Source organism: Lactuca virosa, chromosome 4 (genome assembly GCF_052849685.1).
Source record: "Lactuca virosa cultivar CGN04683 chromosome 4, Lactuca_virosa_CGN04683_v6, whole genome shotgun sequence".
Taxonomy (NCBI): Eukaryota; Viridiplantae; Streptophyta; class Magnoliopsida; order Asterales; family Asteraceae; genus Lactuca; species Lactuca virosa.
In genome coordinates this window covers 46084381-46156469 of record NC_136429.1, presented here as the reverse complement: position 1 = coordinate 46156469, position 72089 = coordinate 46084381, and the positions used below count along the sequence as shown (strand labels likewise).

Sequence of the window (72089 nt, the reverse complement as noted above, 5' to 3'; positions counted from 1 at the left end):
TTTCAATTTTTTGATCCGACCATTTTATTACGTTTACTAGGACAAAAAAAAAAAATTCTAAATAGAAAAAAACCTTATATTTGACATAAATCTTTTGTCTTGATAAACTTTTTCTTTTTAGTTCATAATTCGTCTGTTCTTGTGCTTGTTTATGTTGATGTTGTTCTTGGTGGTTATTAAATATAAAAGCTTTTTTTTTGGAATTATTTTTGTTAAATACTGAAAGATCGAGGTTTAAACAGAAAAAGAATATGAAAAAAAATATAAACATTAACTATTAATTATCTATTACATCATATAACATTTTTCAATTTATAATCATTGCAAACTACAACTTACAGTGAATTTCGGGTTTAACTAGTTATGCTATTTTTTACGGTATACGTATAACATAAGAGAAATTTCGAGAAATAACAAAAAAGAGGGGTTTTTGAAGAAAATGACCATGTAAATGAGGATTTTGGAAAATGACCACAGGTACCGCAGAGGGGGTTCTGCGGAACCATAAACTCCTATGCGGAACCATGAACACCTCTGCGGATCTTGGTTTTTTTAATTTTTAATTTTTCGTTTTTTTTTCGTTTATTAATATTATTATTATTATTAATCACATAAGGTATTATGTGATTATTATGTAAAAAAAATTGTTTTCGTTTTTCCTTTTTCTTATTTAATTATCCGTTTAAAAAAATTATGTGTTTAATAAAAATTATACAAATATTCCATGTTTTTTATAAAATTACACACACCGGTATTCTGAATAATAAACATACTTTAAGTAGGTTACAAAACATACTTTAAAAAAGATAAACATACAACCTTCATAATAAACATACTTTGAAATAAACTTCATTCATTCAAATCGAACAACGGAAACTTTGATCTGTTATAACCTTCATAATAAACATACTTTGAAATAAACTTCATTCATTCAAATCGAACCACGGAAACTTTGATCTGCAGAAGTCCAGGTAAGGAGTTTTTGACACATCACTTAGGCACGTAAGAACTGTTTTCTGCGGATCAGTGTACACTTCTGCGGATCAGTGTACACCTCTGCAGATCAGTTATAGAACTGTTTTCTGCGGATCAGTGTACACCTCTGCATAACTGTTAGGGAATACGCAGAACTGTTTTCTGCGGATTAGTGTACACATCTACGGATCAGTGTACACATCTGCATAACTGTTAGGGAATACGCATAACTGTTTTCTGCGGATTAGTGTACACCTCTGCAGATCAGTGTACACCTATGCGGATCAGTGTACACCTTTGTGGATCAATTATAGAAGTTATAGACGTATTTAAGTGGTTTTTTGTGAGTTTGTGAGTTTCAATTACCAGTAGAAGTTGTTTTTTCATTATGTTTGTGGAGAGTGATTTGTAAAATGAGTTTTATTATTTTGTGTACGGGAGGGTCGTGGCAGTTAGTTAATGGAGATGAGGTTTACGTTAGAAATAATGTGAAAAACTATGGTTTAAATCTTCCTCCTAACATTGACCATGAAATGTTATTACAAATGGTTAGAAGTAAGGCAGGTGTGTTAAATAGTCATATATGTTTGTCTTTTAAACACCCGGAGTTAGGGTATGTCATGGAGCTTGGAGATGAAACTGATGTATTTCAATTGAGACATGTAATGTCTAAATCAAAGAAGACGGTGCATTTGTATTTAACGATGGTAGGTGAAGAAGCTGAAGAACAAGCAGTGGTTAACAACCAGTTTAATCCAGCAAAAACTAATAGAGGTCTTAGAGAAAGCCAATGTGATGGAAACTGTTCAAGGGGAAGAGGAAATGAAGTGCCAGTGGGTTATGAAAAAAAAAGTTTCGGTTAATGATAAATTTGTATCTGATAATGTTTATAAACTGATTCGGAGGATCGTTTTGAGTATTGCTTTTTCGCAATTGGATGCGCGGTAATATATTTTTAAATATATTTGTTATTTTCTTAAATGTTTATAAACAAATTATATTGTTGATATATTAATGGTTTTTATATTGTTGTTGCAGATACGTGCTTTCAGAGAGTGTTGTAGAAAAGTTATTATTTTGGATGATGCTCATTTGAAGGGAAAGTACAAAGGCACCATCTTGCATGCAGTAGCCATGGATGGCAACAATCAGATCTTGCCTATTGGGTATGAAATTTGCCCAAAAGATATTACGGATTCTTGGACATGGTTTCTTGAAAAACTACATGAATGCATTGGTGATGTGGAAGGTCTGACAATGGTCACAGATAGGGCACCCGCAATTGCTGTAAGTATTCAAAATGTTTTTCCAAATGCTCAACATGGATTGTGTGGTTTTCATCTAATAGGAAACATAGTCCACACCTTTGGAAAAAACAAAAAAACAATAATTTTGTTTTGGAAGCTGGTAAGAGCTTACAAAACCACTGAGTTTGAATTCTATTGGCGGAAACTTCGTAATATAAGAGATGATGTAGCGACATATCTCAGTCAAATTCCACATGATAAATGAACCAGAGCGTATTGCTCTACCACGAGGTATGATTATATGACCTCAAATAGTGCGGAGTCCATGAATGCTGTATCAAATAAAGCAAGGAAGTTGTCTATATTACCACTTCTTGAGTTCTTTCGCGCACTTATGCAGAAATGGTTTTACAAACGGCGGATGGCTGCAGGTATGATTATATTTAATTTTAAATTATATGATAAATGTCATATATAATAATATATGTTTGTTTTAACAGAGAAAAGTACAACAATACTTACAAAGTGGGCTGAAGATATGGTTAAAAAAAATAAAGAGGGGATTCAAGGATGATCGGTATCCGGTGTTGACAATACAACATATCAAGTGCATGACTTCAAAAGTGGCGGCATAGTGAATTTGAGGGAAACGACTTGTTCTTGCAGATATTGGCAACTAACTGGTTTGCCATGTGGTCATGTGATAATGGTTTTAACGCACTTGAAAAATGATCATTGTGGGCATATGGCTATAGATGCTTATAAAATTGAAACATATCGAAAAACGTACGAGCAGGCCGTATACCCTCTTTCAGAACTTAGTGATTGGGAGGTTCCGGATGACTTTATGATTGTTAACCCTCCTGTGATGGAAATACGTCAAGCCGGTAGACCAAAAAACACCAATTGTATTCTCTCTCAAGGTGAGGAACCAAAAATAAGAAGGTGCAGTAGATCCATATCACAACTCATAATGCAAGGACGTGTAAGGAAATCGTTCGAAAGAAACAAAGTAAAAGTAAAAAACGTACTGGGGCGTCAGGGAGTGGGACAAAAGCGACAGACGAGGAACCGACACAAGCGACCGAAAACCAATGGCAGCATGAGCCAGAGAACCAATGGACGCAACATACCGAACAACAATGGCAACAACAACCAGATAACCAATGGACACAACAGAACGAACATCAATGGCAGCAGGAGTGTGACAACCGTCACTTTCTGGTCAAGTCAAAGTCAAAGAAAGTCAACAAGTCAAACCGGCCAACTCAATTAACCCTTGTATATTAGGGTTTACATTATGTTTACTATTGTACAACACACCATCCTAATACAAAGTATCACTTAGAGTTTTCACATATTCAGAAAATCTAAACCCTAATCAGGGTAAGTGATGGAACTACTCGATAAAACATTAATACATACCTTACGGGAGCGTATAACGCTCATAACAAGGCAAAACGGGGTTTACAAACCTTGTGTTTCGAAGTTAAACACTCGCAAAGGACACAAACAAAGTCTCTCTCAATCTCTCTCGCTATATCTCTCTCTCTCTTTCCCAAATCTCTCCCAAATCTCTCTCAACTTTTTATAATCACTCGGGGCATCCTCACCCTTAATTTAGTCAAAAACAACTCGAAACGGGAAGATTAATGGAAAAACAACCTTAAAGGACCGAAACCTCTTAAGAACCGAACCTCTCTTAGGAACCGAAACCTCTTAGGAACCAAACCTCTCTTAAAAACCGAACCTCTCTTAGGAACCGAAACCTCTTAGGAACCGAAACCTCTTAGGGACCGAACCTGCCAAGAACCGAAACAGCCATTAAGGACCGAACTCACCCTTCGGTTCGGATAAGGCCTCTCGGACCGAAGCACCACATGCTTTCGCCTTCGCTTCTCTTACCCATTCACCTGACTTCGCTTTCGGTTCCCTTCTGACGAGTTCGCCTGTGAGCTTCTCGGACCGAGCCTCCTCTCGGTTCTCAGGGACCAAACTTCGCATATTCGCTTCCTTTTCCCGGTTTTCGACCACTTTTGCGTTTTAAGCTCGTTTTTCATGATTTTCGCGTGGGATTTTCACCCAAACTTATATTTTGACATATAAGACCATATATATTCACATTTTAATCACATTTTGGGGGAAATCATAATCTAAGAATAATATCTTTTGTGTAAGATATTGTGATGGAGTGATGACTTTTCATAGAGTGTAACACAAGCTATCCCCCATACCCACATAGGACAACCCTCAGTCACTATGCATCCATACCTAGTCAACTATTTGTCCTCTCCCACCCCTCCTCCAGCTGGTAACTTGATCAAAAGCTGGAAAACCTCAACTCCCCTTCCACTTTACTCACTCTCTCACCAAAAAGCAAACACCTCTCTCTCACTTTCCCTCTTTGGAACTCGAGATTTCAAGGCTGTTCTTGAGCTTTTCACTCCAGTCTTGGTAAGTATCTTCATCCTACACTTGAATACTCTACACTCCTTCACTCAGATCATGAATCTCTTATACAAATATTGTCATATTTGTGCCTTGGATCTTCAAATCTTCAAGCACCTCCCAACTGTTCTTGACTTGGAAACCTCTCTCCTCCCACATCCATCTCAGAAAATCACTCAAGGTGAGTTCATACCCCTACATTTTCATGTTTTTTTTCAAGTTTTAGGGGGGGGGGGGGTGGGGAATACAAGTTAACACACCTTAATATAACTCAAACTCATACTTCAGCTTTTCACAGAAAAGTTGAGTCCTATTCACGGACTGTTTTGACCATCTTAAACTTAATACCTTTCAAAACTGTTTAATATGAAAGTATTTAAAGTTTATATCTTTCTAATGACTACTTGCACATCTCCATATGATTTTTCTACAATTTATGGTGATTTTTACAAAACTGTCTACCATTTTAGAAACGAATTCGGGCCAGTCTGTGAATATGAACATTTTCACTCAAGTTAGAAACTTCTAAAAATCATGATAAAAATTATGAATAAACTAGACACATTTTCTAAACTCTCAGAGTTTACGGAATCAGTTTTCAACTTCGTATGATTTTTCTATGATTTTTCTAAAATAGTGCAGAAAGGTTAAAAACTAGTTAACAACTTACAACTTTCATAACACTTTGTAACATGTTGAGCAAAGTGTTTATCTTTGATGATTTCATATTTTACATGTGTTTTCTGTTAAGTTACATTTAAATAACATAAATTACTCACTGAATTGTAAGAGTCCTTTATCATTACAAATATACAAGGTGAAACATAAGAATTATGGTTATGCTTTGCTAAACATACTACTTAAACAGAAAAATGTTTTACACTCAATACAAACGAGTTTTTCGTATACTACATGATAAACTATAATAGGAATAGTTTATGGATTTCACATCACGAATTTATTACACAAAGGGAGATTTCACTTCCACCACGGAAAAGGTTTTACATTCAAACTATACGTAAACTCGTTAACGTAAGTTGTGAGACAATTCTTCAATTGTACTCTTAGAGTACGGGTTAAAATTCCTGCAAGTTATAACCAGAGTCTCTTGTAGGGAAAGCGTGATAATTGTGTATAGATCTATATTGGGATTGACACCCCACACCTTGCTGCTAGCTATAGTCGGACCTGCAGGTCTACGGGTGACAAATATCATAGGATCTTGACGTCTGAAAAACGTTGTAGCAGGTTTATTCTAGTTATAGTATGGTTATAACGACTCACATAGGGAGTTAACAACATTTCAAGTTTACGTGAAAATGCTACTCACAAAAGGGGTTTTATCTATCTAAAACTGCATACTCTCAGTCTTGGAATTTAAGACTACATAACTTTTTATAAGGAAAATATTGGATTTTTGTTGGGTATACATTACAATTACAAACACGTTACAAGTACAAAACACACATACATTCAGTCTTGGGATTTAAGGCTACAAACATTTTATAAGGAAAATATTGGATTTTTCTTGGGTATACATTACAATTACAAACACGTTATGTCACACCCCCAAACCAAGGATGGCGGAAATGTCCGGGGGTGGAGGACTTCATGTATAGTATCATAACAACAATTGTAATAGTAATTCAAGCAAACACAACCAACATATATATAATTGAAAAAGTTACATCATTGTATGAATTACATGTTTACGAATCAATTACAATATGTTGACAAAATATGAAATAGTAGACGCCTTAGCGTCCCATCCTCAAAAGCACTTGATTACCTGTTTAATAATTTCCTGAGAATACAAGTTGTTTGAAAAAGTGTCAACACAAAGGTTGGTGAGTTCATAAGCTTTTGTTTGGTATTATTAAAAGCCTTTCGTTTGTAAAAGTGGTATTTGTTTTAGAAAAATCCAATATTTTCCTTAAAATGTATATGTAGTCTTAAATCCACAGACCGAAATGTACAAGTAACTTTTCTTACTTATAATAAATAATGTAAGTTTAAATCGACGTAAACTCATTTAATTTTAATGAAGTTCCCGTAAATTCCAATATTCATTAATACTTTATGTGAGTTTATTAAAGCCTTTTCTTGTAAAAGTAGTGTTCGTTCCAGAAAATCCAATATTTTCCTTAATGTGTAAATGTAGTCTTAAAACCCAAAGACCGAAATGTACAAGTAGTGTTCGTTCCTTATAGTAAAACAATGCAAGTTTAAATCGACATAAACTCGTTTGATTTTTGTGAAATCCCCGTAAATTCTATGTTTGTTAATACCACATGTGAGTTATTATAACCATGCTATGACCTAGTTGGCCTGAAACGACGTTCTTCAGGCATCGGAAATGTTATGACATTTGTCACCCCAGACCTATCGGTCTAACTGTTGCATGCAGTTTAGGTGTGGGTTTGTCAAACCCAATATAGATCTATACACAAGTATCACGCTCTCCCTCGAGGAGACTCTGGTTATAATACATGACTTATTTGTAAATTGAATCGAATGTCTCACAGAAGTCATTAACGAATTTACGTGTAGTGTAATGAAAACTTGGTACCGTATAGCCGTACCTTGCTTAATGAAAATATCCTTTGTATAAATGTACCCTTTTTAAATGTATGTGTTATGTAATGTTTCATAAAGTGATTAACGGAATTACGTGTTATGAAAACTTGGTACCGTATGGCCGTACCTTGCTTAATGAAAATATCCTTTGTATAAATGTACCCTTTTTAAATGTATGTATTATGTAATGTATCATAAACTATACCTATTATAGTTTATCAACCAAGGGTAGTACGTAGTAATGTATGCAAACTATATTCAAAATAGTTTATTAAATGTTTGAATGTATCGGTTGTACTTTGATTATAATCACTTGTTATTCTTTATATTTTATATGTCCAAATCCATTTGTAAACTGATGTGTGTCTAAATATTAAGATAAAATGTCATATATTGCAATAACATATAATCACATAAAGATATACACCTTGCTCAACATGTTACAAGGTGAAATGAAATTGACAGCAACTTTTTGTTGTATACAGTTTCTGTTACTGTTCTTAGAAAATTTATAGAAAAATCATCAAAGCTCTAAATCCAAATCCGCAAATTCTGAGAGTTTGGAATATGAGTCTAGTTTGTTCGTAAATTTTATCATGATTTTTAGTGATCACTAACAGAGGTGAAAATGTTCATAATCACATACTGGTCCGGGTTTGCCTCTGAAATGATAGGCAGTTTTATAAAAATCACCATAAATTGTAGAAAAATCATATGGAGATGTGCAAGTAGCCATTTTAAAGCTAAGAGTTTGAACTACTTGCACCTGGAACAGTTTTGAAAACTAAAATATTTAAGTTGACCAAAACAGTCCGTGATCGAAGTTCATCTTTTCTGATGTAATCTGATAGAAAAAGTTTAATTGTGTTCTTGATGATTTTACTTGTATTCCCCCCTTAAAACTTAAGAAAAACATGTAAATGTAGGGGTATGAACTCACCCTATGTGGTTTCAGTAGATGAAAGTAAGAGAGAGGAAGTGTTCAACCCAAGAACACTAAGAAGATGTCTTGATGATTCGAGAATCTAACACCGAATAAGATGGAATTTGTGTAAGATATCAATGATTTGAGTAGAATGGAGTGTAATAATTATATGAATGATGAAGATACTTACTAATTGAAGAAAGAAATCCCTGGAGAAAGCCTTGAAGTTCTTGAAGTTGAGAGAAAAGATGAGAGAATTTTGGAGAGTGTTCTTTGGTTGCTAAGTGTAGAATGAAAGAAGTTAATGAGAATGAGGAGAGATGACCAATTCTCCAGCTCTTAGAACGTGGGAAGAGCTGGAGATTGGGTGTAAAGGTCCACTAAGGTGACAAGGGGTAGTGGGAAAGAGTGGCTAATCATAGAGTGAGTTGGTGGTGGTTTGCTTTTGCCATAAATTAAGGAAAAGCAAATATTCCCTCAATAATTAGTTCAACCACTAATTCTTTTAATATATTTTTATAAAAACCCTGGAGATTTATATATTTTGGGGCCTTAGTTTATAAAATAAAGTTTTGGGTGAAAATCCCACGTTAAAATAATGAAAAACGGAGTTAAAACGAAGTCGTAGTCGAAAAACCGGTAAAAAGGGGCCGTCTGCGAGACCTCTCGGATGGGGGCCGAGACTTCGGACCCTCGCATGCGAGGCTGCTGTCTGATGGCTTCGGATTCGGTCTCCTGAGAGGCTTCAGCTTCGGTCCTGATGAGAGGCTTCGGATCCGAGGCCTCGGATGAGAGGCTTCGGTCCTGAAGTTTCCGTTTTGGGTCCTTAAGGCTATTTTACCCGTTTTTACCCCGTTTCAAGTGGTTTTTGACCCGGTTAAGGGTCGGGATGACCCAATGATTCCAAAAAGTTATGGGAACTTTTGAGAGAGATTTGGGAGAGATTTGGGAGAGATTTCAAATAGAAAGAGATAGAGTGAAAACGATTTAGAGAGGTTTCGTTTGTGATTAATTTGAGTGTCCGGCTTCATAACGCAAGGTTCGTAAACCCCGTTAAACCGTGTTTTAGTGTCGTACACACTCCCAATGAGTGTGCAATAATGTTTTATCGTTTTGGTTCGTTGTTTAGCACTGTTAAGGCTAAGGAAAATCAAACACATGAACTTTCCAAATGATGATTTCTCATTAAAATAGCGAATTGTATAGTGATTACATAACGTAAACCCTAACATACAAGGGTTATTGGAGTTGACCGGTTTGACTTGTTGACTTTGTTTGACTTTGACTTGACCGAAATTTGACGGTTGTCACATCATCCACCCGTTAGAAGGAATTTCGTCCCGAAATTTTCATTTTGACTGGGATTTCAAGAGTTTGGGAAGAGATGTGGATACTTTTGTTTCATCTGATCCTCGCGTTCCCAGGTGAATTCGGGTCCTCGTTTAGCGTTCCAGCGGACCTTCACAATGGGAATACGACTTTGCTTTGTTCTTTTGATCTCTCGATCCATGATTTCTACCGGTTCTTCCACGAAGTGGAGACTCTCGTTGATTTCAATTTCGTCAAGAGGTATCACGAGGGTCTCGTCGGATAGATTTTGTCAATCATATTCTCGGGGTAAAAAAAAATAAAGTTTTATTAGTTACCTATAGCGACGACTTGTCGTCACCACAGGTTTAATCTATTACGATGACTTGTTGTCGCTATAGGTTTTTAACAAGAGCCAACGACATACCTATAGCGACACACAAGTCATAATTTGCATGTGTGAAGACTTGGAGTACTTTCTAACTGGTTCATGTGTGAAGACTTGGAGTACTTTCTAATGAAACTGTGCTACTGGGGAAATTGGAAACTGGTACGTAGCTTCAAAGTCAAGAATATGCAGTAGGCATGTGATGCATTAAATGCATGAGGCACACAAGTCATAATTTGCAGCAACATATCCGTATATGTGTGTGAATTGAAGAAGAAGGTTACGGCTCAAAGAATATATATATATATATATATATATATATATATATATATATATATATATATATATATATATATATATATATATTCATTTTCTCTTCATTTGTTAGATACACAATAACCATAACATCATAGACTATATATATTCCATTTCATTTGTAATTTTCACTAGTTTATATTCCGCGAGTGTTACCGAAATCATTTATCAATTTTTCAGAAGTGCTTAACTTGTTTTGTTGCATTCCCAACAATTTGCTATTAATTACTTCTCCCACTTTACTTATATAAATCATCACATTCTTACCGCGACTTTTAACTTCTCCCTCACAAATGGATCCACCTGCAGATCATCAAAACCCCATAGATGACCTCGATTGGTTTCAGTACTTTGATCATCAAGATCTTTTCAGGTATATATAAACGTCACTCATTACACCATCTTACGCACAGAAAAGTGATTTTGTCGACATTGATCAAAACATGGTTTGGATTTGTAGTGATCAAAAAGAGTCTTTCATCGTGTTGGATTTGATTATCTTGAGTTTTTGGATTTTTGCAGTGGTGACATGCTCAACCATCATGATTACGAGTTGTCGGAAAAATTGCATGAAGTGCTCGATCAGAACGTTTCCACAGTACTTAACAAAGATCAAAACATCATTTCTAGAAATGAGTTTCACGATCTTGATCCCCTTGAAGATATAAGCTTATGGGATTGTTGGGAGGATGGTAATTTACCATTGGTTAGTTTCAGTGAAGACTGTAAATCCGGTGGTGAGGCTACATGTAGTTCTAGTGCTGCCACCACTGATCACGGTGGCCGGAAGGTGGCAAAGAGATTGAGACCACTGCAGTTTGAAGAGATAGAGAAGTACTTTGAGATGCCGATAATCATGGCAGCAAAGGAACTAGGGATAAGTTTAACAGTGTTGAAGAAAAGATGCAGGGAGCTAAACATAAACAGATGACCTCATAGAAAACTTAAGAGCCTTCAATCCCTCATTGAAAATGCCAAGGTAAATTATGATAATAACCTTCTATACATTACCCATGCACTTGATAACCAAAGTGCTTTTGGTATTTTCTAAAATTTTAATTGTTAGTTTCTTTATAACTAAACATAGGTCCTAGGCATATGCCACATCAAATCAATTGATTTACTACGATCTCCTGATTTATATTTATATAAACTTAACTCATTGTAAATTTTGTGAACTCACATGAAAAATATATTGCATCTACCTTAAAAAAAAATTAGGAGTTGGGATTAAAGGAGGAAATAGAGACGTTAGAAGGGCACAAGAAGATGATGGAGAAATTGCCAGGTATGGAATTGACAGAAAGAACAAAGAAGCTTAGGCAAGCTTGCTTCAAAGCTATTTATAAGAAGAGAGGACTTAACAATCCTTAGCCATTTTGTTATAATTAGTGGATTTTAATCTACATTGTATGTGTTTTTCTCTTGATAGTTTGATACCCTTTTTAATTTCATTTTATGTATTTGTCTATTGACTTTTAATGCAGAAAATTTTGTATAATTTGGGTATTATAGTTTGTATTATGTATTTAGCCATATTCTAGATTGCCGACACGACTACGCCGACGACTCTATACCAGAGGTCTATATAAATAGACTTATGAATTTAGTAGGAATAACTTGATTATAATCTTGTGATTTGTTCCATGTCTGATCCACTCCTAAGATTCACTTGACATGCCCCTAGTTATGTGTAATTAAAATTTTATTAGACTGTTGATCCTAATGAGTCTACCCTAAGTCCACAACCAAACAAGGAACAGGTCCTAAGGCGGACTCACCATTTCTAGGTCAATCATTTCTTAATTACACATAACTTCGAGGTACACCTAAAGAATCTTAGAGTTACCAGTTGTAAATTGTTTGTAATACCAAGTAGTGAGATTCAATGAAATAAAATACATGCCTATTTCATTGATAAACCTTTTAGTAAATATCCTTACCATTTATATACACATGTATAATTTCGCACTTTAGTGAACTATTCTTGGTGTTTCTGTTAACGTCTTGGAGACGGAGTTATGGTAGTGGGTAGAAGTAGGTTTTGTACGGGCGTTAAAATTTTACACATCATGTTGCTCGTGCGAGAATAGGGATAGAAGAGATGATTAATAGACGCCTAATCCTATAATTACTTATAGGGGTGATCCTTATTAATTACGTCTATAATCACGTAGTGCATATCAGTTATACATAATTTGAGATAGAATAGACTTTCGAATAAATGACTCTACTCTAAGTCCACAACCAAACAAGGAACAGGAAGTAGAGCAATAGTCATAGATTCTGAGTCTATAATATCTTTAATTATGTATAACCTTGGCGTATGCACTCAGTTATCATAGGCCTACTAATAGAGGTCTTTAGTTTTCACATAAGTTGGTTATAGTATCACCAAATACTCCTATAGTATTTTTAGGTGTTTAGATTCGATTCTTAAAGTATTCCCTGTAGGGTGTAGTTAGGTTGTTAGATTTGTTGCCCATTATGACTATCCCCCAGTATATGCAAGTCACTCCTCGGACAGATATAGTTGATCAGGCTATATCCTTCCCAGACTTGATTTACATATACCAAGGCATACCCATAATGTACAACTCCTCTTCTTTTACTTTATGTTCTTCTAGTTATGACACTATGTGAGCATGTATACATGTATTTATACTTTTAATAAGAAACCATTCATTTTCTAAAAGTATATTTATTTGAAAAATGCACAAATCAGAGACTATTAGTCCCAATTGTGTTTATAGTTTGTATATCTTATGTGGTTTGATATACTTAATTCACTATAAACTGTGCTCTGATACCAATCTATCACACCCCCAAACCAAGGATGGCGGAAATGTCCGGGGGTGGAGGACTTCATGTATAGTATCATAACAACAATTGTAATAGTAATTCAAGCAAACACAACCAACATATATATAATTGAAAAAGTTACATCATTGTATGAATTACATGTTTACGAATCAATTACAATATGTTGACAAAATATGAAATAGTAGACGCCTTAGCGTCCCATCCTCAAAAGCACTTGATTACCTGTTTAATGATTTCCTGAGAATACAAGTTGTTTGAAAAAGTGTCAACACAAAGGTTGGTGAGTTCATAAGCTTTTGTTTGGTATTATTAAAAGTCTTTCGTTTGTAAAAGTGGTATTTGTTTTAGAAAAATCCAATATTTTCCTTAAAATGTATATGTAGTCTTAAATCCACAGACCGAAATGTACAAGTAACTTTTCTTACTTATAATAAATAATGTAAGTTTAAATCGACGTAAACTCATTTAATTTTAATGAAGTTCCCGTAAATTCCAATATTCATTAATACTTTATGTGAGTTTATTAAAGCCTTTTCTTGTAAAAGTAGTGTTCGTTCCAGAAAATCCAATATTTTCCTTAATGTGTAAATGTAGTCTTAAAACCCAAAGACCGAAATGTACAAGTAGTGTTCGTTCCTTATAGTAAAACAATGCAAGTTTAAATCGACATAAACTCGTTTGATTTTTGTGAAATCCCCGTAAATTCTATGTTTGTTAATACCACATGTGAGTTATTATAACCATGCTATGACCTAGTTGGCCTGAAACGACGTTCTTCAGGCGTCGGAAATGTTATGACATTTGTCACCCCAGACCTATCGGTCTAACTGTTACATGCAGTTTAGGTGTGGGTTTGTCAAACCCAATATACATCTATACACAAGTATCACGCTCTCCCTCAAGGAGACTCTGGTTATAATACAGGACTTATTTGTAAATTGAATCGAATGTCTCACAGAAGTCATTAACGAATTTACGTGTAGTGTAATGAAAACTTGGTACCGTATAGCCGTACCTTGCTTAATGAAAATATCCTTTGTATAAATGTACCCTTTTTAAATGTATGTGTTATATAATGTTTCATAAAGTGATTAACGGAATTACGTGTTATGAAAACTTGGTACCGTATGGCCGTACCTTGCTTAATGAAAATATCATTTGTATAAATGTACCCTTTTTAAATGTATGTATTATGTAATGTATCATAAACTATACCTATTATAGTTTATCAACCAAGGGTAGTACGTAGTAATGTATGCAAACTATATTCAAAATAGTTTATTAAATGTTTGAATGTATCGGTTGTACTTTGATTATAATCACTTGTTATTCTTTATATTTTATATGTCCAAATCCATTTGTAAACTGATGTGTGTCTAAATATTAAGATAAAATGTCATATATTGCAATAACATATAATCACATAAAGATATACACCTTGCTCAACATGTTACAAGGTGAAATGAAATTGACAGCAACTTTTTGTTGTATACAGTTTCTGTTACTGTTCTTAGAAAATTTATAGAAAAATCATCAAAGCTCTAAATCCAAATCCGCAAATTCTGAGAGTTTGGAATATGAGTCTAGTTTGTTCGTAAATTTTATCATGATTTTTAGTGATCACTAACAGAGGTGAAAATGTTCATAATCACAGACTGGTCCGGGTTTGCCTCTGAAATGATAGGCAGTTTTGTAAAAATCACCATAAATTGTAGAAAAATCATATGGAGATGTGCAAGTAGCCATTTTAAAGCTAAGAGTTTGAACTACTTGCACCTGGAACAGTTTTGAAAACTAAAATATTTAAGTTGACCAAAACAGTTCGTGATCGAAGTTCATCTTTTCTGATGTAATCTGATAGAAAAAGTTTAATTGTGTTCTTGATGATTTTACTTGTATTCCCCCCTTAAAACTTAAGAAAAACATGTAAATGTAGGGGTATGAACTCACCCTATGTGGTTTCAGTAGATGAAAGTAAGAGAGAGGAAGTGTTCAACCCAAGAACACTAAGAAGATGTCTTGATGATTCGAGAATCTAACACCGAATAAGATGGAATTTGTGTAAGATATCAATGATTTGAGTAGAATGGAGTGTAATAATTATATGAATGATGAAGATACTTACTAATTGAAGAAAGAAATCCCTGGAGAAAGCCTTGAAGTTCTTGAAGTTGAGAGAAAAGATGAGAGAATTTTGGAGAGTGTTCTTTGGTTGCTAAGTGTAGAATGAAAGAAGTTAATGAGAATGAGGAGAGATGGCCAATTCTCTAGCTCTTAGAACGTGGGAAGAGCTGGAGATTGGGTGTAAAGGTCCACTAAGGTGACAAGGGGTAGTGAGAAAGAGTGGCTAATCATAGAGTGAGGTGGTGGTGGTTTGCTTTTGCCATAAATTAAGGAAAAGCAAATATTCCCTCAATAATTAGTTCAACCACTAATTCTTTTAATATATTTTTATAAAAACCCTGGAGATTTATATATTTTGGGGCCTTAGTTTATAAAATAAAGTTTTGGGTGAAAATCCCACGTTAAAATAATGAAAAACGGAGTTAAAACGAAGTCGTAGTCGAAAAACCGGTAAAAAGGGGCCGTCTGCGAGACCTCTCGGATGGGGGCCAAGACTTCGGACCCTCGCATGCGAGGCTGCTGTCTGATGGCTTCGGATTCGGTCTCCTGAGAGGCTTCAGCTTCGGTCCTGATGAGAGGCTTCGGATCCGAGGCCTCGGATGAGAGGCTTCGGTCCTGAAGTTTCCGTTTTGGGTCCTTAAGGCTATTTTACCCGTTTTTACCCCGTTTCAAGTGGTTTTTGACCCGGTGAAGGGTCGGGATGACCCAATGATTCCAAAAAGTTATGGGAACTTTTGAGAGAGATTTGGGAGAAATTTGGGAGAGATTTCAAATAGAAAGAGATAGAGTGAAAACGATTTAGAGAGGTTTCGTTTGTGATTAATTTGAGTGTCCGGCTTCATAACGCAAGGTTCGTAAACCCCGTTAAACCGTGTTTTAGTGTCGTACACACTCCCAATGAGTGTGCAATAATGTTTTATCGTTTTGGTTCGTTGTTTAGCACTGTTAAGGCTAAGGAAAATCAAACACATGAACTTTCCAAATGATGATTTCTCATTAAAATAGCGAATTGTATAGTGATTACATAACGTAAACCCTAACATACAAGGGTTATTGGAGTTGACCGGTTTGACTTGTTGACTTTGTTTGACTTTGACTTGACCGAAATTTGACGGTTGTCACACGTTACAAGTACAAAACACACACAATCTTGGGATTTAAGACTACAAACATTTTATAACGAAACATTGGATTTTCTGAAGCATACATTACAATTACAAACAAAGGCTTTCAAACTCTACATCCAAAAGCTTATGAACTCACCAACTTAATTGTTGACACTTTTTCAAAACTACTTGTATTCTCAGGAAATCAGTAAAACAAGTAAACCGCAACTTTTGAGGATGGGACGCTAAGGCGTCAAACAGTTTATTTTGTCATCATAGTGTAATTGATTTTGGAATATGTAAACTCATACTATGGTGTAAACTTTTCAATTATATTATGATGGTTGTATTTGCTTTGGTCACTATTATACTCGTTGTTATGATACTATACATGAAGTCCGCCACCCCCCGGACGTTTCCGCCATCCTTGGTTTGGGGGTGTGACAAGGAGCCACATAACCAATGGACGCAAGGGACCGAATACCAACCACATGAAGAGCCACAGAACCAATGGCAGGGTTGCACCGAGTACCAATGGCAGCAAGAACGAGATAACCAATGGACGTAAGCGACAGTAAACCTAGGGACACAAGCAACAGAAAACCCATGGATGGAATACGAAAACAAATCAAAGTTTTCATGGTTCGATTTGAATGAATGAAGTTTATTTCAAAATATGTTTATTATGAAGGTTGTATGTTTATGTTTTTTAAAGTATGTTTTGTAACCTACTTAAAGTATGTTTATTATTCAGAATACCGGTGTGTGTAATTTTATAAAAAACATGGAATATTTGTATAATTTTTGTTAAACACATAACTTTTTTAAACAAGTAATTAAATAAGAAAAAAGAAAAACGAAAACAATTTTTTTTTTACATAATAATCACATAATACCTTATGTGATTAAAAAAAATAATATTAATAAAGGGAAACAAAATAATAATAATAATAATAATAAAACGAAAAAAAATTAAAAAAACCAAGATCCGCAGAGGTGTTCATGGTTCCGCAGAGATGTTTATGGTTCTGCAGAACTCCCTCTGCGGAACATGTGGTCATTTTCCAAAATCCTAATTTACATTATCATTTTCTTCAGAACCCTCCTCATTTTTGGTTATTTCTCGAAATTTGAGATAACATAATCTACCATTGATTCCAATGATTCTTAATCCAATGAAAAGGCTCCATTGCAGTACCTACATACATGATAAAAATATTAATAATAAAGTAATTAACAAAATCTCAAGGATTTTTGTGACTTCAAATCAACCTAAAAAACATAAGTAAATAGAAAAGTCAAAGTACGTTGCTATTTGTGATAAAAATCATATTTAATGGGAATTTTAAATGAATAGGAAAAGAATGACAAAAAGTGATGGAAGCGAATTTTGGTCTTTTGATTATTGTATTAAAAAGGGAAATTTGGAATTCAAGGTGTTTGGGAATTGGGATTGAGCTTTGAAAAGACTTATTAACTTTTAGAATTTTATCACCACTATAAAAGCCCAAATGAGTGTTGGACAATTACAAAATGACTTTTAAAACTGATTTTTGCTACAGCTAATAATGAGTTTTTAAAAAGTTATTCCTATCTCACTTTTTAAAAAAGACTTATAGCTTCTTGAGATAAAATGACAATATATTTAACTATTTAGTTACCTATCAGTTATGTCGACATAATGAAGTCATCCTCTATTATGATAATGAGATGAGGTGTGCAACATGTTAATCCTTCCTTATATTAAACTATTTGTGTTAATATTATAACTTTTATGTAATCAGGATCGCAAAAATTGCTATATAAAAAGATTAGGCATGTGCTATAGTTAGATTTAGAAGGCTATATTGATAACGTTTCATATTAGTATAATAACCATAAACTTAATTATAGGCATAAGACATTGGCCATTGGGAAATCTGTACAACTTTATTCTTGGGATTTAAATATAAGGATATAAGGATACAAGACATTACTTGGGAGTAAATACCACATGGCATATAAAGATATCCACCTTTAGTTTTAAAATTTTTTAATATAGTCATTAGCGTTTGAACATGAGAAAAAAATTATAAAGAGTTCAATTAAAGATTTTTTAACATAGTCATTAGCGTTTGAATATGAGAAAAAAATTATAAATAGTTCAATTAAAGGTAATATTATTCTTATTCTAATTAGATACAAAGAAAGAACAAATAATTGTATCTAACCCGTTAGTTGACATAGATTGGCAAACATGTTTGTATTGATTTCTACTTTATTTTAGGATAAATTTCACAAAAGTCACTGTATTTTTTATGACTATCACAAAAGTTACTATATTTTAGGTTTTTTTTTTATTATTATAATTTTGACATCCAGAATATGATGTCACCAAAGAGTATCACATCAACACACAATGTCAACTGTCACGACATCAAATATTGCCACAACATCATGTAACCAAGTGACCAATAAATGATCGACATTGAAATAAATTGAAATACAAAGTGTTTGTCCGAATTGCGACAAAAACTTTGTAAATTTTGTAGAATTTTCCTAATAGGAAATGTAAAGTAAGCCAAATTAGTTTCAAAATATTTCATTGTCCCTTCTAAATGTATGTATAGTTGATTGTACGTTAAATGTTTGATAGCGTGTGACGGGTATACGCTTGTACACGTCATGTCTATCATTTGTTTACGTATCTATTTCTATTTTTTCAAAATATAATATAATTTACTAATATCAATTATTATTTAAAAAGTAAACATGACAAATTATCAAAGTAATACAATAAAAAGATATATAAGACATGTTCGGTACGAAGCTTTTAGCTTTTAAGAAAAAACTAAAAAAAAAATGAAAAGTTTCATTCAATGGTATTAGCTTTTAGTTTTTATTTTAAACAAAAAACTTAATTCAAAATCTAACTATAGCACATGTCCAATACTTTACCGCCGTTGGTGACCTTGTATTGTTGGCAAGCAGTTGATAAAATATTGAAATCGTTGCTACCACTTTTATGCATATTTTTCAGATTTTCAAATATATCGTTAAACTTGGTGCAAACCGCTCGTAGTTAACGCCATTTTCTATTGACCGAGTCGTACGTTCGACCTGTTTGCCTTCCCAAAAGCGAATGAAAGTGATCTAAAACACGAAGCCAAAAACTGTTTCCCGGCTGCGCATTGCCCGTCCTCCAGCCACACGATATTAAAATCCAAGTTTTAGCTAAAGCTTCCTCCTCATCTTCGTTTCAAGTCGTTCCTCTTTTTTTTGTAGCTTTTCTTTTTGGTTGCCTTCTTCTAGATGGTTGTGTTTCTTTGACCAGGTGGTCGTCGTCATTGTCCAAGTTTATAGGTGGGGATTGAGATAAAGGGGACTTGAGATGGTTGTGTTTGGAATTGTTGATGTTGAAATTGTTGAAAAGCTTGGAAGTGAGGTTGACTGAATTGTTGTGGTCTTTGTTGTTGGAAGTAGTTTGGTTGATATGAAATGTTGGTAAATAAAGGTTGTTGTTGGATTGAGGATGTTAACATTTGCATGTAACTTTGATATTGATCATTTGGAGTGTTTGGGGTTGTCGGGAAGTTTGGAGTGGTTGGGGTATTTTGATTTTACTCCATACTTTGAGAAAAAAAAAATGAGAGAATAGAAAGATATTTGAATGGTTTTGTGGTGTGAAATAGTATAAAAATGTTGGTATTTACATGGTTTAGTTTAAAGTTTAAAAAATAATTTTTTGTTTTTTACATTGTTAACGGGTCAATTTTTGACCGTTTGCATATATCAATTTCTATTGGGCGTAAGAAAGCATAACACGCATCGATCCACACAACATTTACGGGTGAGGGGGGCGGTTTTCACCCGTGAACATGTGTGCCACTTCATCCTTTACGCGTAAAAAAAAAAGCGCCATACCCAAAATGCCAAACACGCTCATACTCTTAGTTTTATTTTCGGGTTAATTATAAAACACTTATATTTACTGATTTTTTTCTATTTAAATCTAAACTTTTTTTAGACAAATAAATCCGCTTATTTTTTCAATTTTAGGTTTACAACTAATCTTCTGATAACTGGGGAAAAAAATCGAGATTTTTAGCACATTATAGTTCACACTTTGCTCTGTTAAGTTATTGTGAATATAGAGTTTTATACATTTTCAGAACAATGAACTCGAAATATAAAACTGAGTCAAGTTTGAGTACATAAGAACTCAACTTTATTTTTATAAAGATTTTTAGCACCATCTATGTAACGCTTATAACAACTAACCAGCAAACCACATTTCCATGTTCATCACCATAACAATCAACAATTCTATGAATTTTGGGTTTAACTTGCTATGCTATTTTTTTACAGTATACATATAACATCATCTACCATTCATTCCAGTGATTACTAATCCAATGAAAAGGCTCCATTGCAGTACCTACATACATGATAAGTTTTTAACAAAATAGATATACTGATTAAATTAAAGATTATATAAATATTCAAGATTGTTGCTTTAGGTGTTGACTTTGGGGACTTCATAAAAAAAAAAGTCAAAGTACATTGCTATTTGTGATCAAAATCATATTTTAATTAAATAGGAAAAGAATGGGAAAAAGTGCTGGAAGGGCATTTTGGTCTTTTGAATATGTATTAAAAAGGGAAATTTGGGATTCAAGGGGTGTTTGGGATTGAGCTTTGAAAAGGGCTTATTAGCTTTTAGCCTTTTGAAATGACTTTTCAAATCGGCTTTTTGCCACTGCTAATAAGAAGTTTTTGAAAAGTTATTCTTATCTGAGTTTTTAAAAATGACTTATAGCTTCTTGAGATAAAATGACAATAATGCCCTCGTTTTAAGAAAACTTGACTGAAATAAAAAAGCCACAAACTCAAGGATGTTTGAAGGAAGGAGTTGTGCGTTCATGTACTTATTATTTCCTCTTTCTCATTCTGTTTTAACTTTTATAACCTTTTATAATAATAAATATATAAACATATAAATATATAAATATAACTTATATCTTATTAAAAATATTAACTATTTTCTAATCCATGTCTTTTATATTCACCTATAATTCAAAATGCATGTTCTAAAATACATTTAAAACTATTTTGGCAAAACATTTGTGATTATTGTTAATTTTTCAATTACCCGATCATTTAAAATTATTACTTGATGAAAAAAGTACAATAGAAAAATACGGGTTTTGACTAAAGTTTTAGCTAAAATTTGCATACATATTACATTATTAATTTAAGTGGATTTATAATTTTTATGTTTATGTTTGTCGATATTTTTACTTTGTATTATTTATATTTAATATGTTATTATTAGTTATAAGTAATTAATACAGATAAAAAGAAAATTAAAAGATTGAAAAAGGTTGTATTGTACCTGTCACTGAACTTCTCAATGGCTTCAGAGGCATAGAGAAGAGTTTCATTGGCTTTTTCAAGAACAATATAAAGTTCCTTTCCTCTTGTAGACCTAGCAATCACCCATGCATTGTTTTTTGCTCTGATGCATATTTCTAAATCCTTATCATCATTATTCCCATTTCCTCTGCTTTTCTCCAAATCAACATCTTCTCTAACCTTATTTATAGCAAGTAATGATTCCTGTAATAATAAATTTTAATTTCAGCTTTTAGCCTTTACAACATGCTTCTTCACCACTACATTGTGTTTACATATTGGTTCGTTGATTCCACGGAATTGGAATTCGAGATTCCATTCCAAGGCGTGTTAAATGGATAAAATTCAATTCTATCGGATTCCATCAAATTCCATGCTTGATGGATTTTATAATTCCTACGGGTGGAGATGGAAAGAATTCAATTCTATTCATCTTTTTTTTAGTATAAGACCAAAATACCCTAGAAGTTCACGGTTCACCATTCCTAGGGATTCGTGGATTCCGGAAAAATCCAACGGAATTGGAATTCGAGATTCCATTGGTTGTCATTCGGATGGAATCCACTTAATGTCTTTCACCACGGGTGGAAGGAATTCAATTGATACATCTTTTTTTATAAAAGACAAAAATACACTCCTTATCTATATTGAAATTGGTCAATAACTTTTTTTTTAATTATAACTGAAATTAAAAATATTATTCATTTTTTATTATTGAATTCTGTTCTATTTTTCTGCCAATCAGACTACAATTCCTTTGACAGATTCCATTCCTTGTTAGAAAATGGGAAGATGTAAAGAATGAAAGTAGTATGTTTCTGAATGAAAAAATATTTTGTGGGAATTGACCATTCTGACCTTTGTTAGGGTTGTTACTTTTCCAGGTGGGGATGCCCTCGAAATATTCCTATCACCATCTACTAGCAAATAACGATACCCTTTCACATGATAAGCATTCTCACCACCCCATCCCTTTGCAAGCTTCTCCTCAACTTTAACAATCTTTGCAGACGCCTGCCAGATTAAAAAATATATAAAATTGAATATTCATTCAGGAAGAAGAAAAACATGAGGGAGGGTAAAATAGGAAAAAGAAAGAAAACAGACATTTTCAAGAAGTTGTTGCTTCAACATGGAGATCCCTTCTTCTCCATTAAGCATAGAGGTAACAGGTATGAGTAAGATTATTGTAAGGCTTTTATGTTGATAAGCACATAAGTACATTTTATGCTCTGTTTGTTGAAGCCATAATGTTGGGGTTGTAGGTACCAAATTACCAACTTCTACCCCCCAAATATCAGTAACAAGAAACCCATCTTTCCCTTTTGACCATTTCCCATGTTGTAATGGCCTCACAATCCGAAACCCATCTAAACCTGACCCGATACTTGCTGACCTGGACGCCAGCTCAGCATTCCCTTTGCGGAGGTAAGACCATGTACTACTTCTTCCAGAAGATAGAACACGTGGGGTCAACCTTGAGGTGGCGTATGAAAACAGATTAGTAGTGTCATCCTGAAACAAATCAACATGGATGATTTAATCAAGATTCCAAAATCATATCATACTATAAGGTTAAGGTCCCAATAAATGTAGAAAAAGAAAGGAAGTTTAGAAACATACAGGGGTTAGTGTTGTAGAGACCAAAAGATCCTGAAACAAGATAACTGAGTAGCCTGAAGTGTTTCCCATGCATGAATCCAATGCTCCCACAAGAGACTACACAAGAAAGTTTATTTATTTATTTAATTATTTGTAAGAATACTAAAAAAGATGCATGAATCGTTGAATCATGATATTATAATCTAGTAATCTCACCTGTACTTCAATAGCAGCCTCACGTCCAACAGTTAACATCTGAACAGTTCCACGTTGCTTTAAAGAATCACGGAAATTAGGTAAAACGAATTTGTTTCCCATGAGAAAATCTGCATATATAATAAGAGAGAGAGAGAGAGGAATGGAAACTTCAGCATTTCTCCAGTAGCACAAATTCATTGGAAATTTTTGGAACAGAAACTTCAGCATGGATTACCACAGCAACACAGCTCCAATGGAGACCGCTTTTGATATGCTGACAATAAGTGATCTCCAATAAAGATTTTAAAAAAGAGAAGATGGAAATTATGTTGTATATGATGTAGGAAAGGGGTTACCATTAAGGTAATCCATGATGAAGGTGAACAAATGACTACGAGTTAATCCTCCACCAGGTTCTTTATCAAGTAACACTCTTATAGAACCATGAAACATAATGAAAAGAGAGTGGATTTCTTTAAGAACACTGCGTAGTGCTTCGATTCTCCATATGGCTTCTGTTTCTTTGTTTTTTGCAACCACCTACAACATGACAAATGATCAATGAAAGTATACAAACAGGTTGAATATGTTTAATGATGTTCTAAAAGAAACAAACACTTACCATTACCATCCAAATATCTGGCTCTGCCTCAAAGAAGACATGGGAATGTAGTTCTGCTTCTATAACCTCACAAGCTGCTTCAGGAGAAAAGATTCTGCAAAATCCCGTTCATAAATCAATGAGCAACCATGAGATTCCAATTATGTAGACTACTATGAATAAGTGGCCGCTGACCTTGTGAAAGTGATGAGTCCTTCACTGAGCCCAATGACAGAAAGTTGAGTTGGAAAGGGCAAATCAGCCGGGAAGAAGAACAAAATCTTCTCCAGTTCCTCGCCTTCATGTTGTCCCCTTCTCAAATCAAATATGCAAAATTTCAATGCTTCACTGGGAGTAGTAATAGCAGCAGATGACAAACCCATACTATAACTTCCTTATCATTAACCTTTAATCCAACAAACAAACAAATCACTGGAAGAACCATATATTTGTAACATATATCTTGCAATACACGTATGCTTTGAAATTGAAATGGAAACCCTAAATTTCAAATAATCAGCAATAATTCTATTTGGATCGACTCTAATTATAAATTAAGATCGCAAACTATGACATGACTCAATGCCAACACCGATAATTCATAATTTCACATAGTTAACTATCAGATAACTAAAGGAAAGTACACGAATCATATTAAATCTTACTATGTTATGCGCGATTCTAATGGTGATCTACTTCCGGAGAGAGGAATGGCCGTGACTACCGGAAAATCGGATCGATTTGAAAGCCGGCGGATGGTGGTAGGTGTGTCGATAGATAGCACGGTGGGCGATGTATACGACGAACTGAAGCCAAAACCATGGTGGTGCGAGCATAAATGGAAGGACCATGTCCAGTGGTTTATTTTAATTTTTAAGGACTGTTTGGTAAATTTGAAATTTTTCAGTACTTTTACCAAATTATTAGGTTTTGAAAAATATACAAGAACTACTTGTTTGAAATAAATTTATTTTGGAAGAGTAAAGGTATATTTTTTGAGTTAATTATCATTCTAAACATGGTTTTGTTCTTTAAAAGTTGAAACAAGCATATTGAAAATGCATCCCTTTACTAAAACGACTTAGGGTTTTTTTCATATAAAATAATATATATTAAATGATGTATGTAAAGTATATAATGGTGTACGAAACTGTCGGATCAATAGTCGAATGAAGAAAATTTTGTTTTGTTTACTAAACGAACCGTGTCGATGAGAATAACTAATAAATTTACGTTATGTCTGAAAAATCTATTAAGTAAGAAATTCAATTCAATAATTAGTTTGAAAGACAATAGTAATTCATTCGTCCAAACTCTCTTTCCAAGAGAAATTGATATTTGACAATTGACAAATAACTACTACAAATTATTAAATGTTACTGAACCGAAATGATCAAAAGCTTGCACCATCCAATATTATGGAAACAAAGGGAATCATAGATATAGACTTCCATTCATAGGAAATCCATATGCGACTCATGCAAGATTTTATATATAAGCTAAATTAAACCATTAAATGATGTACGAACAAAGCTAAGAAAATCTCAACATAAGGTGAAAGGGAACACAAGTGATAGAAAAGGAAAAGAAAATTGAAATAATAAGGTCTTATTACATAATGTCAACACTTCATAGATTAACATTGGGTTCGATTTATGTCCATTTGGGTTTAAATTTGATTTCGCGTTCATCTAAGTTTATTTTGGGTTTATATGAGTTTGATTTGGTGTTTAACTCCTCATCCACATTCAATCTACCTGATCATTGTTTAACAAATATCTAAATATGTAGAAGCTAAGTGAAATGAAACCTATATACATTATTGTGACAACCTGAAAAATACGTCATCGACCGTCGTTAATATTTAACGATAAAACATGAAAATGTAATAAGGACAATATTGTAATCAACCAATATATATCAATATGTCCAAATTTTTGTCTCTAATTACGTCAACATTTAGGCTCAAAAATAAGCGTACGAAAAGTCGCGTCACTCGAGAGCAGGTTAACATTTTTTGATAATATAAACAACCGCGATCTCAGAAATATAAATTTCGCAAAGATCTTACTCAGTATGGGTGTGACATGACTTTAGTAGTAAATAATTATCCACCGTACGTAAGAATTTACAACGACGAAAACTACAAGAAAAATTGTTGGCTTTTGTAAAGTGTCACCAAGAGAACAATCGTAGTACTACTCAAAGTATGAATTATGAAACAAAAAATGCCTAAAACAGAAACTGTATGTGAGAGTTATGATTTTATAAAATCATAACGGTAATAAAAACTAGTCGAAAAAACGAAAGTTAGAATTAGCCAAAACGACCAAAAGGAAAGTTGTAGTGTACATCAAGACCTACACATATATAAAAGAGTCGTTGAAAACATAGCTCGTATGCAAGTGTTACGAATTTTCAAAGTTTATAAAAATAACCCCGCGTGCACCCGCACGCAGCGCGCGACGTGCATTCTGACACCCCGATTCGGCAGGATACGAATGACGTGACACTGTGAGAAAAGGACATGTGTCAACACCTAGGTGGTTCACACACACTACGCGACGTGCACTGCGCATCGTGCACCCCAAAAACTTCTTATAAGTAGCAAGCTCAGGCTAATCCTTTCTCACACCTCAACACACATCTCACTCCCTCTCGATTTCTGTGCCACTAACTTCTGAAAAGGCCTCTTGAGTTCCGAACTCCCGAATTCTACCCTACATCAACGGTTTCACGCTTCATAGGCGAGTTCCCTTCCCATTTCCATGTACTCAACTTCAACAGAGAACCGAGAAACCACACTTTGTCTCTTTATTCTCCATGAGATTGGTGTACAACTAAGGCTAATGAAAATAAATTGTGCATGATCGCCTGGTGGTGGGGCAACTAAGCCAACTGGCATAATAATGCGTTATGAGATCCAAGCTTCCATCAGAAGGTAAAATAAACCTTGTCATGGTGTTGTTTTTGTGTCAATATGGATTTTAAAAAACAAATATATAATCTTTTAAAGTCATCAGAAAGTAAGAAATTTAACACGTAGCCACTGAAGAGATCATTATAGAACCTTGACTTTAGCCTTTGCATTTGTGATTCGTATAAATTTTACATGACAACGCTTTTTCTTTCTTCCAAGTTGAAATTTCATGTTATGTTGCATGCCAATGCTGAGATATATGTTTTTTTTGCATAGAGTAAAGGATTCCATGAGGTTTAAGTGTAGGTTGAAATGATAAGAGATTCTACATTGTCAATTTCAGATTCTATAAATGTTTCAGTTCAACTTGAACAATGATTTTTGCTACAATAAAAACACAATTCATGAAAACCAAAAACATGAAAGTTATAGATAATTTTGTCTTCTTACCACCACAACTCGATTCATGTCAATCAAAGCATCGAATAGGCGGATATGATCAAAACATTGAAGTGAAGTAATTGTGTCCAACAACATCCTTTTTGTTCATTACTTTGTTGGTTTTCCATCTTATTCTCCAAGTTAGAATCTAATCTAAATATGTGAATTATATATAACTCTTATATTAATTTTTTTGGGTGTTATAAGTAACAATTAAATACCATAAGTTAAAAAAAAACTATTGAGTTGTAGTGTCATGATAACCAATCATTAATACAAGTTAAAAACTATTAAGGTGTAGTGATTAAATAGTTGTAACTTAAAGAATTTTAGTATTAAAGTAAATTAATGTGTATTTAATTATTTGAAAGTTGAAGAGACTTAAAAGTTTCAAAGGAATATGGTTTAAGATGTTAGTTTATTTTGAACCAATCAACTAATATAAGTAGATGGCTTTTATTAAAAGATTTATAATAAAATGAAATGATAATGATATATAGGTTAGAGTAAATTACACGAATGGTTCCTATGGTTTGTGGTAATTTGCAAGTTTGGTCTCTAACTTATTTTTTTTTAACTCGGAAGGTCCCTACTGTTTGTTTTTGTTGCACGCTTGGTCCCTGTCTTACCTAAAAAAACTATTTTGCCTTTGATTTTTTAATTTATTTAAATAAACACACCCCTAACCTCACTTCCACCTCACTTTACCTTACCTTACATACCCCATTTTATTTAAATAAATTAAAAAATCAAGGGCAAAATAGTCTTTTTAGGTAAGACAGAGACCAAACGCGCAACAAAAACAAATTGTAAGGACCTTCCGAGTTAAAAAAATAAGTTAGGGACCAAACATGCAAATTACCCCATACCATAGGGACCATTCGTGTAATTCACTCTATATAGACAAAAAAATTCACAATTAGTTATGTACATGAACTATTATGAATTTATAAACAATAAAGGTGTTTCCATTTCAAGCCATATGGCATAATGATCGCGGAATTCATTAAATTTAACGTGTTTGTGTCTTTTTTAAAATAAACGAAAAAGGCATATACAATCATTGAATTATGATGTTTTTAATTGTATATTTAGATATCAATTCAACATTTACCTCTTACAATCTTATTAGTTGCATTTTCATCTAATTTCATCCGAAATAACATGCATAATTCATCTATTTTTCAAGAAAAAAAAATCAAAATCATTTTATTTTTACACACACAAAAAAAGGTTGATTTGGGTCATTTACTCGAACGACAAATAGCACTATAGCAGTGTGTGCAAGACTGAAAATCGTTTAGCGTGAAAATTGTAATGCTGAGTGGGGCCCACGACACTTTTATGGTAAAAACCACCCACCTTTCTTCACCACATGCACACACCCTCCCCCTCGTCTCCCTCTCTACCCCACAAAATCTCCATAGCCAACGTCCTTAACCGCTTTCATCTCACACACATTTTGTGAAGAAACACTTCAATGAAGTCATGTTCATGAAGTTTAAATCTGGAAGTTGAATTACAACAGCTCGATTCAATAGTACAAGCTTAGTAGTGTCCGCGATGAAGAAGTTCAGATCAAAGCTACCTCGCCGGAAACGTTCTAAGTTTTCTCCCATTCTTAGATCTTCCCCTGCTCTAAAGTTCAATTATAGTTCGATCATTGATTCTTCTTCGAAATTGACACGAGATGTTGGATTTGCGTGCGATTCCTCGAGCGTAGTATCGACGAACAACAAATCGGTGAAGAAGAGAGGTTTTGCCGATGGAAATGCCGCCGTCGCTAGCGAATTTCGGAGGATTACGAGGTCGTATAGTAAGCGGATGGAGATTATGGCTGAGAAGGAAGTTGAAGTGTCGGAGTCGTCTTCGTGCGTGGAAATGCTTAACTCAAGCTCGAAGAGCACAATTCGGAGAGAACCTGAAGTTTTGAAAGATGTAAAAGCAGAGAACGATGATGACGTTTCAATTACTGTCTGTGGAATCGAGAATTCAGAAGTCACAACGCGATCCGAGTGTCCAATTTTTCCTGTAGAGTTGACAGATCGAAGAGATGAGCTGCAAGGAAATGAAGAGATTGATGCATCAGTTTCCTCTCGATTAGCTTCTCCTCGAGAAAAATTCGGAATGAATTCGCATTTCAAACAATCAGACACTACGATCAACGAAGGTCAATCAGCCTATTCAGAGGCAAAGGACTACGCCGTTTCAGTTGCTTCTCGTCCAAAATCTCAACCTGATCCAGCATCCGCAAATATCACTTCATACATCAGTAAATCAGACACAAGTAAGACAGTCAACGATCCTCAAGCGGAGAATTGTGGAGAGTCAAAGCTGATTTCAGCAGACTTTGATTTGACATGTTCAGAAAGTTTGTCCTGCGAAGATGATGAGTTTGATCACTCGTCTGCTGAGTGTACGGATGCTAATATGGGGAGTTCTGAAATAGAATTTTCATCTGACTATACTCCTTCGACATGGGACATGTCCGGTAGTCAATTTTCTGAACGATCATTTGGGGATACAACTCCGTCACCAACGTTCCAATTGTTCCTCCTCTACCGTCAAAAATTCTGCAAATCTGAGGTTTCTGCAAAAGTCACTTCAACAGGCAATAACAACGAACCTCCTAATACAACTATTGTAAGTTAATTACGCCTCTGCTGCGATTTGGTTGCCTAATTTTTTTTGTATATCCACGTTGCTACTTTCTCCTTTAATTACTACATACGTTTGGTGCTATTTGGAGATTTATATTGCCGTTCAGATGTTGTATTCTTTAGTGATAAACTTACTTTTATTTATAGTATTATTAGTTAATTGTTAGTACATATATTGCTGCTTTCTCGTAATAATTATATTGCTCCAATGAGATGTACCATGTGGTTTGAAAGTTGTTTAATCGATCATTTACTTTTACAATGGGAGACATAATGTGGTTTGATTTATTATTGTCAGAAATTGTTGAGACCTGAAGACGAAGAACATGAAGAAAGCTACCAGATGATGAGGCAAAGGGAGAGGAGGCAGGTATATCTTCACAACTATGCAGATGAATACTGTGGGACCAAGGAATATGGACATTTGGTTGTCCAGCAAAGGTTGCAGATGGTGCATTGGATAATTGAGGTCCGATTGAACTGCTTTATGATGCACATTACTTACTTGCTCTTAGAAATTTGTTGGCATTGCACTTTCACACTCAACTACTTCCTATTCTTTTCCTATTTTTAACTAATATTTCTTACTTTTGAGCAGCAATCAGCTAACAAGGAATTCCAGAAGGAAACCATGTTCCTAGGTGTCAGCCTTTTGGACCGATTTCTTAGCAAAGGATACTTCACAAATGAAAGGGAGCTTCAAATTGTTGGCATTGCTTGTCTCACCCTTGCAACAAGAATTGAAGAAAACCAGCCCTCCAACAGGTCAAAAATCCTTTTAATCCTTTTCCTCACCCATAATCAATTGCTAACAACATATGTCAATATCACATTTTAAAAATCATTGAAATTTGATAATTGCAGCATTCGACAAAAGTCATTCAACATAGGAAGCAATGAATACAGCAGATCCGAAGTGGTGGCCATGGAATGGCTGGTGCAAGAAGTCCTCAACTTCCAATGCTTTTTACCAACCATCTACAATTTCTTATGGTAAACAATATTCTCTCAAATCAATCCATCAAAAAACTATATCTACAAAATCTACTATTTGTTCTTAATTTTTTATTCACCACCATATGAAAGGTATTATCTCAAAGCTGCAAGAGCCGATCAAGATATTGATAAAACTGCCAAGTATCTTGCAGTCCTCACACTCCTGGGCAATGAACAGTTATGCTTCTGGCCCTCAACTGTTGCAGCCAGTTTAGTCATCATAGCATGTCTAGCAAACAACCAACATTCATCTCACCAACAAATTGCATGGGTATATATCATAAAACTTAATTCTTGTTTACCTTAATTACTTTCATCCATTAATCCAACTTTCTGGATTTTCATTTTCAGATTCACAATGGATCAAATGATACTGATCTATCCAACTGCATAAAGGTAAATACACCATAAACCATTTTATTATACAGCAAATTACCGTGAATAGCAATTTACTTTTCTCCTTTTACAAATATAGGCAGCATACTTATATCTTTTACCCATAATAGCAAAATACTTACATTTCTTTACAATGAATAGCAATGTATGTTGCTATTATGTGTAAAGAAATGTAAGTACTTTCTTATTATGGTAAAAAAAATTGAAGTACATTGTCTATATTGGTAAGAAGAGTGAATTACATTGCTATTTCCTGTAATTTGCCCTTTATTATTATATAGTATTGTTTCCATCCAAACCAAACTTACAATTTCCAATTTTTGACTTTTATATTGACAGTGTCTGGAGTGGTTGGTTAAGTACATATGCTAATACAGGAATAACACAACACGACATATCCATAAAAGTTATCCCAGTTTTGAAAGTAGCACAAAGACAAAGGTATTGGTTTTAAATAAGTGGAACAAGCTTCCCAAAAGCACACTAGTACATTACGTTAATATAGTTAAAAAGTCAAAAACTATCCATTTTTTTCACACTTAACAGTATGGATATTAATATTACCTCATGTTGTAAACATATTACATACTCATACTATATAGCAAGAAGATATGTCATATGCAATCTGTATAGATTGAGTAGAATAACATTTCAAAGTTCTGGAAGCTTGTTCTTTTCATTGGACGATTTGTCTTTGACAACTGAAGATTTATCACCATTGTTAACTGTCTTTGAGTTAACAGGAGACCCTTTGACCAAAGATTCATCACTATTGTTAACTGTGGTTGAGGTTGAGGTTGAGTTTGTGTTTGAGTTTGAGCTTGAGGTCTCCTTTTCATTATTGTTAACTGTGTTTATGTTTGAGTTTGACCTCTCCTTTTCCTCTTTGTCAACCTTCTCTTTAGTCTTGGACCCCACACCTTCAGCTGCCTTTGTAATCGCAGCAAAAGCACCAGAAAACCAAACGGCCCCACTTGACACGTAAGGGTTGGCCATGAGAGTGTTGGCCTTTTGTTCAGCTACAGCAATGGCTGATTGTGTTTTTTCACTCACTTGGTAACGCTCGTTCACTTCTTTTAATTTTTGACTTAGACCCATTTTCCGGTCAAGGTCAGCAACTTTAGCAGAGGCGTTGGATGTGAACTGATGTTTCTCGTCAAACGACTGAGCTTTTTTTAGTGCGTCTTTTCCTAAAACAAAACCCTTGGCCAGCATCGTGCTTACAACCTCTTCAGCCTTTTGTACAACTTCGCCTTTCTTATCTGTATCTGTAGGTGGAGCATCTGGTGGCAGCTGGTAATTCTCCATTAAGCTTACCGACACTGATAGATCCGCAATTGTGGCTCCCTACAAAATATTATCTTCTCAAAAAGTATATATTTTTTATTAACAAATAATTACGATGATATAAATTTACATACAGTCAACAGAACTGCTGTGTCTGCTCCCTGTGATTCCTTGAAAGTAACAAACGCCTGTTGTGTGGTTTCACTTTCACTGAACCATTTTGAAGTCATAATTATAAGGCTATATATAATATATATTAAGAAAGTGGAGTTTGAATAAAATGTTACCTTTTCATTTCAATGTAATGGATATCACCGGAAAAGTTGAAGAACTCCCAGATGTCTTTTTTGGTGACAGCGACTGAGATATTACTCACTTTCACCGTTTTTATCTGTTAATATAAGATTAGCGAGTCAATCATGGAATAATTAGGAAAAACGATATCTAAAAAAAAAACAGATGTTTTTTGAAGCTCGGTTTTCACTTGTGAAACTTTGGGTGTATTGGCCGGAGGAGCATCTGTTTCAGTCTTTGGTTCAGTGCCAGCCTTGGGAGCCTGAAATTTTAAGATGTTTAATCTGTCATTTATTGAATTCTCAAAACAATTTAAATGTTAAAAGTAAAACACACTTTTTTTTTTTTTTTTTTTTTTGCAAACTAAAATAGTTGAAGTAAGTTAGGTTCTCACTTCTGACTTGGGTGCATCAATATTAGGAGAAACATCCTTCTGAGTCTTTGGTTCAGAAGCAGCTGTAGGAACCTGCAATATTCAGATGCTCAAGGGAATTAACTGGATCACGTTGTGAATCACTTGATTAGAGGTGGAAATCAAATAACAAGCAAGTTTGGTTCTCACTTCTGAAATATTGGCGGTTGACTTAGGTGCAGTATCAGGAGGAACAGTCTTTGGTTCATTAGCAGCCATGTGAACCTGCAATTTTCAGATGTTCAATCACATACACGTATTCTAAAAGGAGTTAGATGGATCATGTTGACAATAGATGGTCAAGCACCAATAATTCAATATAAACACAATCTTAAAACTCAAATTTGGGAACAAGATGCTTCTTTTGTAGCATTCCATCAAACAATTTGATTTTGACCAAATGAAATATATCATTTTTCAATCATGAGAACAACTTCCCCATAGAATCATAAAAAATGGAAATTAAAAAATACGATAACCCTAAACCAACTCGGATGACGATTTTTAATTACAAAATATAGGGTTTGAAAGAACAAAAGAAATCGAAATGACCGAAATTTTAAAAGGGAATTCATACGTACGTACCGATATTTTAAGATTTATCCAACTGGGAAATTGAGTCTAGAAAAGAAAAGACGAATGAAATGCAAGAAGGGAGAGATGAAGGCTTTCGCAATCGCCGGTGGCCGGTGGGGGAACGATGAGCCATAAAAAGTGATATGCCGCAGATTTCCGCGGGAACTTCGGCTATGCTAATACTATGATTCTATTTCTCTCCCATTCCGTCTCAAAAGATTAATACTAACATTTTCTATTTTTTATATATTGATAATTTAATAAAAATATTTAATTACTGGGCAAGTTGGGCCGTGCCAATGGGTAAGGTAAGTCGGATAAAGGCTACCGGCCCATAACTCAAATATGTCATTTATAATATATAAATACTTTTATTTGAAACAATGAACAAAATAATTGTTAAAGAGTTGGTAAAGAAGTTTTACTTTCAATTAAGGGGATTTTGTTCGAAACTTTTTTTTTTTTTTTTTAATATCTCTTCGAAGAAAAATATTGAAATATTTTCATAAAAGACTTGTAAAGTTGTAATAACGATAATGTTTGATCTCCATATATGGACATGGGTTTCAAAACCATTTAACGCATTGATTTTACATATTATTTTACAGAGAAATATATAAGATTTCCATACTTTATAAACAAAGTTGTGGTAGTTTAACAGTAGTAATCATTTGTTTCCAACAAAAGGAAATAAACATTGTTTTTTTTTTTTTAAATTAAATGAAAAAATTAACAAGGATATGAAAAACATTTTATACATAAGAAAGGAAAGTTTCTTCTAGCTTTGTATGAGTACTCGCTTCTTATTCTACAAACATATGACTGAATACTTTTAACGTATTTTTTTTGCCAGTTTAACTCATACACGAAAGCTATAATTAGTTTTTATAACTATGGGACCAAAAATACCGATGGTACCGAACCATAAACTACCCTATACTTTGTTTGGGTATTTTGTATTCAGTTTTTATTTTTGTGCCGTTTAGGTTTCGGTACATTTGGTTCGGTACCGGTTTCAATATTTTTTCCACTTTTAAATTCAAACTAAACATATTTTCCCTAATCGAACCAATACCATACCGTATACTTCAATTCGCTATTTTATTCTTACTTTTGTACCATTTTGTTCAGTATTTTGGTTCAATATCAATTCTGTTGTTCCGATACCGAGCTCACCCTTTATAACCATAAAATGTTAAAGTGGTTGTGTTTGTGTTGGTTTGTGTATTTAACTCGCCCACCATAAACTTTGTCCAATTCTTTACGATAATTTTACCATAAGTTTTAATATTGAGGGGCTTTTTACATGTTTTGGCCCCGACCCTAAATTATGACCGGACCAACCATGAATATGAGTATTTGTCAAATTCTAATATTTATTAAGAAATAAAATAAGAAAAATGAGCCACATCTTGTGAAATGGAAACAAAAAATCTTTTGTATTGAGTATCAACACTTTGTTTCCGAATTTGAGAGAGAGAGAGAGAGAGAGAGAGAGAGAGAGAGAGAGAGAGAGAGAGAGAGAGAGAGAGAGAGAGAGAGAGAGAGAGAGAGAGAGAGAGAGAGAGAGTATTTTTCATGTTTACGAATTTGAAAGAAATGAAAAAAAAGAAATCGATATTTTATGTGTTATCCAGAATGAAAAAAATAAATAAATAAATTCAAGTTTTATTTCCAAGATTTTTTTTTACTCAAAATCCTTCCAAATTGTAAGAAAAGCTAGGAAGAAAGGTTATCATTTTTTTTTTCTAATTCATTTTATTAAAAAAATCGAGGAACATAAACTTTTTTTTTTTTATTTCTTCTCAGTTCCATTAACTTGCTTTCATTTCTAGGTTTATTTCACGAGTTCCACTTAAAGTGAGAAGTGAAAGGAAGCTAATAAAACTAGGAGGGAAAATTTTTTGATGTTCCTGAAGTTTTAAAGTATAGTCTTTTATTCTAATTTTTCTTCCAATATGGAAGGATTTGGAATAAAGGAAAATAAGACTTTATTTTTTATTCCTTTCAACTAGGAAACACATAAAATGTTTATTTCTATTTCATTTCTTTCAAACTTAAGAACACGAAAATACAATATTTTTTCTATTTTTTTTTCTTTGCTAAAGCTCATAAACAATTGAGTTCAAAAAATGGCTAAATAAGTAATTTTGATTTACCTTTCGGTGATCAATATTTGTTTTTTTTAAACGACTAATTTTTATAATCAATTTTACTATAGCTATTATCAAAGTAATTATCTAACCCTCTACTTTGATAATTGACGGAAGAACTTATTTAATGAGAAAATAAAACTAGTATTCATATAACTAGTTAAAAAGCCACATCAAAGCTAATATATGCTTATTAATATATAAACGATTGATATCATGTATGATTCTAGTTAACAAAGCTAATATAATTCTTATTAATATATAAATGATATATGAATTTTGTCATTTGGATGATGATATTCCTATGTGACCAAACTCTTTAAACTATTGCAATTGGGATTTCCACATTTATATCCTCCAATAACGATAGAAAGTCGAAGACAATCCATCCACCTTCTATACTTGTATTTTTCAATATGAATCCAAATTTTTTGACTAGGAGATACACTACTATTACACATATAACAAAATTATAAGAAACATGTAACTTTAATGCTAAAAAGTTATAAATATTTATTTCATAAGTATTGGGTACGTATTGAATATTAATTCTTTAATACCAAATACGAGCATTAAGCCTTTTGAAACATAAAGACAAGTGGTTTGTCACCAAGGGCGAGCCATTTCTTTCCATTTTCCTCTAAAATCCCCACATCTCCACACACAACTTTACAACTACTACTACAAACACTTGGACAAAACACTATTTTATATCCAATATCCCCAGCCCTCTCGATCCTAAACCAATTACTTACGGTAGCTACCCCTGGCCGACCCACCACGCCGCCACTCCTCACGTAGTACTTTCCACCACCAAAACCACCACCATTGATCACCCTCCATACAGTGGACTGAACACATATTGTTGCAGCATTAAACAAAATATTGAGATCACTCGACAAGGTTATGGAATTTTGTTTTGTGTCAAGTGGTACAAATCTAAGAGGGAGACCGTTTGAGAGTTGGGTGTTTTCTTGAACAACAAAGGGAGGACAAATACCATCTCGTGAAGCAAGAGAGAGGCCACCACCACCACTATCGTTTGATTGGATTGGGGTTATATGGTATTTTAACCCTGGTTGGACCTCATGACCATCAGAGTCGAAAGGGATCGATGTATTGGTGATGGCGTCGATGGCAACAATGATGGTGGTTGTGGTAGTTTTAAGGGGTTGGGGAGATGTTATATAAAAGGAAGAGATGAGAGTGGATAAGAGAGTTGGAATTAGAAGCTTCAACTTCATCTTGTGTTTGTAGTGAGTGAAGGAAACAAGAATGGTGGCACTATATATAGACATAGACAACATGGCTATAAATAAAGTCTATAATCTGCCAATTTAACATAGAATTAAGGAAGATATTATTCTATTTCATGTATTATTTAACTATAAGTTGAATACATTATTGGTCAAATACTTTATATTTAATAATCACCAATTATATAATTATTATTCATAATCAAACTAACTTAAATAATCACGTATGGTTAACATGTACAAGTTTGTTTTATCAAATTGTCATTTTTATCATCTAGTTATCCCATATTTTACAATATGAGTTGGACGATTGTGAGAAAAATATGAATACGTAAATAATAAGAACAACTTGTTTACATATTTAAAGGAAAAAAAATATCAATATAATAATATTTATTAACTACAATCCATGATGTACAACAAACGCTACATTATTATAGGAAAATTGAGTAATCTAACCATAATTTAATGTATACTTAAAAACAACCAAAAAAGTTGTTTTTGCAAAAATAACCGTTTTGTCTAGAATGGGAAACTAAGAAAAAATTATTTTTTCTGACAAAAAATATATTTAGATTGATAATCTGGAATTTCGGACCAACATTCTGGATTCCGGACTGAAATTTCGGAGGTCGAAAAAAAAGCTCTCGAATTTCAAGAACAAGTCTGAAATCCAATGAACAATCCTGAATTTCGAGAAAAAAAAATCATTTTTACTTAAATTTAACAAATGTTAAACAAACATAGTGAATGTGAACTATATACAATATTAAGACATAAAATCAGACATTTGATTGAAAAACAGTGACATTAAACACTTCGAAATTGATTTTTTGGACATTTCGAAAATAAATAGAGAGATTTCTTTGGAAAAAAAACCATAAAAGAACTCCAAAATTTGAATATCAAATCTAGAATGGGAATTTGGGAGTAAGTGATCATATTTGAAAAACTATTTTTTTAAAACTCACTTATAATTGTTAGTTTACTCAATTTTCCTTAATCCTTTCACCGGATTGATAAAAATTATACAAAAATTATTTTCCGTTCTATTATTTTTCATTCGGCCATGACAGATTATTATGAAGATGAAAAACTACCACAAAACAATCTTCCACATGGAACATGTTAGTTCTTGTGTGATTCAGCTTAGTGATAGAAAAACACATCGACAACTTATTATATGGTTGCTAGTTTTAGCGAGAGCATTAGCGCTGACTTTTCCAAATCGCGACGAAACTTTTTGTGTCACAAAATCCGATACAATTTACCTTTTACCGATTATGAAACCAAAGCTTAAAGGAATCAAACAGCTAATAATTTGTAGCAAATTAATGACAAACAACAATCGGTCCTTATAACGACAAAACAATGACAATATAACTAGGATGGAATACTTTCTCTAAATTACAGACAATTTCAACAATATTGCCTTGCAACTGACGCAAGTCATTTAAGATGAGTTTTATGCAAAACAAATAAACTTAAACTCTTAAGTGTGCATGCAACCCTAATAAAGATCTATGTTTTCTCTATTGAACCATAACTAAGAACATCAAAAAGAAACCCTAAGAACCCTAGGTAATTTTCGAAATTACTAAAGAAAAGGTTTAGGGTTACATACCTTTTAGTTGTTATAGCAAACAAATAGAATTCTCCTTTGTTGATCTCTTGGAAGCAAGCACCACAAGTGGCGTGCCTCTAATGGAATCACACCCAAATTAGCAAGATGAAAACTATAGAGAGAGTAGAAGAGAGCCAAGATTTCGTCAAAGGCTCTTAGAAGAAAGGCATGGACGAAATTAAGGGGCTATGGACTCCTTATATAGTTGAGGAAACTTAGTGCCAAAGCTAGGGTTAAGGGGATATGCCCTAGATCCTTTGCTTGGTGACCAAGCGGCTCATTCCCCTTATCCAAGGGGCTTCGACGAAAACTCTTGGGCTTGACCAAGTGATTTTCGTCCACCTCATCCAATGAGGTCCTTGGGCATTCTTTCTTCAACTTTTAATAAATAATCAAACAATCATTGCACTTTAAATTAATCAAGTTAATCCCAAAATTAATTTCAATTAATTTCTGATTAATTATTAATTAAATAATATGATTTCTAATTAATATATTATTTTCATAATACATTAATAAATCATTTATTTCAATTTATTAATCACATACTAAATTAATCTCTCTCTCTCTCTCTCTAAAAGTCACCATGTCCAATTGTTAGGTTTGAGGGCAACCCAAAAGGAGTGTGCTGCTATCAATTCAAGTTTATACCAATTACAGTTATAGGTTTAGACACCTAATCCAATAGTTTGCATGTAAGGTTTTCAAGCATATTATTCGAAAGAATGTGCACATCTATGTCACACCGCCATATATAAGATATTGTACAAACCCTCTTATAACAAGTAGAAACAACGCTTACATAAACATGTAACGATCATAGCTTTTTAAACCATCAAACTATAATATTCAATATTTACACAAGTCCTTATGTTTCAATCATACTCATCTGGAAATTTAGTTCCTTTAACTATTTACTGTTAGTGTTACATATTATTTTATAATTGTCCATGCATTATTATTTATTGTAATCGGCCCATGTTTTGTATATCAGGCCTCATACATGTGTGTGTCTATATATATATATATATATATATATATATATATATATATATAGTTGAGTTATTGTGAGAACTAAAAAAAGTGTGTGAACTTGCGAAGTCATAATCAACTCATCATTTTTTAACACCAAAAACACCAATCTTCAACAAATGATGTGTCTAAGCCATATCTAGGCTTAAAAAAAGATTTGACAATTTTTCTTTATTTTTTTTTGAAATTTGCATGTATGCACAATCAACAGTTGTACGGACTGCTGATGAACACAATCAATAATCATATCGACTGCGGATGTGTATAATCAGCAGCCATATGGACTACTGATGAGCAATCAACGGTCCATATGATTGCTGATTGCGCTCATCAGCAGTCCATATGATTGCTGATTGTGCTTATCAGCAGTCCGTACAACTATTGATTGTGCTCCTCAATAGTCATACAAAAAAACCTAAAAAAAATCGTCAAATCTTTTTTTTTTAGCCTAGATAGATGCACCATTTGGAGAAGATTGGTGTTTTGGTGTTGAAAAATGATGAGTTGATTATGAGTTCGCAAGTTCTCATAAATCTTTTGGTTCTCAAAAGAACCTGGCTCTCTCTCTCTCTCTCTATCTCTCTCTCTCTCTCTCTCTCTCTCTCTATATATATATATATATATATATATATATATATATATATATATATATATATATATATATATATATATATATATATCATTGGAATGAGATAGAGATTTTTATGCGAGAATTAAAGTTTGTTACATGGTATCAGAGCGAACCTAAGTTTCCTCTACCCTAGTCGTCGTTTCTCCCTTCTGGCGTCAAAACCCTTCTCATTCCCCCTCCTCCTCTATCGCTCTCTGTTTTTTTGTCGTGATCATCAATGGGTGAAGGATCATCGAACAAAGCTGAAGCTTCTGAAAAGTTGTATGGCATAACCAACATCAAGGCATAAATCCTACTGATTCTTGATTTAGACAAACTAGACTATGATGCATGGAGTGAGTTATTCGAAACTCACTGTAAAGGTTTTGGGGCTTATTTTCATCTTGAAGAACCGACTGAAAAGACCCCGACTACCTCTGATCAATCTGAATGGGATAGAACTGACAACATTATGAAGATGCGTATGTACAATACAATTTCTCCGTCTCTTCTTCATATGGTTTTGAAGAAAAAAAATCCCTTGCTAGGAAAATGTGGAAGGATCTTGAAGCACTTTTCAGAACAAACAAAGATGCAAAATCCATGGAAGTCGACAATGAACTGCGCAACATTAAGCTCGTGACTCCAACATTGATGCCTACTTTACCAAAATCAAAACTCTTGCTGATCTCCTGGACAACATTAATCCACTGTTCCTGAAAAAAAAACCTGGTAATGTATGCTATTAATGGTCTCCCTCCAAGATTCAATCACGTGGCTGAAAGATCTAGTATGCTCAAGAGTATATTAAAGTGATATTGCTAATTAACATATGATACTAATGGGTCACACTAACAACTTGATACAATTGATTATTTATTAGAAATTGATTTTAATAAATATTCAGTAAACTTATATGATATGATTTATTAAGTCATGTACATTATTTTGGACTAGAAATACTCTTTTGTCTTTTAACTAAAAGTTAAAGTTTATATCTTATAAAGAGTTGTAAGTATTTTATAAACTTCTCTTCTCTTTTTATATATAAAAAAAAAAGATGAGCTAGTTTCTATGAAATAAGACGTGGTCTTTTGAATATAATAAGGGAAAGTAAGCATGGCTTAGGAGGCATGAGAGACATGTAAGCCTTAGGGTATGGAGTGCTTAAAGTGTTAGGAACTCTTGGGGTAATGTTTTAGCTTTATGAAGGATTTCATCTCTTTATTTTTTTGATGAAGAAAACTATAACTTGCATGCCCTCCCTCATTCTCTCTAGTTTTTGTTAAACACTTGAAGTTACATGCTTGTATTTTGCTCTCTTTAATTCATACTTTTGTTATGCGCTTAAAGCTTAAGAGCTTAAGAGTTTTATACAAAGAACTAGCATTCTACATCAAGTCGAGTCATTGTTGGTGTCTTTAAAGTTCCACATTCTTTATCAACTTACAAGCCTCCTAAGAGGACCCAAAGAACTACAAACGTTGTTATTTCTTCATCTCTTCTTTGGTTGGTGATTTAATCTTTTTATAACTTGCAAGATGATCCTTGGTGGGTATAATTTGTTATGTTATTTTTGAAAATCATAAGTCTTCCGTTTTCCATTTTACTAGTTTATGAAACTATTTTTGAAATAAAATCTCAACAATTGGTATCAAGAGCCACGTTGCAAGTTTGGTTATATATATATATATATATATATATATATATATATATATATATATATATATATATATATATATATATATATATATATATATATATTGGAAATCTTAGGTTTTGGAGAATATTGATCACTTCTTTTTGTATAAAAATAAGTTCATACATATTTTCTTTGACAACTTTTTTAATTGTTATTTTTTGTGACAAAAACTTACATGTATTTTTTGTCACTTAAAGTTGTCTTAGAAAAACAAAGGTTGTTTTATATTTATATGTATTTTTGAGTGTATAAACAAGTCATGGACCTTTGTGTTGTTGTTGGTTGATTTATTAAATTGGTTTGTAATATTCTTTTATTCATAAAGTATGTAATAAAAATAGCTAGTTTTTAGTCTTGTTATTTTTATGTAATAGATTAGTTTTAGACTAGATTTATTTTATAAAATATGTAACAAGATAAATATGGAGGCCATTTTTGAAGATCAATACATGCCCATGGTTTTATAATATTTTTATAAAAGTTTATAACTTTATAAAATTGCAATAAAGTAGATTGTCAATGCAAGTGGGAACTTGAAGTCAACATGAAGAACAACTTGAAGTTTTCGGTCCATTTGGTCACTTAGGGAAGGACTTGACACTTTTATGTTGGCTCATAAAAGTGTCATTAGAAATTGGCTTGTTTTACACTATTATGCATGCTTGTGTTGTTTATTTTTATGCAAATATTTTGTGTGGTTAATAAATTAGATTTCCATAAATTCAAACTATTTTTGGACAAAATAAACATCATATGGAGTTTGGTTTTCAATTTACAAACTGAGAACATAAGATGTAACAAGTTATAACTTTATAATAAAAACCGGTTTTATTAAAACGTTAATAACGACAAATTTTGAAATTGTAAAATTATAAGTCTAAAATGGTGATTTTATAACTTATTCAAACTCTAAAATATTAATAATAAAAGGAAGTTTTATTAAGTAAAAAATAAGGTTCTACGTGGCTCAAAATCAAACTTATGTGGCTCAAAATCAAACTTAATATTAGATATTATCGTTAAAACTCAAACCGCGTCAAAATAGAAAACCGGATTTTATATTTGAACCTTAAATGTGATTTTTTTTTTGGAAAATTGATACAATGATCAATTGGATGCATGCAATTATCATGATATCATATGTTTTTAAAACTAGAATTATAAAACATTAAAAGACCATTTCAAACCTCAAATCTATGCAATCCATTTTGAAGAACACTTGCACATCTCTTGTATGCAGTAGTGAGATTAATGATATATAACCGATTAGTGTTATCTTTTGATGGTCGGAGTATCTTCGCGATTTCTATAACCAAGTTATAGGCCGATTACACATGTTTTTCAAATTAGATGATTTGATCGAAAATCTTTTGTGATAAGGGTCACCTAAGCAAGAGAGTTCTGAGGCATAGATGAGATCAAACATGTCTAAATTAAATTTGTTTTTAGTGATCCCATAAATTTAGGAATTATATAGTAAGATATAATTGATAATCGATATCTGCCGAGTTAGATTCAAATAATGTAACGTCCGTGTTCTAGGCTAGACATTAATGATGATGTAATAGTCTAGGACAACCTTTGTAACTTGTTTTGAAATAATAAGATGTATTATTTGAGTATTATGTGTTTTATACTTACTTATTATGATTTAATAAATTAAGGATAAAAAAAATAAGCGTCGAAAATAAATGTTAGATAAACCCGATATCTATGAATAAAGTTGTAGTGGTTGAAACAAGGATTCCGGATATATAAAGAATACCGAAATCCGAGTTATACCAAGAAAGTTATGACCTGTCGAAGTTTCGCGATTTTTAGCCCAGTATGCAGCCCAGAATTCGAAATATAGATCGAGCGATTTTTAGCCGACACAACCTAAAGGAGAATCGAATATCTCGTTGATAGTAGTTTAACGATAAAAAGACAGACGAAAATGAATGTCGGATGAAGAAGTTATGAATTTTTAACGGAATTTTCCTGTCCCGGCCTGTAAAAAATATAACTTTAAAAATAAAGTCAAAATTAGCCGACAGATTCTAAACGAAAGTTGTAGATTATAGTCTCACCTACGCGTGAATATAAAGAACGTCAAAAACGGAGATCGTATGCGAAAGTTACGAATTTTTGATGTTTGAAAAATCGGAGTACGCCCAGCGTACTCGTGTACGTGATCCGGAGTCAGTCACCTCCCCTACTCCTTCGCATGATGGACACGTGTTCGTAGCCTTGACGCGTCCAAGATGATCCCTTCGTACACCCAGTGTATGAAAGCGTACACCCAGCGAAGAGCCTTGCAAGGCAGTATGCCCCGCGTACCAGAAATTACGCCCAACGTAATGAGGAGCTTCGGCCTCCTATAAATAGGATGCGAGGCTGCCCCGAAAATGTTTACAAAATTTGCCCTTTTTCACCTTCTACTTTCTTTTTACCTACACTAAATACCCCCAATCCTAGAATACCATCCTAGCATCGTAAGCAAGCCCCGGAGAGCCCGAATATCCCGAGAAAATAGTTTTTCGAGTCGAAACTCTGCCCGCGCAGAGCCCAATTTTTGAGAAAACATCCAGGTCTCATCGAAAAAGATTGTTTTAAGGGATGAAGTGCTGTCCAACCATCGTCTTATCATGTGAGTGTGTAGTCACTTTCATCTTACACATAAATATGAAGTATTTTCTATAAAATACGTGCTATGTGGATATATATTGTTTGTTTATTTAAAATGGGTGTTGAATAGATGTTTTATACAAGTTTTAAACTGTATATGTATTTTTATCTACAAATATGTTGGGTAAAACATGGGTAGATGAAATAGTTGATGTGTGATAAAATGATGAGAGACCTCGATGTTGTTGTTGTTGTTGTCATCTAGCGGAGTATAGATGATGACCACAGACCTTTCTAGACAGTCCAACGGAACGCTAGCAGGCTCGCAACCTGTAGGTGTTGGTGAACAATATGTTTGCTGGTGTACTCCATCCCTCTCATGGTTGCCTTACGGACATATATGGCTGAGGAATCCCCTTAGCAGTAAAGTCCATCCCGATGATGATCCTTAGGCTAGGTCCCTTATGATAGGTGTTTAGAGACGTAAAGTTAGGATAACGGGAACGAGTAATCAAGGTTATCGTTGGTTGATGAAATTAACAAATTTATTGTTGGTTGATGAAATTAATAAATTTATTGTTGGTTGATGAAATGAATAATTTTATTATTTATTGTGGGTTGAAAACCCTATATGCTCACAGGCTCCCAAGCCTGACCCACTCAGCTTTTTATATTACAGGTAGTGGACCCAGATCATAGTTGGATGATGATGAGGGATTTTTGGATTATAGGCCAGTAGATGTAAATAACTGTTGTAAGGCTTATAATATACTATTTATTCTTTTGGTCTGTATAGATGTGGACATCCGGAGTTTTGTAATGAAATGAAAATACATTTCTTTAAGAAATGCTTTGATAAATATATTTTTTTTATCATATTTTGTTTTGGGACAAATTCTGCATATTTTTATTGGAGAGATTACTCTAATGTTATTTTAAAAAGTATAAACTAAATCGGTCTTTTCTGGCCGAGAAATTTGGGGATGTCACAGTTGGTATCAGAGCATTAGTTTAAGCGAACTAGGAATTTGTAGGATTTCTAGACTTCAACTTAGAATGTTAAGTGATGATCGTGAGATGAGTGTCTACCATATTTTAGACACGAGCACTAGTATATTTTAGGAAAGATGTCTAAAATGCTTTTATGTGCTAAATGCTATATGTTTGCCATATATGCCATTATTTGTTCGGATCTATGGTCTGTTGCTGACCGGATCTGGAAACCTTATGTGTTCAGGATTCTAAGCGTACGACTACGATATTAGAACTAGCATGTAAACGTTTCGAAGTGATAAGGGGAAATTAAATATCTGTCGTGAATAAAGATCTAAATTCGACTAATTTGGTGTATAGATCAAAATGGAAAGAACCCGAAGTGGAGCTGGAAACGCGAATAGGAATCAGTAACCTCAACCCCAAGTGATTTTGCACCAATAGTAGAAGCTGCACCAGAACCCATCACAATGGCTGGAGTACAAGCCATGAGTCAGGAAATCATGGTTGAACAAAGGGAAGAAACGAGACAACTATTGTTGAACAACATGAGTGAACCTTCAATGCCTATTGAACAACCTGAACTAAATGACGGACAGTCAGAGGAAGGAAATTACAGTCGTACTGTCAGTCAAGCGGAACCCACAATGGCAGAAAGGAATAACCCGGAGAAGGAAATCAACAGAGATGGGCGTATGTATAAGAATTTCTTGGGCGCCAAACCGCAAAGTCTTTCCAGAAGCCCAAAACCTGTAGAGATTATGGACTGGATCTCTTAAATGGAGATGATATTTGAAAGCTGCAACTGTAGCGACAAGCAGAAAACTGTTTTTGCGGTTAGACAACTGAAGACCGGAGTTTTAAGCTGATGGAAGCTATTGGCAAACACGATGCCACATGGAGAAGCACTGAAAATGTCTTGGGAAGTGTTCTTGGAGCAGTTAAAGATGCAGTATTGCTCAAAGATAGATCTGATAGATCTAAACAATGAATTTTAGAACTTGAAGAAAGGGAAAATGAGAATTGACGACTATGCTACTGCGTTTACCGAAAAGATGAAGTTATTTTCATACTTAGTGCCAACTGAACTCTAAAAAATTGAGAGGTTCGCAAACGGACTGCCAGTTGACTTTGGCCCAACGGTCAAGATGGCAGCTACTCTGAAGACAGCAGTTCGAGCAGCTTAAAATGTGGAGAACCATTTAAAGGAAAGGGGTCATGAGAGTGCAGAGGTTGGTGAGAAAAGAAAGTTTGATGGATCTTCAAGATCCAACAAGAAGAGCAAGTTTTCGAAGTCTGGTTCGAGGAAATTCGGAGGAGGAGCCGAAGCGAAGTGGTGTGACAATTGTAAGAAGAAACATGTTGGGAAATATGGCGAGGAGGTCACTTGTTATAAATGTGGAAAGCCTGGGCATTATGCCAATGCATGCACCTTCAATAAGAAAGTCTGTTATGGGTGCAATGAAGAGGGGCACATTTTGAGGGACTGGCCGAAGAAGAAAGAGGCAGCAAAGCCCAATCTCCCACCAAAGCCAAAAGCCAGAGCTTTCCAGATGACATTGGAAGCTGCAAAGGATGCAGCGGATGTCGCTTCAGGTACCTTTCTTGTAAATGGATTGCCTGCCAATTTATTGTTTGATTCCGGAGCAAATTACTCCTTTATATCACATAAATTTGGTGAAAGACTAGCATTGCCTATAGAAAAACTTGATAATGCCCTAATTGTAGAAGTTTCTAGTGGCAAATTCATACCTGTTAGCGATTGTATTAAGAATATCGTTATTGATTTGAACGGAAACGAATTCCACGAGAAGTTGTTACCCATTGAGTTGAATGGTTTCGACATCGTTCTAGGAATGGATTGGCTTAGTGCCAATGATGCCGAGATACTGTGCATGAAAAAGATAGTGAGGGTAATCCCGCCTGGGAAAGAGTCATTTATGGTATACGAAGACATGCACAGAGCGAATTCTGGAATCATTTCCCTAATGAAAGCCAGAAAATGTTTGTCTAAAGGATGCACCTCATACTTGGCATTCGTAATCGATGCTAAGAAGGAGAAAAAGGATATGTAAAGTATACCAATGGTGTGTGGCTATCCGGAAGTTTTTCCTGAAAATATTCCTGGATTGCCCCTGATAGACAAATGGAGTTTAGAATAGACTTGTTACCAGGAACAACACCGGTAGCAAAAGCACCATATCGATTAGAACCGACGGAGATGAAGGAGCTCATGACGCAACTTCAGGAATTGTTGGACAACGGTTTCATTAGACCTAGTTTATCACCCTGGGGAGCTTCGGTGTTATTCGTAAAAAAGAAAGATGGGATCATGAGAATGTGCATAGATTACAGAGAGCTGAACAAGGCAACAATAAAGAACAAGTACCCGTTGCCAAGGATTGATGACCTGTTCGATCAACTGCAAGGTTCGAGCTATTTCTCAAAGATCGATCTTAGGTAAGGATATCATCAGCTAAAGGTGAGATAGCAGGATATTGAGAAGTCTGCATTCAAAACAAGATATGGATACTACGAGTTCTTGGTTATGTTGTTTGGACTAACCAATGCTCCAACATCATTCATGGATTTGATGAACAGGTTTTGTAAACTATTCCTCGATAAATCTGTGATAGTGTTCATAGATGACATTTTGATTTATTCAAAAAGCAAGCAGGAGCATGACAATCATCTGCGAGAAGTGTTAGAAGTTCTGAAAAAGGAGAAGTTGTATGCAAAGTTCTCCAAATGTGATTTTTGGATTCAAGAAGTCCAATTTTTAGGTCATGTGGTTAACCAATAAGGGATAATGGTTGACCCAACTAAGATTGAAGCTATAATAAAGTGGGAACAACCAAAGATTCCCACAGAGATCCGAAGCTTTCTGGGATTAGCCGGATATTACCGAAGATTTATCCAAGGCTTTTCTTTGATAGCTGCTCCATTGACAACTTTGACCCACAAAGGAGCTACTTATACTTAGAGTGAGAAGCATAAAGAAGCATTTGAGAAGCTAAAGAAGAAGTTGTGTGAAGCACCGATTCTTTCTTTACTTGAAGGAGTTGAAGACTTCACAATTTATAGCGATGCAACTGGAGTTGGGTTAGGTTGTGTTCTGACCCAAAAGGATAAGGTGATAGCATATGCATTGAGACAATTGAAAGAACATGAAAAGAACTACCCCACTCATGATATGGAGTTGGCAGCGGTAGTATTCGCCCTAAAGATATGGAGGCATTATCTTTATGGCACAAAATGCAAACTTTTCACTGATCATAAGAGTCTTCAGTATCTATTTAATCAGAAGGAATTGAATATGAGACAACGACGCTGGCTAAAGTTGCTTAAGGATTACGACTGTAAAATACTTTACCACCCTGGTAAAGCAAATGTTGTAGCTGATGCTTTAAGCAGAAAAGTGAGCCTTAAAAAGAAAAGGCCGAGAGAATTAAGACTCTAAGTTGTCTCAACGATTGTAGAAAGTATCAAGAAAGCTCAGGAAGAAGCTTTAGAGAAAAATGACTGAAAGGAAGAACGTTTGGGAAAAACGTTAGTGTTCGATACAAACGGTCAAGGACTGAAGGTATTCCAAGATAGGATTTGGGTACCTAAAATGGGAGGAATAAGAGATCTTCTGATGGAAGAAGCTCACAAGACCATGTACTCGATTCATCCCGGCAGCACGAAAATGTATAGGGATCTAAAACCCTACTATTGGTGGCCGACGATGAAGCTCGATGTTGCAAAGTATGTGGCCGAGTGTATGACATGTGCGAGGGTTAAGGCACAACATCAGAAACCGTATGGGAGTTTAGAACCTTTACCTGTACCCATGGGTAAATGGGAAGACATCACCATGGATTTTGTGACTAAACTGCCCAGACCGAAGAGCGGTCACGACATGATTTGGGTGGTCGTTGATCGGTTTACTAAAAGTGCACACTTCATAGCAGCCAATGAAAAATGATCGCGACAGAACCGACACGACGTTGGGTGACGTAAAAAAAGTGAATTTACGATAAAGTGCCTTTTAGCCTTAGCGATCTAAATGAAAGTCGTAGTATACGTTAAACCGAGAGCGCGCATAAAAAGAATGTCCAAATCTGACTTTGTATGAGGAAGTTATGAATTTTCTAAGATTTGGCATAGCAGTATGCAACCCGGAATTCGAAATATAGATCGAGCGATTTTTAGCCGACACAACCTAAACGAGAATCGAAGATTTCGTTGATAGTAGTTTAACGGTAAAAAGACAGACGGAAACGGATGTCGGATGAAGAAGTTATGAATTTTTAACAGACTTTTTCTGTCCCGGCCTGTTAAAAATATAACTTTATAAATAAAGTCAAAATTAGCCGATGGAGTCTAAACGAAAGTTGTAGAGTATAGTCTCACCTACGCGTGGATATAAAGAACGTAAAAAACGGAGCTCGTATGCGAAAGTTACGGATTTTTGAAATTTGAAAAATCGGAGTACGCCCAACGTACTCATGTACGTGATCCGGAGTCAGCCACCTCCCCTATTCCTTTGCATGATGGACACGTGTTCGTAGCCTTGACGCGTCTGAGATGATCCCTTCGTACTCCCAACGTATGAAAGGGTACGCCCAACGAAGAGCCTTGCAAGCCAGTACGCCCCGCGTACCAGAACTTACGCCCAATGTAATGAGGAGCTTCGGCCTCCTATAAATAGGATGCAAGGCTGCCCCGGAAATGTTTACAAAATTTGCCCTTTTTCACCTTCTACTTTCTTTTTACCTACACTAAATACCCCCAAGCCTAGAATATCATCCTAGCAGCGTAAGCAAGCCCTGGAGAGCCCGAAGATCCCGAGAAAAGAGTTTTTCGAGTCGAAACTCTGCCCGCGCAGAGCCCGGTTTTTGAGAAAACATCCCAGTTTCATCGAAAAAGATTGTTTTAAGGGACGAAGACATGTCCAACCATCGTCTTATCATGTGAGTGTGTAGTCATTTTATCTTACACATAGATATGAAGTATTTTCTATAAAATACGTGCTATGTGTATATATATTGTTTGTTTATTTGAGATGGGTGTTGAATAGATGTTTTATACAGGTTTTAAACTGTATATGTATTTTTATCTACAAATATGTTGGGTAAAACATGGGTAGATGAAATAGTTGATGTGTGATAAAATGATGAGAGGCTTCGATGTTGTTGTTGTTGTAGTCATCTAGCGGAGTATAGATGACGACCACGGACCTTTCTAGACAGTCCAGCGGAACGCTAGCAGGCTCACAACCTGTAGGTGTTGGTGAACGATATGTTCGCTGGTGTACTCCATCCCCCTCATGGTTGCCTTACGGACATATATGGCTGAGGAATCCCCTTAGCAGTAATGTCCATCCCGATGATGATCCTTACGCTAGGTCCCTTATGATAGGTGTTTAAAGACGTAAAGTGAGGATAACGGGAACGGATAATCAGGGTTATTGTTGGTTGATAAAATTAATAAATTTATTGTTGGTTGATGAAATTAATAAATTTATTATTTATTGTGGGTTGAAAACCCTATATGCTCACCAGGCTCCCAAGCCTGAACCACTCAACTTTTTATATTACAGGTAGTGGACCCAGAGCATAGTTGGATGATGACGAGGGATTTTTGGATTATAGGCCAGTAGATGTAAATAATTGTTGTAAGGCTTATAATGTACTATTTATGCTTTTGGTCTGTATCGATGTGGACATCCGGAGTTTTGTAATGAAATGAAAATACATTTCTTTAAGAAATGCTTTGATAAATATTTTTTTTATCATATTTTGTTTTGGGACAAATTCCGCATATTTTTATTGGAGAGATTACTCTGATGTTATTTTAAAAAGCATAAACTAAATCGGTCTTTTCTGGCCGAGAAATTTGGGGATGTCACAAATAAATTGGATAAAGGTCACCTAACAATTTATTTGTTTGCAACTTGGATTCTAAACTTTGATAATTAACATTTTTGGAAACTAAAAGGGAATTAAGTATTATAGAGTTTAAATATTGCTAATACTAAATGAGTTTTGTTAAAATTTTATAGATGAGAACCAAATCCAATCTCATTACCATACATGCCCTTGAACTTAAAGATCTACGAGAGATCATAACATTCAATGGGCACACTATCATTCAATGGACTCGTTTCTTAAAAGAGAATCTCGGGAGAGATGAGAAATTGTACGTCATAAAAGGCCCTATCCCTAAACCACCTTCTTTGTATGATTTACCTGCGCATGATGTATGGTGGATACACAAATGTGATTCCAATGATATATGTGAGCCTATTAAGGGTACAATCATTCCTGACTTTTGGAAAGAGTTGGAAGGCTTAGATGCATTTCATATGTATCGTCAGGTTACAAAGATATTCCAAAGATGCAGTAACATCTGGTGTGAACCAGTTCAAACATTGGAAGAAACCAAGGCTGAAAAGAATCACCATGTGTGCTCTAAAAGGCCTCAAGCTTATGGAAGGAACACCTTTAAGCCCAAGAAATCCAAGAAGGCCCACATTAATGGATCTTGTTTCTACTGTAGAGAAACCAGACACTGGAAGAGGATCTGCTCCTCTTATCTAGAAAGAAAGTCTGGAAGATACTAGTACTTCAGGTTTCTACTAGATAAAACTCTTACTTTTCATATAACACTCAAGTACTTGGTAATTAAATGTTAATCTAATATTTGTAAATGGCTTGCAGTTATGTACTGAAGAGTAACCAGCTGAGCGCAATCAAGTTAGAACTACACTCTTGGATTTTAGTTTATTAATTATGCTACGAACACGATGTACTTGTAATATGAAACAATATTTGTTTTGGAACAATGTATGTTTTAATTTTGCTTGTCTAAATATATGTATCAGTTGTTTTAATTTATGAATGATTGACTATTTACTTAAATCGTTTTTCATAACGATCCACTTTATATTTAGAAATGATTTAAATTCTTTTTGTGAGACTAGATCTCTTAATAGGAATTATAAAGTAAATATCAATGTTTTATAAATAACAAGTTCTATATGCAAAATACTTTTGACTTAAACTTGTTTTAAATCAAACTCATCTTTGACATTGTTATCTTTATTATATAAATAACATTCACATATTCCAAACTTCAAGAAAGAGATATTTAAAGGCAAATAATGTAATTTATTTGACATATGTAAATCTTATATATATATATATATATATATATATATATATATATATATATATATAAGATTCCTAATGACATTTTCACTAAGTAGTAGAGAAAATAAATTATTGAGGAACTATACATTGTGATGTATGAATTCCTTTTTAATAAATATCTAAGATTAATCATAAGATATCAAATCAACTTTATTAACAACTAGTAGTTATAATTATATTTTATATGATAAAGGATAAATATGAAATCATGGTTAAAGCTTTCAAATATAAAGTTAAGATATAAACCGGTAAGAACTATCTAAGGCCTTAATGATAATAAATGATGAATTAAATCTTACTTGATATGATTTACTTTGTAATCGGTAGAAATGTCCTCCTTTTATTTCCTTGGGATAACACCTAAAACACTATCAATTATACCTTGAGTACAAATACCAACTAATAAGTGGATATAACATTTTCTTTATAAGATTTTGTATGGAAAGGCTTCATCCCTATCTTATTAAATGTTTTGTGGATTTGAAGCCTATGTTGGACTAAAGCTTCTAAACCCAAAATCTACTAAATATATATTTATATATAATACTCTAAATGTGGCTTAGATTATTATATTCAAACCCACCAAGAATAAATTTTCTTATTCCTTTGATATCCGAGTTAGTAGAAAACAAGCTTCTAATGACAAAGCAAGTGAGAGGTACATGGAAATTGAAGCAACTCAAGAACCATAACTTGATGTAGTTACAGTTTGCACTAGTTTTAACAAGGATTGTTAAATTTGAATAATAGCTATTCACAAACACAAATTGTTCGTATTAGTGGTAGAAATCATATATGACTTGAGAAATGTGGAATCTCTCATTAATGAGCTTTTATGATGGTTTCTGACAAATCCATCAAATACCAAGATGCAATGTTAGATCTCGAATCCGATAAATGACTTGGAGTCATGAACATGAGATGTAATCCATGTATAATAATCAAGGATGGTCTTGATTAATCTCCCTTTCACAAGTAGCTATGATTAGATCAACAAGGATATTATTTATTACAAATCATATTCTTAATATGACATATAGAAAATAGATTTCAAGAAAGACCGCTTTTCTTAATAAACATCTACTTGAAGATATCTAGATAGATTAGCCTGGAGGTTTTCTTAATCCATGATTATCCTGGCGAAATTTGTAAAGCTTGAGATCCACTTGTGGATACAAAGCAAACATCTCAAGGTTACAATCACCATTTTAATATAAAACCACAAGGTATGCTTTTATATCAAAATAAATAGAACATGTGCGTTTACTAAGAACTAGTGGGGCATAGTGACATTCCTAATCTTGTGTGAATGAGACATACTTAATCATGAGAAATTACATTTTGACCATGCCAAGCCTTTTCAATTGACTCGGAATGTGTTTCTAAAATGAAAGACTTAGGAAGAACAAGAAACATTCTTGGAATGTAAAATCTATAAAGATAGATAAAATGAATGTTAAAAGTTTTATATCTTTATGCATATATTGACAAGGTCTTGAAAGAGATCAAGATAGAAGATTCCTTTGGAGGAATCTTGGCATTGTCACATGGAAATAAGTTTGATCCAACCTCAAAAGGGACCTAGATCATAGGTTTGAACTAGCTGAAATGATTTATATTCGATTTCCTTGGCAAACGAATCCATCATTTATGTCATACTGTGCATAAGACCTGGTATATGATCATGTTGTGAACATATCATAATATACCAATTAGATACATGGTTAAGTCAGTGGATGATTGTAGGAACATTCTAAGAGTATTTTAGAAGAACCAACATAATGTATATGAGATAATTAGTTTATAATAAAATCTTGTAAAGAGCTACATAAGATTCTGATTTCTAAACAAATATATACAATTATGAATTAGAATTGGATTATGACTTCATAGTGGGATGAAGATTAAGTTTAATTGGAATTAGGTCCAACCAAAACATAATGACACAATATACTACAAAATAATAATACACTACTTTAGAAGTTGAAATCTAATATGATTGGATTTATGAGTTCATTGAAAAACTATGTTGATTTCTGCAATTCAAGGATCACATAGAAATTTTTATGATTTTGAGAGTATACTTAATCGAGCTAATAGACTCTATTTCATGAAAGAACACCAATCATATACTCCAAGATATGTTACTTTACCTAGAGTTAAGTGAAATATGGAGATGATAGTATTCACAGAATTCACACAAATTAAGTTTAGTCGAACCCATTAATAAAGTACTTCTTATGAGCTAAGTATGAATGGTCACACTTTCTCTATTAGACTTTATTGTTCTAGAAATGGGATTTTGATTTGGATTTAGTATTCGGATATTGTAACATTATGACAACAACTATTATATAATTTTTTGATATACTGGGATATGATCATAACATCAATACTTGTTGTGTTCTATATTAACATGTTTAATCCATGAATAATCTTATTATTCTAAAATTTCATAGTCCATTATAATCGTGGGAGCAATTATGAATTAAGACTAATATGAATTGGATTGGTTGGCTTTCACCAGATGAAGGTAGGCAATGGGTTGTAACCAAGTTTCATAGGTACATGTTAGAGAACTAGTATTGAACTGACCCGAATCAAGATCATCTCATGGATCGCTATCATGAATGATACTTGATTAAAAGTTACTATCTTTGTATCCTTAAGACCTGAGATACATAGTGGGGCTTAAGTGTAGGGAGTGCTGTGATTTGATATGGTCAAATGTTGGTCCTTAACTGGACAATTATAAAAGCCATTTTATGGTATGGTGTGAACTATGCAAGAGGCTTATGTAGTCAAGATGGGATTTGTTCCTCTTATGTGTTGATAGTTAGACATCTAAGGAACCTTACCAAAAGTTGAACACCTAATGCGATTAATTGCGATGCATATATCATGTTCACCATGATGTCTGTGACAAAGGGATAACTGGTAAACTTACCTTATACACCAATTGTAGCTTTAGGCTTATGGGGAATTGGGATTTGATAGAATGACACAAAGTCATATGTTGTTGGGGGCAGTAAAATGTTGCTAGATGTGAACCACTGTCTATATCAGTCTAATATGAGTCTTGTGCAAGTGGGACATTGAAAGATCTAGTATACTCAAGAGTCATATTAAAGTGATATTGCTAGTTAACATATGATACTAATGGATCACACTAACAACAACTTGATACAATTTATTATTTATTAGAAATCAATTTTAATAAATATTCAATAAACTCTTATAATTTAAAAAAAAAATCAAATTCCCATAATATTAATACATCTTAGTTATCATCGTACAACGAATGAGAAGGAAAACGGACGACAATTTGCGCCGCTAAGCCTTTTTGTATGGTAAAGCCAATTCTTTTGAAGACTACATCCATAGATCTAGGGGATATAACATTGTTATGCATGATCCGTTATAGTCTGCTAAGAAGCTCCACCGTATCCAGCGTAAGAAAACCAAACGTATCAAATGCAAATGGTATGAACACGTGTTGATTTTCCATGCACGGTTTCTCATGTTTGGTGACCTTGCATGTAGCAGCTTTTAATGCATCTTGTCCCGCCGTGAAACCCTCAAACCTCAAGCCTATGAGAGGGGATACCCCCGTTAGGTCCACACATGCATGTTTCCCTCCAACCCATCCAAAAATCAAAACGTCAGTTGGTCTAAGGGTTGACCTTCCTTCCGTCGGATCAGTCAAGAAATTCACAGCAGCCTCTTTCTTGGCGGAAACCCCGACACACTTTAATATGTCAACCAAAACATCCCTAACCATATCGTGCCTGTATTTGAACCTTGGGAGTTCTTTGCAATGAACTGGATGTTCTCCAAAAGAGTCCAAACATGCCTTGCGGCACACCAGACATATCTCGTCGGATGGGAATATTGGAATCATGAGTCGATATTTAAGAATGGTACGATACTTCACAGGAGACATATGTTGGCCCAACCCATCTATAGGGATAACTAGAAGAAAATCTTGAGCATGTGGTGCACGTAAACTTTGGAAAACTGCTTTTTTTTCTGAGCCGTCATGTGCAAATGCACTTCCATATCTTGGACAATTTTACTAAAAAGGGCATTCGCCAGTATATTTTGGGTTTAGGGGGGTGGTGTCCTTAGTAGAAAAACTACTAAGGTCAATGTCCGAAAGCTTGTTACGAAGAGAAGCTAAGGCACAAGTGTAATAATAATCCATACCATAAATGCCGCTATCCCATAAGATTTGGTCTTACAATACCCAAGATTGGGCCCTTGAGGCAACAAAATCATATGAGGTAGCCTCTACTGCCGAGCATACTAGGGCGCGCCCTAGTATCTTGGGCGTACACCTCGTACGCGCGACGTACGTGAAGAAAGTGCAAAACCTAATTTTTGGGGTTCGCTCCATATATAAACACCATTATAGCCTCATTTCTCATTACTTCATCAGCCTACCTCTGTGAAAACGACCCCAAGCTAACCCTAAGTTAGAAGAGTGCATTTTGAGGCCATTGGAATGTTTTGGAGGTGTTCTTGAAGAAGAAGAAGGTGGTGAGAAGAGCTTGGAGCTTGGAATCGTCTTGGATATGAGATTATCTTCTTGTTAGCAACCTCTAAGAGGTATAAAGTTCACAGCTTGATCACTCCATCTTGTAGATCTTGAAATTTATTCCTTTAAGACACTTCTTGTCCCAAATATGGCGATTCTTGAGCATGACATGTTCTTGACCCAATAAGCCGTCCTTTCAGACCTTAGGAGGGGTCTTAAGTCATAAAAATGTGGTCTTGATGGTTAGTTTTGCTCCATGCATGCTATAGAAGGTCTTAAGGCATTAAGATATTGAGATTTTGTCTACTAAGCACTTAATGGGCATGCAAAGTCATACAGTTGGAAACTTTATGACTCTTAAGGGTATTTTGGCTTTGGATCTGACTTTGGACGTGAAGATTTGGAGTATTAAGCTCTTAATGGGGGAAAGGGATGAACATGAAGCGTACACTGGGCGTACCTAGTGGTATGTTGTGCGTACACGGTCAACGTCTCGTAGTCTGGTCAACCACTGAGTACGCCCCGCATATAGAGGAGTATGCCCATTGTTCTCGATTGGGTCGACTCGGTCAGGTTTGCTCGGTTGGGTGACTCGATTAGGTGTCGACCTGACTTTTGACCGTTTACTAAGTTGACCAAGGGCATTTTGGGGAAAATATTATTAATGGATAATATTTTGACATTTAGGATTTGGTTTGAGCTAGTATTTGGGAGAAAAGTATTGATCAACTATTCCTTAGATTGTAAGGTGAGTTTTTCTTAATGTACTTACGGGTCGAAGGCACCAAGGCCGGCCCATTGGATTGATATCCTGTTATACATTGATTTATGATATGCTGAGTATGGATAGATATGTATGATTATATGATAGTTGTTGATATGCATAGACTGGTAGATCTGTATGACTGCCTGTGATTTATGGATGCATGATTGCCTCTCTGTTGAATATGTTTGTCATCTGTTAAATGTCAAAATATTGTGTTGGGTTGAGACTTTACTGCTATGTGCATGAGTCAACAGACCGGGGGTATTCCAGTCCGATGACTGAGTGGACCCGAGGGTATTCCAGTCCGATGACTGAGTGGACCTGTTGTATGTTGGCATTCCAGTCTGATGACTGATTGGGCCATGGGTAATCAAGCCCGATGGCTATGGACCCGTTGGTATTCCAGTCTGATGACTGATTGGACCCAACATGCTTGTTGGTATATGATATGTGTATTGTGTGGTGGTACTTTGGGGGAAACTCACTAAGCTTTGACTTACAATTTTTTGTTATAGTTTCATGTACTTCAGAGGACCGTGGCAAGGTGAAGGCGTGACAGTACACATCCTGATTTTAAGTTGTTGATCTTAGGAGACTCTGATTTTGAATAATATTTTGGAAACAATGGTCTTGTAAACACTTTTATTAGTAAATTGGTTGTTTTGAAAAGTTTAAATTGGTTGTGATTTTTGAGATGTTACAAGTTGGTATCAGAGCCTTGGTTTGAGCAAATTGGAGGAACATCCGTGTGAATCCAGTCTCAAAATAAGGAACTGAAAAAGTTTTAAAAATGATTTTCAAAATTGTTTTAAAAAAAATCAAGAAAGGATATGATGTGTACGATCACCTGGAGCCAGTAAGTAGACCCCAAGTTACCACGCCGTTATTTGATACTATGTTATGTTAGAACAACATGCTAGTGATAGGCTAGGGATCTTCAGGAATTTCATGATAGTGCTGCTTGATTATATGATGCCTAATAGCCTAGGGTTCTTCCTTATATGAAATTGACATCATTACTGTAGTTGCTTAGTGTATGCATAAAAATTATACATAACTAAGATTTTATAGTTTGAGAATGTTTGATTTGGCCTTATTTCCTGCTCCTTGTTTGGTTGGGGGCTTAGGGTTGAGTCAAGTATTCGACTGTTCATAGGATCTAGTGTTATGTATGATTAGCATACACGAGTGTTGCAGGGTTGGTGGAAGTTTCATGGATGAGTTATGTGGGGTCAGTCGACCAGTCGAGGGATGTCTAGCCTTTCTCTAGGAACTGATAATAGGGTGTATACATATTATAGTGAGTGTTGTTAGGGTTGTTGTGATGATCTTCTGAGACAAACACGGGTAGGTGCAGAAGGTAGTATGGGACCGTACTACTGGAAGCACATGCCCGTATGCGTAGCAGGGAAGTCACAACCCCTAGGGTTTTGTTAGGGAATGGTTCCTATGGTATACTATGTGTTTTATCTTATATCTCTCTGGTTTATTTTCAGTATAGTGTTCACTAGGGGATCCGGATCAGGAGAGAGTGGCCAGGATAGGCCAGGGTTGACCGAGGATCAGGTCAAGGAGATGATTCATGCTGAGGCCGTTTCTCTTGTCCGGGGTCAGATACCGATGTTGTTTGGGTCTATCAAGACTGCCATGATGGAGTTATTTGAAGACCGATACGGTGCACTTTCAGAGGATGCTGCTGCGAGGATTGGAGGGGGGGAGAGCCTTCCAGTACCGGGACTTCGACAATACGAAGCCGCCGGTGTTTGACGGGGTTCAGGATCTGATCATTGCCATGAGGTGGCTGTCAGATGTTGAGGGATGTTTCTTTACCTGCTCTTGCCCAACTGATCAAAGGGTCAAGTGCACTCTGAACCTTCTTAGGTCCGGAGCGAAGGATTGGTGGATACTGATTACTAGTTCTTACACTCGAGAGAAGAGAGTTGCAATATCATGGGAGTAATTCTCTGAGACGTTTTGCTCGAGGTATGTTCCATTGGTGGAGCGGGAGAGGATGGCTCAGGAGTAATTGTATTTGAAGCAGGGGACCGAGTCGGTGACGGAGATCACCAAGATGTTTATAGAGAGAGCTATGTTTTTCCTTGAGTTTGTTGCCTCTGAGCAAACTCAGATGACCCGGTACTTAAGCATGCTGAAGACGGACATCCGATAGTTTGTGTCCACACAGCACTATGGTATACTAGTGGAGTTGCAGGAGGCTGCTAGGCGACGGGAGATCGAGATGGACCTCCAGACGAGGGAGAAGAGGTAGGCCCCGGTGCAGTCGCAGCCTGCGCCGAAGCAATTTAAGGCCGCTGATGTGAGATCTGAGAGTCATAGGGGCCGTACTTGTGGCAAGTGCGGCAAGGTTCATGATGGTGCTTTCTAACCTTCTTCTGGATGTAACAAATATGGCAGGCAGGGCCACATTGCGAGGGAATGCCGTCAGCAGGGTCCAACATCCAACACCAGGATTTGCTATCATTGTGACCAAGTGGGCCATATAAAGGCCAGTTGTCCCTTGCTTGCTGCTATACCAGAGTAGGCTCCAACGCCGACTACTCTGAGGATCACTGATGGGAGCCAGAGCAGGGCAGAGCCCCCAAGGGCTCGAGGTCGTGCTTTTCAGCTCACGAGAGAGGAGGCCAGGGCAGAGCCAGACTTCATCACTGGTATGTTTCTATTTATATTTTGTTGAGTTATTTATGATATGGTTATGGTTATGATTCTGTTAGGTACCTTCCTAGTGAACTCTTTGCCTGCTCATGTGCTTTTTGACTCGGGTGCAAGTTGGTATTTTGTATCCCAGACGTTTAGTAGGGAGTTTGATATTCTGATTGGGGAGTTAGAGTGTATTTTGCGGGTTTCTATCGCCAATAAACACGGGGTTTCTACATCCAAAGTGTATCAGGGTTGTGTATTGGAGATCTTCGGGGTGCCTTATCTGATAGATTTGATCCCTATCCCCATGGGGGATGTATGCATGATAGTGGGGGTGGATTGGCTGAGGAAGTTTGGTGCCATGATAGTGGGGATGGATTGGCAAGGGTCAGCGAGTGATAGTTCGAACCCCAAGTGGGGGAGAACTGGTTATCTATAGAGAGGGTACCAGGGTTGGATCAGGGTTTTGTTCAGCGGCCATGGCCCGGCAGTATATTCAGCATGGGTGTGCGAGTTATCTTTCCTATGTGGTTGATACTCGGTGGAGGAGCAGGTCTCGGTTTCAGATGTGCCAGTTGTTAGGGAGTTTTTCGATGTATTCCCGGAGGAGTTACCCGGTGTGCCTCCCAAAAGGCAAGTTGAGTTCAGGATTGATCTATGCCAGGTGCATCTCCGATTGCCAAGGCATCGTACTGCATGGCACCACCCGAGATGCAGGAGTTGTCCTCTCAGCTTCAGGAGCTGTTAGGCAAGCAGTTCATCAGACCGAGCAGTTCGTTGTGGGGAGCGTCGATACTGTTCGTCAAGAAGAAGGATGGTTTACACCGGATGTGCATTGATTATCAGGAGTTGAACAAGTTAACGGTGAAGAACCGTTATCCCCTTCTGTAGATTGATGACCTCTTTGATCAGTTTCATGATGTATCTTGTTTCTCCAAGATCGATCTAAGGTCCAAATATCATCACGTGAGAGTGATAGAGGAGGATGTGGAGAAGACAACATTTCAGACTCGTTATGGGCATTACGAGTTCGTGGTAATTCCATTTGGGCTCACCAATGTGCCCGCGGTGTATATGGATTTGATGAATCGTGTGTGTAGGCTGATGCTCGACCGATCTGTTATTGTGTTCATTGATGATATCTTGGTGTATTCCAAGACCAGAGAGCGACACGAGGATCACCTTCGAGAGCTTTTGGGAGTATTGAGGTAGGAACAACTGTATGCCAAGTTCTCGAAGTGTGAGTGTTAGTTACGAGAGGTCCAGTTCCTGGGACATCTCGTTAACCAAGACATGATTTTGTTCGATCCGGCCAAGATCTAGGCCGTGATGCAGTGGGAGGTTCCAAAATCTCCCTTAGAGATTAAGAGTTTCTTGGGTTTGGCGGGATACTATCATAGATTTATTTAGACTTCTCTAAGATCGCAGTGCCCCTCACTCTTCTGACGAGGAAGGGAGTGGATTTTCGATGGGGCCTTGAGCAGCAGGTTGCTTTTGAGACGCTGCGACAGAGGTTATGTGAGGCCCCGGTGTTAACCCTTCCAGAGGTGTCGAGGATTTCATGGTATTTTGTGACGTATCCATCACTGGTTTGGGGGCGATCCTTACGCAGAGGGGACGAGTGATTGCTTATGTTTCTCGGTAGCTGAAGCCGCATGAGGCACATTATCCTACTCATGACCCAGAGTTGGGGGCAGTGGTGTTTTCCCTCAATATTTGGAGACATTATCTTTATGAGGTCCATTGTACTATTTACACAGATCACAATAGTTTGTGATATCTTATGGACCAGCTGAACCTGAACATGAGGCAACATAGGTGGCTGGATGTGGTCAAGGATTATGACTGCGAGATCCTTTACCATCTGGGTAAAGTGAATGTGGTCGCAGATGCCTTGAGCCACAAGTCGGCTGGATCTTCATCTGGAGATATGTGTATGAGGATATCCGTTGATTCTCCACTTTTGGGTTTGATCAGAGAGGCATAGACAGAGGGAGTTAGGAAGGAGAACTGGAAGCAGGAGAGGATCAGGGGCTAGATTGATAGGTTTGTCACCGATAGTCGGGGGTTGTTGACCCGGTGTGATTGGATTTTGGGTTCCAGTTTCTGGTGGGATCAGGTAGATAGTGTTGGAGGAGGATCATAAGTCTCGCTTTTCTATACACTCGGGGGCCACCAAGATGTATCGGGATTTGATATTGAGTTATTGGTGGTTGTGTATGAAGAGGGAGACAGTCTAGTATGTTGAGAGGTGCTTGACTTGTGGGATGGTCAAGGCCGACCATCAGAGGCCACATAGAAAGCTGCAGCCTTTGAAGGTTCCCATGCGGAAGTGGGAACAGATCACCATGGATTTTATCACCAAGTTGTCGAAGAATTCCAAGGGTTTCGATGCTATATGGGTCATCGTGGATCGATTGACCAAGAGTGCCCACTTTTTGGCCATCTGGGAGAGCTCTTTGGCCGAAAAGTTGGCCGATGTGTATGTTCGGGAGATTGTTTCTCGTCATGGGGTTCTAGTCTCCATTGTTTCAGACCGAGATGTTCGGTTCACTTCCAGATTGTGGCAGAAGTTCCACGAGGAACTGGGGACGAGGCTACATTTCAACATTGTTTATCACCCACAGACCAACGATCAGAGTGAGCGGACCATCTAAACACTTGAGGATTTGTTGCGGGATTGTGTTATTGGTTTTGGTGGGAATTAGGATTCCTACCTACCTCTTACGGATTTTTCCTACAACAATAGCTATCACTCCAGCATTGGTGTCTCGCCTGTTGTGCTCTTGTATGGTCGGAGATGTCGTACCCCGTTATGTTGGGGAGATGTTGGTCATAGGGTTATGGGAAGGACCAAAGTAGTACTTCAAACCATAGAGCTTATTCAACAGATCAGGAAGAGACTGCCAACAACTCAGAGTCGGCAGAAGAGTTATGCCAACCGGCGCCGATCGGAATTGGAATTTTAGGTCAGTGATATGGTATTACTGAAGGTCTCACCCTAGAAGGGTGTGATACGCTTCAGGAAGAGGGGGAAATTAGGTCCCCAGTATAATGGATCATTCCGTGTGATCTCAAGGGTAGGCACTAGGCAGGGTGGCCTACCGGTTGATTGCTCGAGTGAGCTCAGTCAGATCCACAACACTTTACATGTCTCTCAATTGCGTAAGTGTGTGTTGGACAGTGAGGCAGTGGTCTATTTCAAGTGAGGGAGAATTGTAAAATCCCGATGTCAAGATAATTTCAGTTTCAACCCTATATTTGAATAATATTTCATTTTGACCCTTAGGTTTGAGGAGGGTTGCTAGATCGGCCCATAGTGGCAATATAGTAATTTTGACCAGGATTCGTACGCCACACGTACGTTATGTACGCTAGGCGTACTAGGGCGCGCCCTTGTATGCTGGGCGCACACCTTGTACGCGGGACATACGTGAAGAAAGTGCAAACCCTAATTTTTAGGGTTTGGTCCATATATAAACACCATTATAGCCTCATTTCTCATAACTTCATCAGCCTCCCTCTGTGAAAAATGAGCCCAAGCTAACCCTAAGTGAGAAGAGTGTATTTTGAGCCCATTGGAGTGTTTTGGAGGTGTTCTTGAAGAAGAAGAAGAAGGTGGTGAGAAGAGCTTGGAGCATGGAATCATCTTGGATCTGAGATTATCTTCTTGTTAGCAACCTCCCGGAGGTATAAAGTTCACAACTTGATCACTCTATCTTGTAGATCTAGACATTTCTTCCTTTAAGACACTTTTTGTCCCAAATATGATGATTCTTGAGCATGGCATGTTCTTGACCCAATAAGTCATCCTTTCAGACCTTAGGAGGGGTCTTAAGTCATAAAAATGTGGTCTTGATGGTCAGTTTTGCTCCATGCATGCTATAGAAGGTATTAAGGCATTAAGATGTTGAGATTTTGTGTATTAGGCACTTAATGGGCATGCAAAGTCATAAAGTTGGAAACTTTATGACTCTTGACGGTAATTTGGCTTTGGATCTGACTTTGGACGTGAAGATTTGGAGTATTAAGCTCTTAATGGGGAAAGGGCTGAACAGGGCACGTACGTTGGGCGTACGAAGTGGTACGCTGTGCATACATGGTCAGCGTCCCGTAGTCTGGTCAACCACTGAGTATGCCCCATGTATAGAGGATTACGCCCATCATACTCGGTTGGGTCGGCTTTGTCGGGTTGGCTCGGCTAGGTGTTGACTTGACTTCTGACCGTTGACCAAGTCGACTAAGGGAATTTTGGGGAAAATATTATTAATGGATAATGTTTTGATATTTAGGATTTGGTTTGAGCCGATATTTGGGAGTAGAATATTGATCAGCTATTTGTCAGATTGTGAGGTGAGTCTTCCTCATTGTACTTACGGGTCAAAGGTACCAAGGCCGGCCCATTGGCTTGATATACTGTTATACATTGACTTATGATATGTTGAGTATGGAATAGATCTATATGATTATATGATAGTTGCTGATATGCATAGACCGGTAGATCTGTAGGACTACCTGTGATTTCTGGCTGCATGATTGTCTGTCTGTTGAATATGTTTGATATCTGTTATATGTCGACATATTGTGTTAGGTTGAGACTTTACTGCTATGTCTGTGAGTCAACAATGGGGGTATTCCAGTCCGATGACTGAGTGAACCCGAGGGTATTCCAGTCCGATGACTGAGTGGGCCCGTTGTATATTGGTATTCTAGTCTGATGATTGAGTGGACTTGTTGTATGTTGGCATTCCAGTTCGATGACTGATTGGGCCAGGGGTAATTCAGCCCGATGGTTATGGACCCGTGGGTATTCCAGTCCGATGACTGATTGGACCCATCATGCTTTTTTGTGTATGATATGTTGTGTGGTGGTACTTTGGGGTAAATTCACTAAGATTTTGCTTACATTTTTTGGTTATGGTTTCAGGTACTTCAGAGGACCGTGGCAAGGCGAAGGCGTGACCGTACACATCCTGATTTTATGTTGTTGATCTTGAAAGACTTTGATTTTGAATAATATTTTGGAAACTATGGTTTTGTAAACACTTTTATTAGTAAATGAGGTGTTTTAAAAAGTTTAAATTAGTTGTGATTTTTGAGATGTTAAAGTATGGAGTGCTTAAAGTGTTAGGAACTCTTAGGTAATGTTTTAGCTTTATGAAGGCTTTCATCCCCTCATTTTTTGATGAAAAAACAATAGCTTGCATGCCCTCCCTCATTCTCTCTAGTTTTTATTAAACAGTTGAAGTTACATGGTTGCATTTTGCTCTCTTTAAGTCATACTTTTGTTATGCACTTAAAGCTTAAGAGCTTAAGAGTTTTACACAAAGAACTAGCATTCTAAATCAAGTTGAGTCATTTTTGGTGTCTCTAAAGTTCCACATTCTTCATCAACTTCCAAGCCTCCCAAGAGGACCCAAAGAACTACAAAGGTTATTATTTATTCATCTCTTCTTTGTTGGTGATTTAATCTTTCTATAACTTGCAAGATGATCATTGGTGGGTGTAATTTGTTATGTAATTTTCGAAAATCATAAGTCTTCCGTTTTCCATTTTACTAGTTTATGAACTATTTTTGAAATAAAAACCCAATAGTGGCTATTCTTCTTAGGCATCACACTCCTTTCTCATATCTTTTGGAGGAACGATATATCTTGCTTCTGGAAGAACCAAAACTTGTTGCAAATCAGTCGGGTAATGCTTCATCTCCTACTATTATTGTTTCTTAACAAGCTAGAAATTCCTCTCCTTTTCATGGTAGTCAAGCAGGTCAAAATAACAGTTACTGTGGGGGTTAGAATGGTGGCCGTGGAAGAGGTCTTGATGGTGTTCGATCGTTCCAAGCTCCTCCGGGGTGGGGTTATGTTTGGTTCCCTCTCCATCCCGCTTCTTCTCGATTTCACCCTTCTCAAGGCCTTTTGTCGAGTCCATCTTCTATCAATCAGCAGTCTAACAACCACTAGCCCTCTCATCCTCAGTAGTCGAATCGACAACAAGAACGATCAAATCAACAACCTTCATCCCAGCAAGCATTTGTTGCCCTTTCAGACTCCACACATTCTATGTGGGCATGGTTCTAACATCCTACCTCTGTTGTGATCAGGAAACAGCCCTACCTGAGATGTTCAATACAATGAGTCTAAATTATTCGTCCAACAACGGGTGGTTCATGGATACCGGGGCAACCACTCATCTTCACTCTGATGCATGCATACTCCATTCTCTTAGAAGTAAAAGCTTTATTTCACCTTCAGTTTTAGTCGGAAATGGATCTAAAATTCCTGTAAGTAGTTCGAGACATTCCGTTCTTCTCCTTACTAACCCGTATTGGCCCCTTATCCTTAAAAACATTCTTATCACACCTCAAATAATCAAAATCTTGATATCAGTTCGTCAATTCAATCGTGACAATAAATGTTCTATAGAATTTGATGCTTTTGGATTTTCTGTGAAGGATTTTCAAACTCGTAGAACTCTCTTCTGCTGTGATAGCACTGGCGATCTATATCATGTCACGCTTCCATCTCCTCAAGCTCTTGTGTCTTCCTCAAAATGGCATCAACTTCTTAGTCACCCCGGTCATTATGTGTCCTGGCATTTAATTTTTCAAAATTTGATTCCTTGTAAAATCAATAAGTTATCTTCTTCATGCCAGTCTTCTCGGTTAGGCAAACATGTGCGTCTTTCTGTTTAAAGGTTCTGATACTATTGCTACCTTTCCATTTTAAATCGTTCACTCGGATGTTTGGACATCTCCTATCAATAGTAATTATGGTTTTAAATATTATGTGTTATTTTTAGATCAATACTCTCATTTTCTTTGGGTGTACCCGTTGAAAGCTAAATATGATGTTTACTCTAAGTTTGTTAATTTTCAATCTTATATTAAAAATTCAATTTAATTGTGAAATTAAGTAGTTTCAATGTGATAATGGTGGTGAATATAACAATACCCAATTTCACCCGTTATGTGAGTCTCATGGAATTCAGATGCGTTTTTCATGTCCATACACTTCCCAACAAAATGGAAAGGCTGAAGGAATGATCCGTACCATAAACAACTCAATTCACTCTCTTCTGTTTCAGGCTTGACTTCGTCCTACATACTGGGTTAAGGCTCTAAATATGGACACTCACCTTCTCAATCTTCTCCCATCCACCACTCTCAACAACATCTCTAAATATCAAAAACTGTATAACCAAAAACCTTCACATTCTCATTTTAGAGTGTTCTGGTGCCTTTGTTTCCTGTACATCAATGCTCGAAACAAAACTCTCACCTCAATCCACCCCGTGTATCTTCTGAGGATACCCTTCTAATCATAGAAGTTTCTGGTGTGTTGATCATTATCACAACACCATTATTATATCTCATCATGTGAATTTCGATGAAACTAGCTTTCTTTTCGGTTCCATGTAACCCGATACTGCACCTTCCTACACCTTCCTTGACAATGAGGTTGACACAAATCACATCGCTTAGGAGTTTTTTCACTTCTCGATAACCAGTTCCACTACTAATGACTCTCTTACTCCTTCTACATCTCCCACAACAATCGACTCCATGTCTCCAACTCCATCTAATGCCTCATACTCTTCTCATCTTATCTCGGCAAACGATTCGTCGGCTGTCTCGTCTTCTGCGACTCCCTTACCCTCTTCTACTCATCCAATTATGACTCGTGCTCATCACAGAATCATCAAGAACATTCATAAACTTAATCTACACACTCAATATACTTCTCTTGTCCCTTGAAATTACTTAGAAGCCTTCAAAGATCCTAACTGGCTGCAAGCCATGCAAGATGAATTTCAAGCTCTTATTTCTAATAGAACGTGGGTTCTTGTGCCTCGTCTTGAAAATGCTAATGTTATTAATTTCATATGGCTGTTTAAAAAGAAGGAACATTCATACCTGTCGTTAAACCGACTACTATATGCATTATTTTCTCTTTTGTTGTATCTCAACATTGGTCGGTTCGACAACTTATAACGTCCCATTTTCACAACCAAAAATTTTCATTTTATTAGAGTAAAACTTCCCAATTATAAATCCATTATTAAGAAAACTGTTTTTTCCAACATACATTTATTGAAAATCAATGTAATATTAAACCGCATAATCTTCGTTGCTGTTGATGAATGTGTACCATTACACTTTCGCCTTCCCATGATAACCAATGATACCTGAAACAATAAACAACTGGGTAAGCACAAAGCTTAGTAAGTTTCCCTCAAAATACCCCATACGGTAAACATAAAAGCATTCATAGCGACCCATAATCATCGGATCGGAATGCCATGACCCAATCAGTATGCATACTGGAATTCCAACATGCAACAGGTCCAATCAGCCATCAGGCTGGAATACCCAGGGTTTGTTGGCCTAGCGCCTCAACCAAACCATTCTTCCTGAGCCTCCGTGCCTACGGCTTACATCCGGTCCACACCATGTATCTTGGCCTACAACACAAAATAGAGGACCGCCTCAACCCACTACCACCATATGTCGACATATAAACAATCAAGGGTCAAGTAGGCACATAATACATTCAAACATCAATCATACACCTCCCTACCGCCTACTAGTCCTCTCTCAACACACTATCTCGCTACCAGCTAACCTCCATGAAGTGTGTAACCATAAGTAACCAGAGGTGAGATAGCTACCCGAACAAATGATCTTACTCTAGAGCCACAACTAAACAAGGAACATGCAAGAAAGCCTAGATCAAGAGTTCTCAAGCTATCCTACATGGCTATATACAACCCCTAGGTCATTCCACTAGATTATAACCAATATACCACTACTACAACATCCTATCATATAAGGATATATACACAGATCTAGGAGATCACTATAGCACAACAACCTCCTATATACCACGATACAGATCTAACAGATCACTACAACATAGCAACATCATATTTACCAGGATACATATCTAGACTGAAGATGGAGCCAACAGTGAAGACTTATTGGACTTTTAGCAAAAAGCATGGGCCATGCCAAAAACACATGGTCAAGAAACATTGCCATGCCAAAAACACACGGGCAAAAGGCACGTGAGCAGTTACTAAAAGAGAGGAGGACGTCATTTTTCACACAAAGACGGTTTTTGGAGCAATTTTGGGCGATCTTGGGCAAATTTGGGAGATTTCTTGGAGCTTTTGAGAAGACCAAATCATTGCAAACACTTTTGATTTCATTTTGTAAGCATTAAACATTTTCAATTCCATCTTTCTTTTTGATTTATTTGTACTTAGCCATGTGTGGCTAAGTAACCCTAATTTCTAGTTCTTGTTCAAAACATGTTGATTGCTTGACTTGAAGCATATGATTTGATGTTTGATTTGTGATTCTATTCTAGTGATTATGTTTTTTTTAAACTAGAATCCTTGAATTTGATTTGTGTTTGATTGGCCACTTTCATGAATTGAATTTTTGTGTAGTTAATTAACTTTTAGGGCACCCAATCGTTCTATTAAGTTAATAATTAGTAACAAAAAATAAGTTTTCTTATTGTAAAACATATATCACATGTTTTCACACTTCCGAGCGTATGAGAAGAAATGAACATTGTTGGGAAGCTTCTACAAAACTTAATGCAATTTTTCAACACAATCTAAGAGCGTGTTTAGGTTGAATTAGTAAAGCTAGGTCTAGTCAAAGAGCGTGTTTTGGTTAGATAATTTGGCAAACGAGAGGTATTAGAGCGTGTTAATATCTTCCAGTACCAACTTAGAATAACAATCATGAATTAGATCAATTCATAATCAAGTTGAACAACAACATTGAGAACTAGAACTAGAACCCTTCAATCAAATTGTTTACAAGTTTATTTCATTTTCTGCATGTTTTTAAAGTAGACTGTTATTTTATTATTTTACTTTTGCAAACAAAACCTCCCTTTTGTAATCAAAGTACCTTGCGCAAAGAGGTATAGACTTTTATCCCGTGTCTCTGTGGTTCGGCCGTGCTTGCATTGTACTACTTTTTAGTGCATTAAAGTAGTGTATTTGGAGTCCGTTGTACCCCTATAATTTGTTGGGTTTGACACCCCTAACAAATTCGCGCCGTTATCGGGGAAACGGTATTACTAATTCTTTATGCCTAGATCTTTTCGTATAGGTACACCATTGCCAATTGACACGGAGATAGAGAAGACTGCAAAGAGGTTACGGAAGCAAGCCAGGCTTCGTAAGAGGCAACCGGGTTCCGGAACTTCTTCATCATCTACTCCTCCGGTCATTTACATTTGGGAGGACATACCCCTCTCAAGTGTGTCAGAAACTGAAACAGAAACCCTCTCACTCTTACCTCAACCATCCTCATCCAGAAGTATCATTCTGACCTCTTCACCTACTCATAACATCCCAAACTCCACACCCACAGAAACCTCAATTCCTACTCATACCATGGGAGATAACCGGGGAGGGAATCAAGGTCCTCCAAATCCACCACCCCAACAAAGCCTTCGCCAATGGTCAACGCAAGAGGTTACTCAATAACCTCTTTGCATCACATATCCGACATCCACAAACCTTGAACTAAAATCCGGACTCATCCTCTTACTCCCAACCTTTATAGGCCTAGAAAATTAAGATCCCCACAAATTCCTCATAGAGTTCCATGTTGTGTGTGTGTTGGCATGAAACCACACAATGTCACGGAAGACCAAATCAAGCTTAGGGCATTCCCCTTTGTGGTGCAAGACTCAGCAAAAGATTGGTTTTATGACCTTCCACCGGGGACGGTCAACACATGGGTAGACCTTGCACGCCTCTTCTTAGAAAAATAATTCCCAAAAATGAAATCCTAAGCCCTACGAAGAGAGATAATTGGGATCAAACAACACAAAAGAGAATACTTTCATACATATTGGGAGAGGTACAAAAAGCTTTGTGCCCGTTGCCCAAAGCATGGTATTAGTGAGTATCA

The 72089-nt window shown here is 35.8% G+C and overlaps 4 protein-coding genes across 5 annotated transcripts; 1 reads left to right on the top strand and 3 right to left on the bottom strand.

The window, feature by feature from the left end:
* Positions 1 to 20397: 20397 nt before the first annotated feature.
* On the bottom strand, positions 20398 to 24882 carry LOC145103970 (vacuolar fusion protein CCZ1 homolog B-like). 2 transcript variants are annotated; one of them, XM_079041252.1, is made up of 11 exons: positions 24697 to 24882; positions 24227 to 24437; positions 24053 to 24146; positions 23787 to 23970; positions 23666 to 23704; positions 23449 to 23558; positions 23254 to 23349; positions 22738 to 23145; positions 22489 to 22644; positions 21611 to 21834; positions 20398 to 20653 (listed from the first exon to the last, which is right to left on the bottom strand). In XM_079041252.1, exons 2-11 carry the CDS (start codon positions 24412 to 24414, stop codon positions 20623 to 20625), a joined length of 1530 nt encoding a protein of 509 aa, XP_078897378.1. In that variant the 5' UTR covers positions 24415 to 24437; positions 24697 to 24882; the 3' UTR covers positions 20398 to 20622. The 2 variants fall into 2 exon arrangements, with proteins under 2 accessions (XP_078897378.1, XP_078897379.1); XM_079041253.1 differs by lacking the exon at positions 23666 to 23704 and having other exon boundaries at positions 24697 to 24881.
* A 3979-nt stretch (positions 24883 to 28861) lies between these two features.
* On the top strand, positions 28862 to 31886 carry SDS (Cyclin family protein). Its single transcript, XM_079041250.1, has 7 exons — positions 28862 to 30035; positions 30351 to 30521; positions 30651 to 30817; positions 30917 to 31045; positions 31139 to 31319; positions 31400 to 31444; positions 31784 to 31886. Exons 1-7 carry the CDS (start codon positions 28956 to 28958, stop codon positions 31814 to 31816), a joined length of 1806 nt encoding a protein of 601 aa, XP_078897376.1. The 5' UTR covers positions 28862 to 28955; the 3' UTR covers positions 31817 to 31886.
* A 27-nt stretch (positions 31887 to 31913) lies between these two features.
* On the bottom strand, positions 31914 to 34224 carry LOC145103969 (binding partner of ACD11 1-like). Its single transcript, XM_079041251.1, has 7 exons — positions 34023 to 34224; positions 33588 to 33662; positions 33420 to 33491; positions 33216 to 33287; positions 33019 to 33122; positions 32866 to 32941; positions 31914 to 32791 (listed from the first exon to the last, which is right to left on the bottom strand). The coding sequence occupies exons 2-7, from the start codon at positions 33654 to 33656 to the stop codon at positions 32096 to 32098; spliced, it is 1089 nt and encodes a 362-aa protein (XP_078897377.1). The 5' UTR covers positions 33657 to 33662; positions 34023 to 34224; the 3' UTR covers positions 31914 to 32095.
* A 2430-nt stretch (positions 34225 to 36654) lies between these two features.
* LOC145103967 (miraculin-like) lies at positions 36655 to 37438 on the bottom strand. The gene has a single exon (XM_079041249.1). The coding sequence runs from the start codon at positions 37408 to 37410 to the stop codon at positions 36739 to 36741; it is 672 nt and encodes a 223-aa protein (XP_078897375.1). The 5' UTR covers positions 37411 to 37438; the 3' UTR covers positions 36655 to 36738.
* Positions 37439 to 72089: the final 34651 nt, after the last annotated feature.

Excerpts from the sequence above, each read along its gene's own strand:
- LOC145103967 (XM_079041249.1), bottom strand. The coding sequence starts at position 37,410 with ATGAAGTTGAAGCTTCTAATTCCAACTCTCTTATCCACTCTCATCTCT.
- LOC145103970 (XM_079041252.1), bottom strand. The coding sequence starts at position 24,414 with ATGGGTTTGTCATCTGCTGCTATTACTACTCCCAGTGAAGCATTGAAA. Across the intron at positions 21,835-22,488 it reads AAGTAACAACCCTAACAAAG|GAATCATTACTTGCTATAAA; the intron begins GTCAGAATGGTC and ends TTATTATTACAG. Across the intron at positions 20,654-21,610 it reads ATTGAGAAGTTCAGTGACAG|GTACTGCAATGGAGCCTTTT; the intron begins GTACAATACAAC and ends TCATGTATGTAG.
- SDS (XM_079041250.1), top strand. The coding sequence starts at position 28,956 with ATGAAGAAGTTCAGATCAAAGCTACCTCGCCGGAAACGTTCTAAGTTT. Across the intron at positions 30,036-30,350 it reads AACCTCCTAATACAACTATT|AAATTGTTGAGACCTGAAGA; the intron begins GTAAGTTAATTA and ends TATTATTGTCAG. Across the intron at positions 31,046-31,138 it reads ACCATCTACAATTTCTTATG|GTATTATCTCAAAGCTGCAA; the intron begins GTAAACAATATT and ends ACCATATGAAAG.
- LOC145103969 (XM_079041251.1), bottom strand. The coding sequence starts at position 33,656 with ATGGCTGCTAATGAACCAAAGACTGTTCCTCCTGATACTGCACCTAAG. Across the intron at positions 33,123-33,215 it reads ATACACCCAAAGTTTCACAA|ATAAAAACGGTGAAAGTGAG; the intron begins GTGAAAACCGAG and ends TTATATTAACAG. Across the intron at positions 32,792-32,865 it reads ACACAGCAGTTCTGTTGACT|GGAGCCACAATTGCGGATCT; the intron begins GTATGTAAATTT and ends AATATTTTGTAG.